The 72,089-nt window shown below is 36.5% G+C and overlaps 1 pseudogene; it reads right to left on the bottom strand.

Annotated features, from left to right (window-relative positions):
* Positions 1-21,214: 21,214 nt before the first annotated feature.
* On the bottom strand, positions 21,215-48,933 carry LOC149192984 (putative pre-mRNA-splicing factor ATP-dependent RNA helicase DEAH5 pseudogene; annotated as a pseudogene).
* Between the last annotated feature and the right edge of the window lie 23,156 nt (positions 48,934-72,089).

Below are 72,089 nucleotides of genomic sequence, written 5' to 3'. Positions count from 1 at the left end.
CTTGAATTGCTTGTGTTTGAGTTGGATAGGGGTCCATTATTATAAATTTTTCATTACTTTCAAGCACCTAGGTTTCTGTATACATTCTCCTAAGGGATAGAAAACGATTATTTAATGAGACAACCTCAAGTGGAGATGGAAAGAGAGAGAGGTTAGTAATTTGTTATTCTACCATTTGAATTTTATCTTATGCAACATCAACCCTATCTTGCTAGATCTAGGAAGTGGCCAACCCAAGGATTGACCAGGAGCAATAACGGACTTCAGTTATACGATGTACTAATGGTTTAGATTAATGAAATCACATTTCATTCCCTTTCTTATGTATGATTTTGATTACTATTTGCACACATCTTGCACATTTTACCATACATGCTAATTCCTTCTTTGTAGAGGAGAAATTTTCATCTTGTTTAGAGGTGAATGAGTGTAGGATTATAGATCTATGGAGAAAAAGGAGCATGATCTTCAATTAATAGAGGGATCTCTATGACCATTTTCTAATCTACTCGATCATCCTATAAGGGCTAAAGTGCATTCTCACTCCCTTAAAATATAGACTTTGTTGCATCTATTAATATTTCACTTTCGGAACTCACTATATTACAAACATTATTTGGTGGATTAGAGGTCTCGATACATGGGGAATATCTCCTTTTCTCAAGGCATTTCCTAGCACAACATAATTGGTGACTCAGTTGTCTAACACTAATGTTTTTACTTCTCTATCCTTTGTTTGGATATTAGTTTCTCCCTTGTTTCTAAGTTATTTTCTCTCTTTCTTTACATTATTTGGGTCTCATATAGGTTGAGTTTGCTTTCATTTAATTAGATCTAAATATATTTTTTTAAATGAGAAAAAAATAGATCACGCATTTCACATCAAATTCTGCAATGTTTTGTAAAGAATTTCGGTAAAACAACTATAGATTTTATTTATTCTTGAATTTTTAGCCAAAAAAAATAATTGAAAAAGGTGTCTGAATGAGGAGGATATGACCAATTGAAAACCAACTTATTTTCTGATTTTTCTTGATGCTTGCACAAATTTATTTTTTGTATATCTTTTCATAGGGACTTATGGTTTAGATCAAACAAAAACCATTAGATCACAAAAATGGAAGAAAAAATAGATCAATGACTTGAAAATAAGCCTATTCGAGGGGGAAATCTCCTTTTACATCACATAAATGAACAATTTTTATATGATTCAAATGACAATACCTCCTTGGTATATATGGGATTCTAAGGGGTCATAATATAATTTGGGTCTACATAACGATAGTAATGTGAGGGCACAACAATAACAATAATGGGCTTCTACAGGGCACAACAATAACAATATCGGGGCGTTATAAGTATTATAGAGACCTAACACGCCCCTCTCGTTCAAAACAAATGTTGTCCTCAATACTTGAGTAGTTTTGGATGCTTTCGAATAAAATACTCATCCTCCCATATGGAATCTTCAACAAGTAAGTGCTTCCACTTAGTGAGATACTCTAAAATTGATCTATTCGGTAGTTGTCGGACTCTTATTTCTATGATTTCTTTATTCTCCAATGTTATTTTTCCTTCGTCTTCAAGTTCTAGAAATATAGTTTCAACTGAGAGCTTGCAACCTATAACCTTCTTTAATCATGAAACATGGAAAACTAGGTGTACTCATGAATATTGAGGTAGCACCAATTTGTGTGCCATAGTACCAATCTTTGCAACACCTTGTAAGGGCCATAGTACTTGGGTGATAATTTATTATCCTTCTTAGCTTACTTGAGGGACATTTATTTGTATGGTTTTATTCATAAAAATACTCAATCACTCGCATCAAAACATATTTCACTACAATGTTGATCTTCTTATTTTTTCATTTGATTTTGTGCCAAAGTTAGATTATCCTTTAAGAGTTGGAGAACTTGTTGTTGATGATTGATGTGATCTTCCATTGCTTGAACCTTAGAATTGTCTCATAAATGTGATGTGATGGATGGTGGATGATATCAATAAAGTGTCATAAATGGGGTCATTTTTGTTGTGGTATGGAAGGAAGTGTTATACCACCACTCTGCTAGGGGTAGCCACTTGATCCATTATGTTTTTTACAAAAAATTGAAGATATCCTTCCAAAATTTTGTTCACTATCTCAATTTTCCCATCAAATTGAGGATGATAAGATGAGCTATGAGCTAATTGAGTACCAAGACAAGAAAATAATGGTGTCGAAAAATTTCTAGTGAAAATGGGATCTCTATCACTTACAATAATCTTTCGATTTCTATGCAAATTTTAAACTGTTTCAACAAATACAAGCTTTGAAAGGATGATATATTGCACAAAAGTATACATACTTGGTAAATCTATCAACTACCACTATGATGAAACTCTTTCCTTCAAACTTGGGTAACCCTATGATAAAATCCATTGAGACCTCTTCCCAATCCTGACTTGGAATGGCTAGCGATTGTAAAAGACTTAGGGTATTAATTGTCTGAACATTATTTTGTTGGAAACCCAAACATTATACCACAAACTTTAGAATATTAGATTAAGGTCATCCCAAAAAAATTCCTTTTTGACACTACGGTAAGTTTTAAAAAATCATGAGTTTTGTCTTATAGGAAAGATTTGTAATTCTAAAAGAACCTTTTGTTTAATTTGGGTGTTCTTGCATAGATTTAAATTATATTTGTACCACAGTGAATATTTTTTCCAAATAAATCAAACAAATACACTAGGATCTTACTACAAATTTTTAATGAGTTCCCATACCTGTACATTATTATTCCATTCCTCCCTTGCTTCAGTTATCCAATCAAGTTGGATAATAGAAATGGAATGAAGTAATGCTTCCATGTCCTCAAAGTTATAAATATCATATTGAAGGCGATCCAAAAAAAATTCCTTCTTGATTCTATGGTAAGTTTTAAAAAATTCTAAGTGTCATCCTATAGGAGAGGTGTGAAATTCAAAAGCAAATTTTTGTTTCAGTTGGGAGTTCTTACATATATATAAGTGATATTTGTATCAAAGAGAATTATTTTCCAAATAAATGAATCGGATGTACTAGGATCTTGTTGCAACTTTTGAATGAGTGTCCATACCTCTTCATCATTCTTCCATTCCCCCATTGTTTTAGTTATCCAATCAGATTGGACTATAGAAATGGCACAGAGAAATGCTTCCACATCCTCATCCCTTCTTGAGAGTGCATCTACAACAACATTTTTCTTTCCTTTTTGTAGATTATTTCAAAGTCATAACCCAACATCTTTGTGACCTATTTTTTCTTCTCTTTTGAATACATTCTTTCTTCCAAGAAGTATTTAAGACTATCATGAACTATTTTTACCTTGAAGTGTATTTCCATTAGGTAAGGGTGTCATTTTTTCAATGCATGTAGGATTTCCAACATTTCTTTTTCATAAATATATTTTTATATATACTTTCCCTTTATTGCATGACTTTCAAAAGAAATGGGTCTTCCTTCTTGCATTAAGAAAACACTAATTCCATTTCCTAAGGCCTCGCATTCCACACTCAAGATTTTTGTGAAGTCTGGTGTAACTAATACAAGAGTTCGACACATTGCCTCCTTAGGATGTATAAAGGCCTTAGTTTCTTTTGGAGTCCAAAAAAAATGGATCTTTATTTAGTAATGTTGTTAGGACTATTACTATATTCCCATAATTCTTAACAATCTTGTAATAATACCCTGTCAAGTTGAGAAATAATCCAAGATGTCCTAATTTTGTGGGGATTTTCCATTACTTGATGACTTTAATTTTGATAGGGCATGCCTTAACACCCATATGGGATAAAATATGATCCAAATACTCCACTTCCTATACACCAAAGAAACATTTGGAGAGTTTTGCATACAATTATTTCTCCTCCAATAGTTTGAGCACCATGTCAACATGTTGAACTTGATATTTTCAAGACCTTTTGTATATTAGTATATCATCAAACCAAAGAAAAGTTTCTAAGGAAGGGCATGAAAGTGGAATTCATTAAACCTTGAAATGTTGAAAGTGCATTAGTAAGGCCAAAAGTCATGGCCAAAAATTCATAAATACCTTCATGAGTTCTAAATGATGTTTTCGAAATGCCTTTTGTCTTCATTCTAATTTTATCATATCCTGAACAAAGATCTAGCTTAGTGTAGTAAATATGTCCATGTAGTTCATCCAAAAATTCATCAATGATAGGAATAGGAAACTTATCATTAATAGTGAGCTTGTTGATCTCTCTATAATTCAGACACCTACGCCATAATACATCCTTCTTATTATAGGCCATTTTGTCACATATGGTCAATAGGTCGACAAATTAGATCAATCAACATCCATGAAAACCTTTTCATCATCCCTACAGAAATCCTTAAGCATGCCTCTCTCAGATCCCTGAGTTTCTGACCTTAATTGCTTCATTCTAGTTCTTTTAAGACCCAGTATACCCTGGCCCTTTAGGGATCTGCATTCAACAACATGTTGCTCATTTTTGCACCTACTTTGGTCAAAGTAGGTTTTCCCTTGCTCATGGTGCACTGATTCTAGAAATTCTTGAAAAATAAAAAGAATCCCAAAGCTTCCTCTTCCAAAAGCTTCCAGGAGTTGTTACAACCATTTACCTTGGATAAGAACTTTGAATCTTATCTTCCCTACCTTAGCATTTTCACCTATTATCCCTTCAACTCATCCTCCCATCAAGAGTGGATCTCAAGCCTATATTGGTAAATGTATAATAATTCCTAAACTACCATCCTCTCCTATATATTTACTGCCATCCAAAATCTAGAGGTAGGATTTTGGAGACTAATCATACCCTTATGTTATTTATTTTATCATGAGAGAGTTATAATTCCCATGCATTAGGGTGGCTTTGACGTGCACATTGTGGCAAGGAAGGAAAAGTCAACTTGAGAAGATCTCCACAAGATCAACTTCCACTTTTGGTTGTAAACTCTCTCCCTTTCATATTAATACAAAGAGTATAGTGTTTTTCTACATGTGTTATGTTATAGCTACTTACATGTGTTTCAATGTTATGCTAATAAATTGAATAGAATGATTAGATAATGCTACATAGATGTCGTAGATCTTTAGCTTGTGTTTTTTGTTTGTGCAAGTTCTAATTATAGTGATCGGAGTTACAGTTGGAGATGACAAGCCAAGAGGATAGAAGATCTTGTGAAGGATCACAGGTATGCATATTTTCATTCTCATTCCTTCTAAGGAAAACTTTATCGTCTTTGATTTATGTTATTATAGACTAGGCCAATAGGTCTAGGGAAGATACATTTGTCTGCAATCGTAGATTACATATAACAAATTGGTGACCATACTAGGGATTTAGTCGTTTCCTTCACCTTTTCCCTTGTTACATCTCTTTAACAAACTTCCAATGTCTCACCTAACTTGAATTGACATTAGGCAAACCTTTCAGTGAGCTACCTTTTACCTTTTGTGTCGTAAAATCTCTTTTCCTTGATCAAAGCACATCCAGTTTTATTAACAGAGCATTGCAGAGCACCATGGCCTTCTGTGTACCTATTTTGTAGAGCAGTGGTAGTCTCTTTGCACCTGCGTTGATCCCTGTTTCATGCAAAAAACCATTTTCATGCTTTTATTTCTGTTGATTTGATTCTACTTGGTCCTCCTTGTGTCCCTGATTGTGTTTAGCCCTCTCAGAAGCCTTCATCTTGTATTCTTTTAGTTTTGAATGCCTTTGGTAAGAATTTGATTAGGTTTTACTTTCTTCTTTTCATTAGGTCATTAATGAACTTATTAATTGATCATTGGATTGCTAGAAGGAATTGGCTTTTCAGTCATCATTCTGATTTTTTTTGTATATCAATGATTAGGTGAATATCTTAGTTTTCATTTGAAAATTAAGTGGAATTGAAAAGAAAAATGTTATGCATTATGCATTGCGTGTAGGATTTTATGATTGAAAATTGTAGTTAGAAGCAATTGCATTAGGGTATCTGCTTAACAATCTTGTTTGTTGCATCTTGTATGTTGCATATTCTTTGTTCTCTTCCCTCCCATATATATATTTTCATTGAAATGAAAAGTTTCATTTTATCATTCTAGTTTTGATTTTATGATATTCAAGTGAAATTTGTTGCGATCCTTGAAAACTAAAACTTAAATCAAGATAAACTTTAAAATTGATTGAATCAACCTAAGGAGCATGTGTAACATTAATGCAAACATCTATAGGTCTAGGGTAGAGATGTGTTTGAGCATATATAAACATAGGAGCTCTCAATTTTTTTCTAGCGTTGCATTCTGACAGTGATATCCCCTTCCACGTATGTAAGTGTATCAAACCATTCTCCATGTATCTCTAGGTATATTGGATGGCCCTCCACGCATTAAAAGTATATGGGAGAAATCTCATCGTATGGTTATGAATTAAACAACACTAACACTGGCTCCACTTCCATGTACCATTGAGTATATTTTGGAAGCCCACCATAGGTTGTTATCCTCACCATAAGTAACCGATTCGGCTGCCTTGTACAATGTGATACGCCAAAGACACCATTTAGGGAGATTACATGCCCATACATAAATCCTTGGTTCTCCAAGTTTGTATATTGTAGTTCATAGTTGCTTGGAAAACCTTTATGCCTAGTTTACCCTCTTTGATTTATTTTTATGCTAATTTTTAAAATTTATTAATCCACCATGGAAGAACAAGAACCATTACCCCATCATTCACATAGAATGAAAAATAAGCCTCCTCTTCCACCAGAGGCAACTCCTAGCCATCGCTAGAAGCATGAGAAAACACAGATTAGTGAATCCAGTACTTTTGGGGCTATTACTTCGTGTCCATTTGAGATAGGTCCACAAAAATCATCATTTCTTGTGAATATAGAGCCCGATATTAGCCCTCTATTGGTTGGTGACTCTGACACAGTCAAAACCGAAGAACCTGAAATATTTTTACCTGAGGTTATTGAACCTTACTTTCTTGATTGAGAGACAACTCAACCTAAGGTACCTTAGCCATCTACACTTATCACTTTAGGATCTTCTCATTCATTGCCACGGTCTTAGACATAAACCTAAATTATATATCTTGGACTCAACGGTGAACCCCTTCCACCTGGTCTAGTGAGTATCGAAGAGATCCCATAGGAAAAGACTCAACCCTCCTCTCCCATTTGAGAAGGAACTCATTTTTATCATGCCCATGCTTTTCTGTCTCCTCATACTCCATTTCAACCTACTTTTTCTGATTCTTTTCCTTTCAACTCACCTTTGAGTTTCCCTTGGAAATCGCCTTTGGGATTAACCATGACTAAGTTGGCTTTGGTTTTGCATCCTGTATCTACTACCAAGTATGAGCCAACCAAATTTAAAACCTCACCCATGTTCTTAATGACACCCTATGCACATTTGTATGGCGGCCCATTTGTCTCGCCTAATTACCAATCCTTGTATGGTACCTTCTTTGGTACAGAATCCAGTCCATGGACCTCTCCCATGATATATACATATAGAATTCTCTCTGGCACTCTGTTAGTGAGCGCTACACTATCTTCTCCTATTCCTCCATCTACACCTATAGTTCAATTGTAGACATGCCCTTATGATTTACAATAATGTAATCCATCTCTTATTGGGAACCCTCCTCTTGGGGGGGAATTGTCGTTGTATTACCCTCCTCTTTCAGTTGGGGGGAAACCTGTTGCAGGCTCATTTCGATCTCCTCAAATTAATGCTTAGCCTTAAATGTTTACTCATTATTCAGGAATGAATGTTAATGTTTGGAAACCTACTTTTCTTATTCAACCTGGTTCATTTGTAGCTTCATCTTTAGCCTCTCAACCTGTTCCATCTACTCCTCAGATTTATGTTCAAAAACCCTTGTCTCAACCTATTCAAACTAAAATGAATGTGAGCTAATCACCCCCACACCATATTAAAAACATGAATGTGGGCTATCATGGATTAAACCAAACAAAACCAAACCAGGGTTTCCATAGGCTGAACCACCTCAAACCTCCACCAGTGATTCAACCTCACGGTCAACCATCACTAACACCAGCAAGATCACTCTCTACCCAAGTTGTTCATGGCTATAGGAACTAGTAACTCAATCCATAGCCTTTTGGGGCTCAAGATAATTTTTCCAACCCATCTCCAAGTACTAGTAACTCAACCCACCAAGGGCTCCAGAGCACTTGTCCCAAACTAGGCTCCAAGACTAGTTACTCAACCCAACATGTTCGAGGACTTCCAAAGAGTTTCTTCCAACCCACATCTATACGGAATTATGAGCACCAACCAGAAAACAATCAAGTGGAAAAACCCCACAACACCATGGCTATCTAGGAAATGGAAAAGAAAGGCTAAAACCACTATCGATCCAAGAAATCCTCCATGCCAATGACAACACGTAACTATAAAACCACATGCATCTACCACTAGTACAAAATGGTTGATTAGCAACTAAGAAAACAACTAAAATTGGCATATAAATGACCATTTTCAGTCGGTCACCAATTGTAGTTAATTTACAATATATTATAATGTAACCAGCTTTTAGTCACTTTTAGCTTAGTCATTAATTTGTTGTCTCAATTTCATCATCTAGTAGTATATTTAGTCATTAATTTGGTCATTAATTTAGTCATTGATTTAGTCATTAATTGTCATAATTAATGACAAAATATACAACAAAATATATTACTATATGATCACCGAAGAAAACCAATCAATGACCAAAAATGTTGGTCATGTTACAAGATACTGTAAATTAGCTACTAATAGTCATATATATGCAAATTTTAGTCATTGTTTCAAACTGATTAATGACCAAAGAAATATGACTAAATCTTGGTCATGTTACAAGATACTGTAAATTAGCTACTAAGAGTCGTATATATGCAAAATTTAGTCATCATTTGTAATCATAAATTTATTATTTGCAGTAGTCATTTATCTTTTTTTGGTATTTTCATATTTATTATATAAACGACTAATTTAGTAGTTTATATTCATTTCATTTCCTTTCATTGATGAACATTATAATTAACTAATTTAGTCGTATATTCATTTTATTTTTGTTCTTTATTATTCAATATAAATTACTAATTTAGTAGTTTTAGATTGATTGTATGTGTTCATTATTAATCAACATAAATTAATTAGTATGATTTTGCGACTAATTGAAAAAAAATCATACAATAATTAGGGGAATTTTTAGGTCTAAAATGAGCCTCCTAAGAAAATTATAAAATAATAGTGGAAATAATAAGATAATATTAGATTACATCTATTGGGTAGCAAAGGCCCCGCATAATGATTTTGGGGCTCAAAGATCACAATTTTGGGTAAAGGTATGGTAAAGACTCTACAAGATGCACGGAGCATGAAGTGTAATGAGTCAAGTCAAAGGGTTGTCCGCCCAAAAATAATGTAAAATGAGTCGGCCTATCCATGGTCCGCAGACCATGGAAATGTATAAATAGAGCAAGGCTCTATGGTTAGAAGTCAGTTTTTTGGTAAGTATTATTTTGATCTGGAATGTAATGGGTTTATGAGGCAAGAAGTCTTGGAGCGTCTGTAAGTCCAAGTCAAGGGAGTTGGTAGAGAGATAGAGGCTCTGCAACTGTGTGCATAGAGGCCTGGTAGAGTCCGCAGCTGTGTGCACGGACCCCTGCAGCTGAGTGCGCAGGGCAGATCTGGTTGTACTAAAGAGAAGATCAATAAAGATAAGAATTTCTAAATCATTGTGTGGTTTCTTGTGGATCTGTCTGTTGCTTATGTTCTGAATTTATGCATGATCTGTTATATGGGTTTATATCTTTCTTTATAATTGCGCGCACAAGGTTTTAAGGTTAAATGTTTGCTTAAAGACTATAAAGAGTAGATCTGATCTATAACCAACTCATAAATAATAACTCTTAAAGAAGTGCCTTGTTCTGGATCTACGCAGAAGTAAAGTAGCGCGAAGCCACAGAATGGTTCGCAAACCCTCCAGACCACATCAAGACATCCCAAGGGTGCGAAAACCTGGTTCCAGCACCCTCCCCTGCTACCTCGGGTGAGACCTTAGTCCGCGCTCCGCGCGCTGTTGCTGAAAGGGCTGGTAGCTGTTGGATTTGTTTGGATAATAACTCTTCCGAACCTAGGTCAGGGCCCAATAAGCCAAGTTCCATTGTCAAGATCGGAATCTGCCTAAGGGATGTCTGATGTCGGAACACTAGAACCCTACAAAGAAAGAGCTTGAAGATTGGCTGGATCAAAAGCTTCACAAGTTCGTGGTTCAGGAAAACATAAATCTACGGATATTAGAAGAAAGGTGGTTGGATCATTACATATACACAGAGATCCACGAGATATTCTTTGTGTCATTCTTGACAGAGTTGTACAAGTTGATCACGAGGCTAGCTGGCAGCGTGGGAAGGTGCAGACTAGATCAACCCATTGTGTGGACTCCAGAATTGGTGCGCAGGCTAGAAGCATCTAAAGATAAAATCGCACGTGCAGTAGATCATTGGCTGGATTGGGTAATAGGAGGGTTCATCACTGAGTTCGCGATAGACAAAACTGTGAGTTATAGTGAAGCAGAAAGGCGTTTCTCCAAAGACCGCGGGGTAAGTACATCAAACCATTTAATACTTGGATTAAAATGTTGTTATGTGAAAAACAGATTATGCACATTTATTGATGTCTGGCGTAACGTGGAGCAGAAGAGGCTACCGAGGAACTGAAGGATTAGAGAACAATCCTTTGATTTCTATTTCGCAAGAACGCAATGAAGAACTCGCAGGGTTCTCTCCAAGAAGAACAGTCTAGTTGATTAAGCAACACATTCCACTGATACCACCACTGCCTACGCCATCACCTACTTCACCTACATCAAATCCATCTTCACCAACCCCACCTCCGCTACCACCAAAGGTTGGGATGGTGAGTACAGTTAAGTTGCCAGTATTTAAAGGTGTAGGAAATGAGGAACTAGGTTAGTTATGGTTTGTGGTAAAGGCTGTATGGGAAGCCCAAGGCATAACGGATGATAACATCAAAAAGGCTACTCTGGCTAGCGCACTGCAGGACAGCGTGTTGACGTGGTATATAAAGTACTGAAGCAATCATCTAAACGTGGGAATAGCGGTGATCCAGTACTCATTGAACAGATAATTTGGTCGGCCAAAATCAGAGACACAGTCGGTCATTGGGTTCAAGGAAATCGCGATGTTACCTGGTGAAACCCCGTGGGATCTGGATTAGAGATTGAAAAGCACAATCTGTAAGGCTAACATGACATTGACGGATGCGCTGCACTGCGCATTTTTTGTGGTGTCTTTGACACCACACCTAAGGATGGCGCTATCATAGCAAAAGATCTCAACACAAGCCAAAGCATTAGAGACCACAATGAGGTTGCATGAAACCCCAATACAAGATCCGGGGTTGGGAGTTCAACAAATCCACACGCAAATACAAAACCTATGTTGAGAGATGCGAAGTTTGAAACAAGGACAGGTGCTTCGGTCAGAAGTGCGCGAAGAGGTGTGGTGTATCAAATGTAAGGGCCAGGGTCACGATAAGGATCATTGTCCAGTCTTTGCGAACTATGTGGCAACAGGGGTACCTATACCTTTGTGACTAGAGGTACAAGCATGGCCAAGTGTGGCGGCTGCACTCTAGTGCGCGATCTGTCAAGTGGGAGGAAAGCATGCCACTGACAACTGTCATCTATTGCAGGACCTAAGACAACCCCGCCCCAACAGTTCTTTTCCAACTTTTGTAGGACGATGGGCCACGATGAAAGGAATTGTTGAAGTTATGAGTTGTTGATGGATTGAACAACCGCTTACAGGATGCAGATCAAGGCGCGTGGGCAGGATCCAACCGCAACAATAGTGCAGGGAAGATTCCAAGGACGTGGACGGGGGTGAGGGGGAATGGGAGGGAGACGCAGATGGGGACAATTAATCTACTATAATTGTGGAGGACCGGGGCACTACGCGCGCAACTGCACAAACCCAACTAGAGCCTATTGCCCTTACTGTTACCAATTTGACCAAGAAGTAGTCTATTGCCCCACGCTGATTGCTAATATGTGGGAAAAAGGGGTGCTTCCAGCTACTACCACTCAGAACGTCCAAATGATGAAGGCTAAACCGTGCGAGCAAGACCCTAATGTGAATATGATGCTCAGAAGTGGTGCAACTACAGGAGAAGAGAAGGGGAAGCAACCAGAGGAGGATGCATGGGTTCGTAAGGCCCCCACAAAACAACCTGAATTTGATTTGGAGAGCGTGAAGGAAACATTAATGGAAGCTAAGAAGAGCTTCGTGAAAACTTCTACTTTGGATAGCAAGGATCAAACGGAGCCGGAGAAGGATACTCCTATGTTAACTACCTTCTCAGAGACATGCATGAAGCTACTATGGGAGACTAAAGCGGTGAAGGAACTGCAAGAGTTGATAACTAGGTGCACAGGATCGGATGAACCTCGAATGGTCCGGAAACTAGGAAAGCATGCGTTGCGCACTGGGTGGGAGATGCGATTGACTATCCAGATTGGGGACTATTAGATGGATTAGGTCGTTCTGGACCTGGGGTCAGACGTGAATGTCCTACCTAGACAGACCTGGGAGCACATGGGTAGGTTGGCACTACAATGGTCTCCTATCCAATTGCAGATGGCGAACCAATAGAAGATCTTGCCTATGGGAAGACTGCAAGGAGTTACAGTAGACATCGGTAATGCAAGCACGCAAACCGATTTTGAGGTCATAGAAATTGTGGATGACAGTAACCCATATCCTTCATTATTAGCGGTAGACTGGGCAACGGATATGAATGGAGTCACCAACCTAAAGAAACGAAAAATGATATTCGAAAAAAATCTCTCTGCGTAGTGGTTCCATTGGACCCAACCGAAGGGGCACACTATACTGAGCCGATGCACGATGAGGACAAATACGATGAACTAGACTATATCTACCAGATCACAGCGCAAGATCAGGCTCAAGTGAATCCGATAGTGGACGGAAGAATCTCATGGGATCGCGACAATTCCTACACATTGGACTCAGATGAAGAGATTAAGCAATGGTAGAACCGATTGCATGAGGTTACGACACTAAATTGAAATATGATGGTTAGATCACTACGCTGATTAATAATAAAGGCAAGGGGGGGGCCAACTGATGAGGATGCCATGAAGGCGGAGGAACCAGTCGACCAATGCGCAACAATGAATCTAAGACAAAATCCACAGGATGCCCCCGCAAAGGTACCATGTGTAACAATTGCTCACGAATGGAGTACATGCCCAAAGATTCGAAGAAAGTGGCACGGTCGTCGAAGGCAGGTGCATGTATAGGTTGGAGAGAAAAACGGGGTAAGCCTCCATCGCCAGTGTATGTTGCAGGTATATGTTGTGTAGGCACCCAACCAAATCAGAATCATAAGCTCGAATTCAATACAGCAATCTAGTTCACTAGCGGCCCGCGACAAAGTCAGGATGGTAACAGGGGGAAGCACGTACAGTGTTTGCCCGATAAAATGACCCACTAGGAATTTATGGATACCATGGGTTCGATGGGCTTATAATAGAAGGGAGGTGAATATGTGATTCTCAATAATAAGACAAGAAGGAGCCCAGAGTAAGCGGGGTAGTAGCAGGCCTCACGAAATCAATGAACTATGGGCGCGACTGCAAAAGAAAAGCATGCTAGTAGGGGAGGGAATCAACAATATGGAAGGTAGAGATGGCCACGTTGGCCACGCGAGTATGCACATAAGGGAACTAGGCCCGATCGGGTCTCTTGTATAACTAGAACGAGTCGCGACCCTGCTATCATGGCTATGCCCGCACCTACAGAAGGATACACTCCACACAACAACGTGTGAAGAGAAAATGGCTATAGCAGGAAAGTTGAGACATCGCACCGGGGGTGTGACCACCTGAATAGCTGTAGAAAGCACAGTCCCAGTGCCTCAAGCAGTTGAAAGAAGGCATGGGACTATAACCAAGTCTGCGGGAAGCCGACGTAGAAAATAGGTTCGGTACAGAGTTATTCGGTCCGCCAAATCGCGGCTGCACCACAAGGATTGCGCTGCCGTGTGGAAAGGTCGAGAGGTGACTGTTAACACCACTATTCCTGACACGAAATTCAAGTTACGATAGGGGGAGCAGGAAATGGGCCATTAAGACAGATTTTCCGAGCTAGATACGACAAGATCTGTAGCCTGGAAGCTATTAATGAACTGAAAGTGGATGGAAGGGATCCATTCAAAAATCTGTAGCCAACATTGGGTTATTCAAGATTTGAACCAGTAAAGACTAGCAAACACTCAGCTACCAGGCATCCCATGAGTACCATGTTGAGAACTAGAGCACGGTTTGCGGAAGAGCTATACTCAACCTAGGAGGAGCCAGGTGAAGCCGCTACGGCCCACGAAATCCCAAAATCCCCATGCACACCACGGCCTAGGAAGAACAAGCAGATGATGGGGCCAGTTAGGGTATCACAAAGATTCAATAAGTTATCAGTTGCCAAAAAGGGGAATGCAATCACCACTGAAGTTGAGGAGGACGACAAAGATCTGCAAGATTTGATCGCTCAGATTGAAGCACAAGATGAAGATGAATAGGATGTTTTCTGAATCCCTACACGACCCCCATATATCTCCCCATGGAATGGGACAACCAAGATACCGAAGGACCTGGATGCTGAAAAGAATACACTCCAGACCTCGCTTCTTTCGGATGAGATAAGGTTCGATGGTTTACTGCTAGGATGAGTTCCGAGCATCAAGTTCGAAGACTGGGACCTTGCAAACAGCGACAAGTTCCCAGAATTAGCCGAAGACAAATTACTGCCGCGGAAGTGGTTGCTAGGTGTGGAGAAGGCGGGATAACTTAATCTAAGGTGGATACCCCACTATCACCACTTTTGTTATCCGGAAGTTACTATGTCTAGTACATGATGGGTATCTCTTGTTGGAAGAGCTAATTCCTATCACACCTGATTTAGTACACCGGATTACGCACTTGCTTGTCAAAGGGAATGACCCCAGAAACATAGCCAGAATGAGTAGCGATGTGGGTCTTGCCAAAACAATGAAGGCTAAATATAAGTTGGAGAAGCGGAAGCGGGGGTATGTAATAGCAAGCATCAAAGACCGAGGGGTGTGAATCACCACCCAGCTGCTAGCCAACAAACTAATGAGGAAATTCCACACAGATGAGGTGCCAGCTCCTGTCATTACGCTTGCGGAGCAGTGCGTGGAAGGGGTTCAGTTCAAATGGGCACAGTTTTTATGCGACGAGTTTTTGACAAATTGTCAGGAAGCATAGGACAAAGGTAAGACATTTCATTATGCATGGTTGCTATTATCAATCCTTCTAGATGTAGAAGAACTGCTGCAGGGTAGCCAGTTTCCCAACATTGAGGACAACCTACCTGAAGCAGTACGACATACTTCGTTTTGGGCTACAAAGGACGTAGTGAGGGTTTCTGAAATCAAGGTTTTTTGGACCTTCATGGAGGGGAGTATCCAGAAACCGATCGCTCGCAGACCACGAATGTATCTACCAATATACAACAATTTGCAAAGGACGTCTGAGTTCAAAGCAGACATGCATAACTTATATATCCGGGCATGGAAGGATCCAAAGTGAGCATGGGTCATGCTCCCGTTCATTGCAAAGGATGATGCCATTTACGAGGTATTGGCAGCATGGCCTCTAGAGTGGTGCCCCCTAGACAAGGCCATGCTAGAACGAATGGTAGCACAACGATGAAAAAAGGAAATCTAGCTACAACTCACTAAATTGGCAAAAAAGACATGTCAGGGACAAAAGGCAGCTTCGGAGCAGCAGGAAACCAAGGAAGTGGTAGCAGAAGAAATCACGGCAGATCAGGAAAGGTCCTCGGAACAGGACATGCAAAGGGAAAAGGAGACATAGTAATGCACAGACCATCTTGCAGAATCAACCCAAGTCAAGAGGCCGCGTAGCAAGGAATCGCTGCATACATGAAAAAAGTAAAAAACATCAAAGGCTTTGGAGAAAGAGTTTATTGACAGTGGAAAACCAGAGAGAACTGCCCCTATAGGTGTGTTGGTGGAACTGATGATATAACAGACAAATGTGTTGGTGGAGATCGAAGCGCAGTTGTAGGTGTTACAGGTGTGACCCCCAAGCAGGGTGATCCTAAATCCAACAGAGGACACAACCGCAGCCGAGCAGATGGTGCACACCCACATAATGAACACCTTAGCGTTGCTAGCAGGTGTTGTCATAGCAGAAGCCGAGGGTGACGTGTGTCGTTGGGGGTTGAATCTGGCCGCTCTTCCTAGAGAAACCCTATACCAACTTCAGGATGGGGTAACCACTGAGCTTCGTGCCAGGGAAGGCCGCGCCCTCCAAACCTTGACGGAGTACAAGGCAAATTTGGAGCAGGTTAGTCTCCAGCGCGATGATTTGGTCGCACACAACTAGGAAGTGGAATAGGCCGTGATGGAAGCTTGCAGCAAGGTACCAAAGTTAGCTATTCTAGCCAAACTTCCAGCAACTGACAAGATTCATCGCATGGCTGCAGGATTCCGTACGGCCCAAGAGGAGGCCGCGAAGGCTCAGTGGGAATTAAATTTACAAATTGCAGAGCTAAGATTGAAGGCACAGCAGCCCACACCTTTGGATGTTCGAGAACGACGTCGTGTCGAAATTCAAGCAGGATTGGAAATAATAACGTGCGCGGTCCAATATTGCTGGGGTTTGTTAGATCAATCCCTCCTTACACTCACCTCTCTCCAGGAAGACCCAACCATACAACAAGTGGAAACAGAAGCGCGAGAGTTGCAGCGGGCTTATGACACAGTTCGGGGGACTGCGCAGACAGTCACTATCACGCAGCAAGTTAGCTAAAATGAAGGAGGCTCAGGCTCTCAAGGCACAAGTGGACGCCGCTTGGCAAAAAGAGGCAGTGCTTAAAGACCGCATCCAGCCCTGGCTTGATGAAGCATTCACAGTCTCCACCACAATCGATGGAAAGTTATCGCACATGCAAGAAGCATGTGATCTCAGAGGTAGCAGCTCTGCGGGCTGTTGCCGAAAGGGCCAGTAGCTATAGGATTTGTTTGGCTAATAACTCTTCTGAACCTGGGTCAAGGCCCAATAAGCCAGCAACATCATCAAATTTTAGAGGGAAAAGAGTAAACAACTTATCTCCCTATGGGTTTACACAAATTTCAAGCTGCAACACTCGTTGGATGAAACATTTAATTCTTCATCCAAGGAGTATTCATGTTGCATACTTTTGATAGACCCTGCTACACAAAAAATGAGAAATACATGAAAAACATGATTGCAATCACGTTTTTTCATGTATTTCTCATTTCTCATGTAGTAGGGTCCATCAAAAGTATGCAGCATGGGTAATCCTTGGATGAAGAATTAAATTTTGCATCCAACAAGTACTCCCACTCGAAATTTGAGTAGAAACTTATGGAGATAAGTTGAAAAAGTAGTTTGATTATTTTATTATTTTTTAATCTTTTTATTTTTTTACCCCAAAAATGGTGAATCATCCCCCATGGTTGACATCATCAACTTGAATCCTATTGGTTCCTATAAAGTTTATTTTGGTTGGACATTTTTCTTAAGAGGCCCATTTTAGACCTCAAAAGTTCTCTAATGGTGCATGTTTATGTAATATAAAAATGCAAAGTTACATATGTTAGTTACAATACTAAACAATATCAGGTGCAATTATAAATAATTCAACCACAAATTATATTATATGAAATTCCAACTATTACAATATGAATTTCCAACTTAATATTGGTTGGACTAAAAATTACACATGAAATGTTTTTTAATTACTTCAAAACATTATCATTGTGTTTCCAAGGCATTACAGGTAAATTCACTGACTCTGAAAACTTGAAAATTAGTCTCTATGTGTGTCTTATGCGGGATATTGACTCTAAGGGTATCACTAGACCGATTCTCTTCTCTCTCTCTTTTTTCATTTGTTGCTCCAGTGTTATTGTTCTCCTCTTTATTCAATTCTTTCTTCTTACCATCAATATTGAGTTCTTTTTTTGAAAACAAAAGAAGATACAGTGCAAAGTGTAAGCCATGAAAAACGATGAACACTAGAATATAAACTAAAGTATACTATAAACAATTTATACGATATGTACCTCACCATCAACAATGTCATAGCCATTTTCCCCCATAAAAGCAAGAAACTTGAACAAGTTTTCTTCATTTAGGCGATAATGGCCACTATGTGGCCAGATGACCTATATAAACAAAGAAAATAAAATGTCACCATAGAAAATAACACCTTAGTAACTTAGTATTCAACCTTCAGGGAAATAATAGGCACAATCATGCCAACTAAGTTACATGATAAAAAGGTCAAGTTTTAGACAACTTGTGAAAAGTAATAATCTGGGATGTGATGTCTAATCCTTGTCATTTTATTTGAAACAACATTTCATTCTCTAATGCATGAACTTGGTCAAGTATATGTGCTCAAATAACAACATGAAAGTAAATTTTTCTAATAGTCATGAAAATATTTTAACACAAAACAACTAAAAGTATTTCAATCAATATCGCGTAATACTAATTTCATCTTCAATATTTGGTTATTGTTTAAATGGACATGATACCAAGTATTTTCAATTTCATAGTTAAAATACAAAAAAAAATGGAAAATGAAATCAAACAATAAAGAGAAGATATCATGAAATGGACATTGCAATTATAAAGAAATTATTTACCTGTCCACCGATGTCTTGTTTGGCACTCCTAAAACATTTGCTTGCCCAAAATAACCAATGAGGTGAAAGAATCACAACATTAAAAACCATAGGAATCCCTACTAGAAACATTTCCAGAGTTGATGGCTCAAGTGCCTAAAGGATCTCCAACAACAAATGAATCATATCCAAGTCATGCTCTGCATTGTCTCCCCATCCTTTTTCCAATCACATTTCTTGTAACCTGCCCACACCAAAGTCAAGTAACAATCAAATGAAGGCATTGACATTTGTTTTTATCTTTTATATCTATAAACTTTGAATCTAAAAATATTGTTAAATAAAATTACTATAATACTAATATTACCTTCAAGTTTTAGATGTAGTTCAAGTGGATATGATACCAAGTATGTTAACTTTTATAGTTAAAATACAAAATGGGTGAGTGAGTGAGGCTAATGGAGGACGTGTTTCTATCTATATATAGGCTTATTCAAGGGTAGATGTGGCTCTTCATGTAGGCCGACTTGACAACTTCTAGGCCAACTTGAACTTGGAGGTATTTCGACACTTTAAAGACAAAATATTTTTTTTCTTTACAAGATACAATGTGCCCATAGGGTCTTCAATATATGACTGTGACTCTTAAACCTAGGACAAAGCCTAGAATCACTCAATGGGTGTTTGACCTATAAAATAAAATAACTTGAGCATCAAGCCCATGCTCCAATAATAATAATTTCTTTTCATTTTATAATTTATAAGAATACATATTATACTTATGAAGACCGAACCTAGATACACATTTTTTCAACATTCCAATAATCATCACTTTGTATGGCCTTTGGAAACCAGTGAAATAATTATACAGATTGAAGGCATATTTCTCAAGTGGTAATAATAATGTGTCACAACATACTCTTACTGATGCACCGTTGCAGGCAAATGAATTTGTTTGGGTACATACATTCAGCCCTTGAAATATTGTCTGGATGGCTTATGCATTGGAGACTAGAGGATTTCGTCTATTGTTTAAGATTTTAAATAACCCCAAGTTCCGTGTGGGTTCATTTGGTATTAAACTTCCACTTGATCCTCTCTCTAGCTTACATAAAGTGGCATATGAGGTCACTTTAAATTTGGAAGCAATGGGACTGGAGGCAAGCTTCATATTGTTCCCATTCCTCCAAGTCGACATGCTCACGATATCTTGGCATTTTATAGTTGCTTAAATTTCTTGCACTTCTTTCTTTTGGAGAAAATGAGTAAATAATATTGATCACCAGTAGATATTTAAACTATTTGTGCCTTAGTACATGTTTTAAAGTGCATTAATGGAATAATCATGCTGGTGGACGCTTCCATTTATTTATGATCTAATCAACTGTTACCCCTCAAAATGCATGTCTTTAGGAGACACTTTGCATAGCAGTGTGATGGACATTTATAGTAGTTATATTCAGCATTCCAAGCAGTAGTCTTTTTATATACCTATTGAGGTATTTTCCAAGAGATTTCAATTGTTGTAGGAAGGGTGTACACTTAAAGGGGGATTAATACTCCCATTTTTTTTCTCATCAGAGATAGAAGTAAATATAATAGGGATCATGAAGAAGAAGTAAAATTACTTGCCTTCTTTAGATATATTTAAGGAAGGATTGGGTAGCACTATTCATAAGACTTTCCATAGATGTACGACTAAATACATCAAGCCACAATACAATAGGGATATAGTCCATTGGGATAATAATAGATAGATTTCTCATTCTAGGCATAAGGTTGTTATTCCCATTGCTAACTCTAACTTTATCCTTAATTGTTTTCATGTCATGAAGGGATGAGATTGTTAACGAGATCAAGTTTCAAACTTCTCAATAAGGAATACACTTATTTTTTCCCTTGAGCACTTTGAGCATACGTTTCCAGCTGAATGGGGTCTTTAAGCCAATTCCTTGAGGACAAATTGTGTCTTTGAAGCCTAGGGTCAACTTGTGTATTTTAATGATGAACAAGTATTTGTATACATGTTTGGGGGCACCTTTTGGTTTTTTATTCGGTGGTTGGTTCAAAACAAAAGAATATTTATTGGGTGATTCTTTTTCATTTTATTATCTCGTATATATTTATCAAAATGGCTGCATGGATTAAATCTTTGGAGATAGAAAATGATGATACATGCACACAACCAATAATTTTGCTTGAGGGCTAAATTTAATGTGTTTACAAAGAACATAAACTTCAAGGAATATGTGGAGGTGGAAATCATAGAAAATCTAGTGATAACTTACATGGAAAGGCATACCCAAGATGTCACTAAAAGAAATATCTCAAAGCGCAATCGAAGCTTGGGAGAGATTGAGATTTGTATGCATGGAGGTACCCTTCCAGGATACCGTGGGAAGAAATATTTGATATTTTGGAAGAGTTGAAAGAAAAAAAACCTAAGGACTGTATCAAATTTCAATAGGCAGTGAATAAAAAAGAATACCAAGAAGCTTGTAAACACACTTGTCCATAATGGTCAGCAATTGCTTTCTCACATCCTCGGCTCTCCTTAAACAGTGTGATTACACAAAATTTTCAAAACACCAGGGACCTCATAATTTCTTTCCTTTGAGGCCTCATACATGGCTAATAATGTTAAGTGGTCCCCTTCTGGTTGGAAAAACTTTTCCCTTTTTTGTCAGCCTGAGCTTGCTTCTCTCAAGGCCTGTAGAAAATGTTTTGTGTCTAAAGCATTATTATTATGGTCAAGATCTCATTGCTACAATCAAGATCAACACTGGAAAGGAGCATATTTGACAAAGGAGGTTCTAGTGGAAATTCAACCATTTTCCTCCCCAATTTGGTTAGAATACCCTCCTCATCCAAAGCTCCTAAACTGTACAGTTGTTCCATTGTAGATATGAGTGCTTGAGGAGGAGGGGGATCCATAAAATCAAAGGAGAGGAGGTCATTGAGTCCCATGGCTTTCATGGTGAGTGTCGTGAGTCCAAGATTAATCCTCTGTATTTATGGCACAGGCGTGGACAACATCTCATTGTGATATGCACTTTTTATGTGTAGACTATAACACTTACCAGGATATGTACGACCAGCATGTCCAACATGTTGCTTAGCCGATGCTTTAGAAATTGGTGTAATGACCAGTGAATCCAGAGCAAGTTTTGGATTAGCTTGCTTCTCTCAAGGCCTGTAGAAAATATTTTGTGTCTAAAGCATTATTATTATGGTCAAGATCTCATTGCTACAATTGAGATCGACACTAGAAAGGAGCATATTTGACAAAGGAGGTTCTAGTAGAAATTCAACCATTTTCCTCCCCAATTTGGTTAGAATACCCTCCTCATCCAAAGCTTCTAAACTGTACAGTTGTTCCATTGTAGATATGAGTTCTTCAGGAGGAGGGGGAATCCATAAAATAAAAGGAGAGGAGGTCATTGAGTCCCATGGCTTTCATGGTGAGTGTCGTGAGTCCAAGATTAATCCTCTGTATTTATGGCACAGTCGTGGGCAACATCTCATTGTGATATGCACTTTTTGTGTATAGACTATAACACTTACCAGGATATGTACGACCAGCACGTCCAACGTGTTGCTTAGCCGATGCTTTAGAAATTGGTGTAATGAAGAGTGAATCCAGAGCAAGTTTTGGATTGAATACATTCTTCTCAAAAAATCCAACATCAACAACATAGTAGATGCCATCAATGGTCAAAGAAGCTTCTGTAATATTGGTGGCCAAAACCACTTTTCTTTTACCTCGAGGAGCAGGCTCAAAAATTCTTGACTGCATCTCACTAGGAAGAGAACTGTATACTAGTAAGATTATGAGTTAAGGAACATTCTTTCCAAGTCTTTTCAGTCACTCATAAAGAATCTAACATTCAATATTAATTTCCTCTTGTCCCATTAAGAAGAGAATAATATCACCTTCCAGTTCTATCAAGTGAATCTACATGACTATGATCAATGCAACATTCAAATAGTCACTCTCCGGCTGCTTGGTATACAATATCTCTATGGGATAAGTCCTCCTTAGGTTAGTGAATATATTGCAGTTGAAGAAATATCTTGAGAATTTCTCAGCGTCCAAAGTGGCAGAGGTGAAAATTAACTGAAGATCAGGTATGTGTCTAAGCAACTGCTTTAGGATCCAAAACAACACATTTGTGCGAATTTTCCTCTCGTGGGCCTCATCAAGCATGACTATTGAATACTAAGATATTTCTTCATCAACTAAAATATCTCTAAGAATCATACCACCATTCATGTACTTAATCACAGTCTCTGGCCCAGTGCAATCCTCGAAACGAATGGCATACCCAACCTCCTCCCCTAAACGACATCCAAATTCCTCTGCTACTCTTTTTTCTATAGACATAGCTTCCACTCTATGAGGTTAGGTACAATTGATATTACCTATAGTAGTGTAGCCTACCTCTACCAAATATTGGGTCACTTGAGTGGTCTTTCCGGAGCTAGTCTCCCCAATGACAACCAGAACTTGGTTGTCATTCACCACCTAGATCAATTCCTTCTTCAACTTGTAGATGGGAAGGCTCTACCTATGTTCCTGAATCAAGAGCTCTGGATGCTATCTGAATGTTGGTTCTTTTCCAAATGCATCCTTCTTCCACTCAGACATATCATAAGCAGAAAACCCCACACCTCTCAACTCTTGTGCAAGATGCCTCTCACCTATCTCTAGCATTGGATCCTCCCATGCCGATTCAAATCCTTGTGAATGGAATCTAGCATGGTCTTCTACTACTATTCTCAAAAATCCCTTCGCTCCTTCACTTCTCTCTACAGTGAACCATATGGATTCTTCATAATATTCACAACTGGAACATCAACCGAGTAACGAGTTTGCCCTTGTAGGAAAGAAGGCTCATCCTCATTCAACTCGATCTTGAGCTCCTCCTCAATAGTACCCTTGTCTTGGTAAATCATGACATCGCCATCTTCGTCATACATAGGATATTCCCTCACATCCAAGACCTTGAATGCAACCAGCTGCTTTGCTTCCCACTTCTTGGGAGATCTCATTCTCTTTAGGGGCCTCCGGGAAGGCATGTTTTCCTCCTCATCCACAATGGTGATACCTGAAAGTCTGGTCCTCTTTGTGGGAGGTTGATTGGAACTGAGAGGATTGGCCCTCAGAGCATCATCATCGGTTCTTTTCTTCATTGGCAACAGGTCCTCACTGGTTTTATGATCAACATCCCTCAAGGAAAGGCTCATTTTTTGTCTCGATATAGAAATGACTTTGACCCAAACCTCCTGATCTCTCTTAATGACTTCCTTTGCATTAACCACCCTCCTTCTTGCAATCTATGAAATATGGACCAAACTCTCTTTCCCTCGAAAATCATTTAACAAAACAAATAACCTTGTATCCATTACCCTGGAAACCCTACCCTGATAAACCCCAAATAACTCAAGCTCCTTATTGTAGTTGTTCTGCTCCTTATTGTAGTTTGGTCTAACAAAGGGCTAGTTTGAGAACCTTGGAAAGGGAAGGTTTTGAAGGAAGTAATGTCTCTCCATGTTGAAAAAAATAAAATTTTCACCATGTTGAAGAAGGCCCTGGACCTTAAAGCTGATAAAACGACTCAAGAAGAAAGCATTTTTGGTCCTCCATTTCAAAGTGATGAAGAAGCAATTAAAGAAAAATTTCCAAGTGTAATGGAACATAGCCCAATGCAAGGGCAGATCAACAAATCCTGTATCATTTCATGTCAACATTTGACATAATGGATGACGTTTTTTATTGGCATATATGCAGGCTTATTAACAACAAAGTAGTCATAAAAAATCCAACTTGTAACCATCCATATTTTGACATCTCACTATTTCACTTGTTTATGAAGAACATACAAAATGGATAGTAGATTGATGAAGTGTTGAAGTGGATGCAATGGCTACCTGACTTCACCTAGCAGCTTAATAGAGCACCAATAGTGCTTTGCTTAATCTATTGGTTCTCTCTTACCAGTTTGGCTGAAAAGAAAAAAACTAGGAATTAGATGGGTTTCCACATATATCCAAGAGGATAAACCTTTTACACACTAATATGAACCTTTAACAAAATATATAGACAAATATGGGTTCTTCAACATCTTACATATGGATATGGATTCTTAACCAAATGACCAATCTAGGGTCATCAACTCGGGTCTTCAACAAAATACCCATTATCATTAGTTTTGTCATCATTCTAATAGCTTGCAAGATATACTTTCTATGGTATAGGAATGCCAAGGGAGGTAAAACTTGAAGGGTTCCAATCAAATATTTAGATATAGCTATAGTAAATTGCTCCACAAAATGTTCATGGTGTAGAAATAGTTAACAAGTTGACCTCAGCTAAATCAAATTTCAGTAATTCGAAGAAGTTTTTTAATGTAGGAAGAAAAGTATGATGCAGGAACAAGCATGTCCAAAAATTAGTACATGGTTAAACCATTTCCTATCCAACCATGTAGACAATCAGTGTTGTTAAATCATCATATATTCAGACCAAAAGTCTGCTTAGCTATCATACATCCAACCAGTGATGGAAGAAACAACTACTAATCTTATATAAAACTTGGTAGTAACTTGACATTGAGTACTTATGCTAGCACAAAATACATGTATGTTGGTGATTCAAAGGAGAAAGAGAATAGCCTTAGGACAAGATATGAACATCAAAATATAGGACATACACAACTAATGGAAGCAACATGAATTACTAGCATCTATAACCAAAGCAGAAATATATGACATGAATGGTGTGTAGTCATAGACACATTTTCATATAATCTTGTTTTCAAATAAAAAATATGTGCCTACAATTCATTGAACTCCCTAGGTCATATTAAATTTGTCTCTCTGTAGGCCATTGATATCTAAAGGAACACATCATTAATAGTTAGACACCAATGCAACAATTGTACACAAACAATGCCATTTCTCATTTAACTGGGCTACATATCGCAGAAAATTGGAATGGACATGGTAATCATTTTCCACTGGAGTAGTAAATGCTATCAATACCATATAATAAGCACAACCAACATATGGTCAGTAATACCAACCCTGTTTAAGATCTCAACAGTCAATTCGAAAATTTTGGGACAAGTAACATGACATAGACATGGCCTTTGCTTGTTTCTCAAAAAAGATATTGGAATGCCTACTTTCCTTCACAAAAGCCAAGGCCTGGTTATAGAGTTTTCTCCCAAGTGGTTCAAGCAAGTCTTTAGCATCTTGCCTCATAAACTTCTTTAGTTTCCTCATATATCTATTTCTATTGAGAGTTCCAATACTAGGCAAACCATCTGAAACAAATAAAGTGTGTTGATTCACATTACTTATGTTAAACTCCACCATGGATGATGAGGCTTTTTCTTCAGTTGAATTAGGATGCTCAACATGCTTATTGTTGCCAGAGCCATCTGCAAGGGTGACAAAACCTAATGGATCAAGGATATTTGAATTACTACACAGATTTTCGTTTGGCTTCACTTGAGGTAAAAAGTAATTCTGAAGGACCAAATCATCATCTACAACAGGAATTTCTCTTGTCAAAGTTTTGGTAGCAAATTCCAAACAAGGATCTCGCCAAAAATCTCCAAAAGATGAGACAATTGGTGAGTCATCCCTTTTTTTGTTCAAATCAATTTCTCCTTCAACGCTTTCTTTTGTTGGTCCTTTAGAAGGACAAACATTCTCAAAAAGAGAAGTTTTCAATTGTTCTTCACCACCCACAAGTCAAAGTATTCAACAAGGCAAGTGACATAAACTAAAACTGTTGAAAGGCATTAAACAAAACATAAGAAACAGAAAAATGACAACAATGTTGCTGCTAGTAAAATTCCTCCCTAAAAATCTTTAAGGATATCAATACAAGAAGCTTTAACTATTAAAAGGAGTGTAATGGATGGCTACGACAAATGACATTTACATCAGTAAGTGGTCTACAAGGCTATGTGAGAAATAAAATAGTAAGAGAGAGAGGATGACATCTAGCAAAGATGAGGGCATCTAGTGTGAAGGACCTTGAGAAGATATTAATTAGGACGATGGTGTCAAAATTAGATTTGGAAGGGCATATAAATCAAATTCAGATGGACCCACAAGCCAACCCAATGACCATTCTCATTCACGTGGTGACAATTGAATGAGATCTCTGGGATATGGAAGGTGGAGAGATCTATCGGGTAACAACCTCAATCAATAGGCATATTGAAACAACAGTCTCCTCTTGTTTCACCAATGACCCTTTCCAGCTTTCAAACCTAAAAATGTTTGAAACTTGATGTTATTAGGGTTCAAAACTCCTGCGGTTATATGATTAAAAATCTAAAGGGAAAATTTGCAACCCCAGCTACAAGTCATTAGCTTATACATGTCATGGTTTTCCTCAACATTTAACTACATGAAATTTACGACTTCTTGCTACAGTGAATTGAGCATTTTACAAAGTTTCCTTCACTGGGTATTCAGATTTTCACATTCGTGTTTCACAAAACCCTTGTAATGCTAAAATTTTGAAATCCTTAATTAACCTAAAAATTGGAAGAAAAATTCAGGTTGGTGACAACTAACCATAATTTATCTCCCTTGGCATCGACAAGTTGTGGCTCTTCGATCTTCTTCCTCTTCCCATTATGTTAGAAGAGCCTGTATGACAATTAATTCTTTTTTATGTATGCAGTAATTGGGCTTGCCGTGAGATGAGATGCTACGTGATTCTGTGCTGCTAATCTTGTTGTTATTGTTTTTCAACAAATATCGTTCCTTCCTTTCACAGATTAATTATATTCTTTCAATTTTCCTTCTATTCTATAAATATATATTATATATAATAGCCATTGTTGGACACTGCCAATTTCCTAGTTCTTATAGTTTGTTTACAAATGTCATTCCTTTCACAAATTTATCTTAGTGTTCCAATATTCTTCTATTATATATATATATATAATAAAAAAAATAAACCAACTACACTCAGGCCATTCCCATTGTTGGACAAATGGGAATTTCATAAATTACACAAGGTTGTCTTCAAAATTACTCCATACACACTTCATGCTCAACTTAATCGTTTGCTCCATTTTAAAAAGTCTAATTTAATTTTTTGGCTCTCACCCAAGAGAGACCCTGGTTTGGTTCATGTCCTAGCAGTGGAATTTATTCGTCAAACGTTGTCAGAGTAGACACAAAAGCGAGGCAATAGTTTCTTATTTGTTTGTAGTAAATTGTTGTTGGATGTAAACTATCAAATTTAAGGGCAAAAGTGAAACAATTAAATACTATGATCCTGCACATATCATAATGCGAAGCACTTGGAGCGATCAACAATGGAGAGGACCTTGATAAGATCAACGGTGTAGAGAGCATATCAAGTGAGGGTTCACTAGTTCCATCAAATTACCCGATGCATTGCATGGCCCTCACCAATGCGATTACATGGCATCATCTAGTTGGAGATCTGGTTTTAAAAGTTTTTGTTCAAGGCTATTTCTTTGGGGAAACTAATATTTATTGAACTATAGTTTCATTAATGCTTTAGGTAGTATATGCTATATATTGGATATTGCATAGTTATAACTTTATTAATACACTAGTTAGATATATGCTATCTATTAGATTTTGTACATGATTAAATAAAAATACTATCAAAGTACATTAATGAAGCTATAATTAATACACTAGTTAGATATATGCTATCTATTAGATTTTGTACATGATTAAATAAAAATACTATCAAAGTACATTAATGAAGCTATAGCTCTACAAATATTAATAATTTTTCATCTGAAACTAGATAGTGACTCATGTGATCGTTTTGAGGCTTGGGCAAACCGTATATGCCCGTCCTTATCGCACTAAATAAAAAAATGGAAATTGAAGGAATGGCTGAAGGAGCCTACTATCTGGTGGATATCGAGGTTTTCTATTCAGATTATAGAGAGCTAGTCAGAGTTTGAGATTATGATACTAATTCAGAGAGCCCTTGTCTTTTATATAAGAAAAATCATGGTCAATAAAGACTCTCCAAACAAAAAAATAATTGTCATGCGTGTGTAAAAAATAATAATGTGCAAATCTTCTTGAAAAAATAATAATGCTCAGTTTGGATATTTTTCAAGGGAAAAAAAATATCAGGCCTTCGCAATGTCGTTGTACTCGAAAAATTTAGCCATATGTCTCAAAGTTCCATTCTCAATATTCTAAATTCCTTACAATGAATAACATTTTAGCTTCTAGCTTTGACATGTAGTTATAGTCACCTGGTTTAGATCTGTAGTTGTTCCTGAGAAAACATGTATAAGCCTTATATCTAACAAGGTCCACGCTAGTTTATATGTGTAGTTGTTCCTGGAAAAACATGTATGTCAGATTAATATGGTGTACATTATATGTAACAGGGACACAAAATAATTCCTAGTTATTATGGTTTGTTTGCAAATGTCGTTCCTTTAACAGATTTATTTTAGTGTTCCAATTTTCTTCTATTCTTTTCTATTCTATATATATATATATATAAACGAACTACACACGCCATTGCCATTTCCATTGCTAGACAAACGCCAATTTCATAAATTACACAAGGTTGTCTTCAAAATTACTCCATACACATTTCATGCTCAACTTAATTGTTTGCTTCGTTTTAAAAAGTATAATTTATTTTTTCATCTCTCACGTTTTCACAATAAACACAAAAGCGAGGCAATCGTTTCTTATATGTTTGTAGTAAACGGTTGGATATGTTCATGATTTGTTTGTAGTAAATTGTTTGATATATTCATGATTTGTTTGTATCATGTAGTAAACTCTTAGATGTTCGTGATTTGTTTGTAGTAAGTTGGTGGATATTTCTGATGTTTTTTTTTGTATCAAGGGCACACTGTGCTTGTGTTGCTTTTCTTTTTAAGGAGAAAATAAAAATTTGAATATAAATTGTATATTTACTGTATCAAAGATAAATTCTAATATACATTGCAATCCGCTTGAGCATTCAAGAAAAGCTCTTTGTCAATATCAAACATGAAAAGAAAGGGGCTATAAATCCCAATTACTTCATACATAAAAAAGAATTAATTCTCATACCGAATTTCCAAGGCCATGGAAGCTGTCGAGTCTGCGGTCAAGGATGGAATGAATCCCATGACCGTATAACTTTTCCCTTCATGCGCAACTTTTTTACTACCAAATATTTTGTGAGTATTAATGATTTTGGAGAGCCGTCGGGTGCTGCTTTTTGCTACTTGGGGGATTGAGTGATAACCAAAAGTATAAGAATGTGGCAATGATGAATTGAAAAAATTAGGTCCATAAGATAATTGAAAATTTCAAGAAACTTTTGGTACGGTGATTTGTCGTTTGATTATGTGAAAATCCAATTCCTATCAGTTCGTTAAGCCTTTTTTCTTGGCTGACATCCAATATAAGATCGGAACAGTCTACTATCAAACGTTTTTAGTTTCTTGTTGGGAATTCGGTAATGAATTTTTTTTTTGAGATGGTAATTTTTCACTCTTTGAAATTTGTTATATTTTTCAATGTATAAACCTATCAGAAATTACAAAACACATACTTACCAGTACAAAAATTATTCCCCAAAATGTACGGTTCATTCAGATCATCATCAAAAATCTGACGAGTGCCTGAAACGAGCCTCTAAAAGTGTGGAGGGATTTTCATCACATCAAAGGGTCTTTCCTTCTGATCATCATCGATGACCTAGCGAGTGCCTGAAACGAACCTTTAAAAGTGCCGAGGGATTTTCATCAGATCGAAGAGCATGTCCTTTAGATCATCGTCGGCAGGTGCCTGAAACAAACCTCTTAAACTACTGAGGGATTTTCATCAGAACGAAGAGTGTGTCCTTCAGATCATCATCGGCAATTTGGAGGGTGCCCGAAATGAGCCTCTGAAACTGCGGAGGGATTTTCATCAGATCGAAGAGCCTTTCCTTCAGATCTGAGACCACGAGGTGGGGTGCAGACACCTGTAGGAATTTTGTTCTTCCATCCAAACCCTTGATGAAGATTTGATACATGACAATAAATGGTCTCAAGTTCGAACCCTGCAACGCCGAATTAGAGATTTTTTTCTACTGATGGGGAAGAAAACACAATGCATATAGATCTTCTCAGAAATTATCTATGTTTCCATGGAAGAAGACATCTTCTACCAATATCCATATATCCATGTAAATATATCAGGTTGGTTGGGTCCGTTGTGTTCTGATGAGTCGATCAGATTCATAGACAAACTTTTATGAAAGTGCCCATCAGAACTATTTATTTAAATAGAGAATGATTAAATTGTTCAGGTTAAGCCGATTAAAATATTTATAATAACGAATTTAATATGATAAATATAAAATTTTCAACTATTTCAACTATGATAAATATAAAATATCTATTTCTCCTATTTTTTTTTATTTCATAAATAAAATGCCAATTATGCCTCTTTTCCTTTTCCAATGCATTTATCAATTTCCATAGTCAATAATTAATCACCAGTGATACCCATCATTATGTTTTTCCCCAACATTAATCTTTGAATAAGTGTCCCATGACCTTGGTAATATTTTTATTTACATAGGAAATCAACTAGGGGTTGTTACCAACCGCTCCCGAATGGGAGAACATTATCCTCCATGTTCAATGCCACCTATAAACCAAAAAAACACATGTTACCCATTGAGCTTTATAACAAAACTCAATGCGACATTTTACATCATATCATACTACTAAGACCATAGCCATCATACCATGAATGCCATACCACTTATTGGATCTTTATAACACAACTCAATGTAGCATTTACATACATATGCATATATATAGATGACGAAAAAATACAAAATTAAACACTTATATCAAAATACTTCTGATCAACCCATGAATAGAGAAGGATACATATCTTGCATTTGATCAACCATCTCCCATGTAGTTTCATAGGGCCCAAAGTGATTCCACAGCACTTTAACTTGCTTGATTTCTTGATTCTGGAGCATGAGAATCTTTCGCTGCAAAACGCACTAAGGTTTCGGCTAGAATTTTCCTTCTGGATCCACCTACAATATAGAAAATTCAATCACATGATCAACATATTTCACATACTTTTTAAGAAATGGCACATGGAAAACATCATTTACTTTCACTGTTGGAGGTAGTGCAAGTCGGTAGGCCACTAGTCCAATCTTCTCAAGGATCATGAAAGGCTTGCAATACCTAAGTGTCATCTTGGCACATGACCAATCCTTGATAAACTCTTATTGGACTTGATGTGCAAGTAGACATGTTCCCTAACCTGAAACTCCTTGAATACCCTGTGCTAATATGCATAACTCTTTTTCTTGTCTTGTGGTTCCTTTAGATTCTTATTGATAACTTGCAATTTCTGTTCTCTCTCTTCCAATATATCTAGTCCAATCAATACCCTATTCACTAGATCACTCTAACTGATGGGAGTATTACATATTCTCACATAAAGTGTCTCAAATGGACTCATCTTCAAGGACTCCCCATACCCGTTGTTGTACACAAACTCTACCAATGGAAGATACTCTTCCCACTTCCATTATTGATGCATGAAATACATCCTCAACATGTCCTCCAAAATCCTGTTAATTCTCTCTATATTTCCATTTATCTAAAGATGATAAGTTGCAATGAAAGGCAACTTTGTCCCAAAACCTACAGACAACTCTTTCCAAAATTTTAAAGTGAACTTGGCATCTCTATCTAACACAATATTCATAGGAATACCATGTAACCTTACTATCTCCCTGATGAAGAACTGAGCTACCTCACTAGATGAATTTGTAGACTCCACTGGAATGAAGTGGGGTACCTTCGTCAACCTATCAACCACAACCATAATATAATCCTGTTGCTTCAATTTCCTCGCAAGCCTGTAATGAAGTCCATGGAAATGTCCTCTCATTTCCACTTTTGAATCAGAATCAGCTGCAATAAACCATCTGGATGCTTACACTCTGCTTTTACTAATTCACAATACAACATATTGCAACATACTCAACCACCTCTTTATTCAAGTTCGGCCAATGGTATAACTTCCTAACGTTTTTCAATGTCTTATGATCTCGGGTGACTTGAATACGACTTAACATAAAATTATGTCAAGATAAGCTTCTTGAGCTCACTGTTGTCTGACACATAGCTCATGTCCCTAAATATGACCAAACCATATGTAGTGAGATGATAATCCACATCGTGTTCACCTGTACCTTGCTATTGTAACTTGTTCTTAAGTTATTGGTACCTATCATCTTGGTTTCCTTCCTATAAGGTTTGATCCTATCAATCTGTCCCATATGAACTCATAGTTACAATGTGATTTACCTGCAATCTTCTGCTAAGATCATCTACAACCCTATTCTCTTTACCCTTAATTTGCCTGATCTCAAAGTCAAACTCACTCAGCATAGCTAACCACCTAGCTTGTCTGGCATTCAGGTTAGGTTGGTCGAACAAGTACCTTAACCCACTATCATCACTCATCAAAATGAACCTCCTACTAAGAAGATAGTGTCTCTACATCTTCAATGCATGAATGATCACCGCCAACTCAAGATCATGAATCACATAGTTCTCTTCACGCTCATTCAATTTCCTTGAGACATAACATACTAAGTGTCCTTCCTGCATCAAGACTCCAACATGTCCTCTCTTACAAGCATATGTACATACCATAAAAAATTTATCTGGATCATCAATCTTTAGAACTAGAGCATTTGTAACAAACTTCTTCAACTACTAAAAACTAGTTGCACATTCCTTTTTCCATTCAAACTTCTTCCCTTTTCACTGCAAGGATGTAATACGATAGTAAATTCATGAGAAGTTCCTAATGAACATCCTGTAATAACCTGCTAGTCCCATGAATGATCTGACCTCACCCAAATTCCTAGGAGTTTCCCTCTCCATGATAGCTCTGATATTTTCTAGCTCCACTGTTATACCTTCCTTGGAAACCATGTGTCCTAAGTAATGAACTTCTGTTCTAAAAAAATTGCACTTACTAATTTTGGCATATTATTGATTCTCTCTTAGAAATCTCATTACTATGGCTAAGTGTTTTTCATGCTCTTCCTCATTCTTAGAATATATTGATCTGTCACCAATTAATACTATCACAAACTTGTCCATATAAGGATGGAATACATTGTTCATCAAAAAAATGAAAGTAGTTGGAGCATTAGTTAAAGCAAAAGGAACCACAACAAACTCATAACTCCCATAACTGGTCCGGAAAGAAGTCTTGTAGATGTTCTCTTCTTTTATGCATACCTAATGATATCCTAATCTCAACTCAATCTTCGAGAACACTGTTTCTCCCTTAAACTGATCAAACATGTCATCAATTTAAGGTGAAGGGTACCTGTTCTTGATTGTCACCTTGTTCAACTACCTGTAATCAATTCATAACCTAAGAGTACCATCCTTCTTCTTCACAAACAACAAAGGTGCGCCCTAAGATGACACACTTGGCCTAATGTGTCCCTTTTCAATCATTTCCTTCAACTACAACTTCAGTTCCACCAACTCTGAAGTGTTCATAATGTAAGTTTCCTTTGATGTTCGTGTTACTTTCGGCATCAACTCAATCGAGAAGTCCACTTCCCTATGAGGTAGTAAATCTGATATATTTGTTGGAAATGCATCCTGAAACTGCTATAAAACCAAATACCTCTTCAAGACTTCAACATCCTCAACGTCCTTTCCTTTTTCACTAGAAATATGAACTACAATAAATACACATCCTTTCCTGATACTGTGCTTTTCCTTCATAACTGTAACTATTCTCACTGATGTAGGCTTCTTCTTACAGCTAAGATTCTCTTTTCTCCATCATCATGCAAGCATTAAATATCCTTATCATAGAAATCTATCTTAGCCCTGTGAATGTACAACCAATCCATAACCAACAACACACTATATGATGCCACTAGAAGCACATTTAGATCCACTGATGTAAACATAATGTTCTTCTCAAATGCATAATAACTTGCCCAGTGATAAACTATTTTCTTAATACCCATAGCCAACTACACCAACCAAGACTCGACATGCACTTCTTTATTCAAGAAACACTTATCAACTAGGTGAGGACTGATATAACTACAATTGAATACGTAGTCAATCAAAATGGAAAGAAGTTGATCACAAATATTACCATCCATCTCAATAATAGATGCTTGATGACCAACCTTCCTATTATCCAATGCTCCATAAATCCGAGGAATACTCTGTCCAACATCCCCAACTGTCTATGCCTCCTGAAAACTGTAGATATGTCATCTGCCACCCTGATGATGTGGACAATATCTCCTACGATGATCATTGCCACAAGTCTAACATTGTAAATTATTTCTACCATCACCCTTGTTCTACTCCTAAGACTGAAATCCTTATCCTTTATCAACTACATTTAATTTCTTGTACAGTTTTGCATTCCCCTTCTTATTTGTATCTTGAGGTTTTCCTCTCTTCTTAGCCCACTTTCCTTTATTCTTCTCATTACCTTTCCAATCCTACTTAGACTCAGTCTTGCACTCTAATTGCTCATTACAATGCTTCAATTTCCTGATGGCTTCCTCCAATGATCTAGGCTCATCAAAATCAATCATGTCATTGAATGACACCGACAACCCAATGATGAATCTCTAAATCTTTGCTTTCTCCTCCTTAATATAAGGCACATATATCAATAACACCAAGAACCTTCTAGTATACTCCTCATCGGTCATCAATCCCATCTTCAACTTATAGAACTCCTTTACCATGTCATAATAGTATCTTTTAGATAGATACTGCTTCCTAAGAAAGTATCTCCAACTCACTCTAAGTTAGCTCCTCTTCTTGAATGTCTCTGAAATTATTCACATATTCCCACCAAATGTCTACTTCTCCTTTAAGACTGAAATTCGATATCCTGGCTTTCATATTTTCTGAATAATCATGCAATATGAACAACTTATTCATCCCAAGCAACCAAGCTTCTGCATATTGTGACTTCTTCATTTCTCCATCAAATGTAGGAAGCTTTGATTTCTTGAATTCCTTTGGAAATTACAACTTCTCACTCCTCTATATGGATGGTGATGATGATGACAATGTTGTCTCTCTCAACTAGAACTAGAATAGAATCCACGGTCATTAACCGTCTTGTCAAGTTTATCCAATAACGTACCATTTTTTACTGTGTCATCCCTATCAAACCTATTTCCTAGTTAAGACCTGCTTCCAATGTATTCCCCATTGGTCCTTTCCTCTTATCCACGATTGATCCTAAGTGATCCTTGTCTCTGAAAATCAGATATAATCTGAAAAATGACCGCATTAACTTTTGCTTGCTTCTCTTGCGCCTTGGTAAGTCTTTCCTGTGACTGAATAATCCTGTTATTATCTTGTTTACATCTTTTGATCTCTACTTTCAAACTTCTCAATGTATTTTCTATGTCAAGGAAGTACTCATCGCTAGGTTGTTCATTTGATCTATAGGGATAATCACGTGAATTGTAGTCCGCCATTTTACTTGTCATCTCAATATTCTACTTCCAAAAAACATACCATGCCAGATAACCAAATATAAACATGATCAACATACCTCAATGAAGTTCAGGGGAGGTTATCTCATCTACAAAATAAATATGGATTAGCACCACATATGTATATATAATGAAATGAACATATAAATCATCTAAACATCAACATCATCAACCTCTACATAACGGCACAACTGCAACAATGACCATCACAATGCATGGATAATGAACACATAGACTATTGACATGCATGCATGAAAAACACATTCAACCCATCAAGACCAAGTTCTTGAACCTAGAAGCTCTGATACCAATTTGTACCATGCCACCACACATTTACTCATTTTCAAAGGCGTACTAGGTAAATGTGAGACAAAGAGTTGTTATGACATGACCCGACCTCCTAGCTCTCGTTAAGGAAGTGAAGCCTACAACTTACCACCAACTGACAACACATAACATTCCATAGGGCTATAGGTACACTCAGGGGCCAAAGAGCCACCTCAAATGACCAAACCACGAGTTGGGGCTCCTTTTCACACAACTTAATCCCCAATTGCATGCATGACAAGGCCTCCATGTGGAGGCCTCCAACCACACTCACAAGCCTGCCCAAGTGCGGTTGTGACTGAAATCATTCAATTTAAAGGGTGTGGTCCAAATATCTTAGCCACAATTCCAGGGTAGACTCCAGACCACTGCGCAGAATTGCATGAGACTTCTTAGAAGCATAATTTACATGGAAATAAGGCTAAAAATACAAATTTGAGTCATAAACTTTACCTAGATTGACCAAAATATAACAGATATTTCGCCAAACACATGGAAAACATGTAACTTGTAGGTCATGAATCCATATATAATAAAAAAAGTCTAAGATTCATTTCATAATCACCAAGAAGGCTCTATGCCCTCTCAACATAGCTACAACAACACTTATTAGTCCATACATTCATGAACTGATCAATAGCTAAACAATTCATGAAAAAAGATATAGAAGATACACATAATATGAACAACATATAACCAGATAATAACTAGTATATAATCCTTGAAAACCCAACCATAATATCACCAACATGCAGCCAACATATATATGTGAATCACAATAGAAGAATACCTCTTATTAACATATGAAAATACCAACTAAGTCAGGGACTTCCATGTACCACCCGACCATATATTGGGTTGAACCAAATCTCTCTTTCAACTAATCACCCCCACACCATATTCCAAGCATGAATATGGGGTGTCATGGAGTAAACCAAACAAAGCCAAACTAACGCTTCCAGACGCCATACTACCTCAACCCTCAACTAGTGATTCCACCTCATGATCAAACATAACTAACATCAACCAGATCAGTCTCTACCCAAGGTGTATAGGGCTCCAGGAACTAGTAACTGAACCAATAACCTTTCAGGGATCCAAAGTGTTTGTCCAACCTGGCTCTAGGGACTAGTAGCTCAACTCACCAAGGGTTCTAAAGCATTTGTCCCAACTTAGGCTTTATGACTAGTAACTCAACCCAAGTTGTTATAGACCCATAAACATAAGGAATTATGAGCACCAACCATAAAACAATTAAGTGTAAAAAACCCACAACATAATGACTATCTAGGAAATAGAAATGAAAGGCTAAAACACTATCAATCCTAGCAATCCCCCATGCCAATGAAAACACATAACCATAAAACCAAATGCATCTACCATGCATGCATAACTCAACAAGGAAATATCACATGAAACATGTTACCTACAAAGCAATCTAGCTATAGTTGTTGATCCACCTGTTCCTTTGTGTTTTCCCGTTTTCCTTTGGCTTCTTTCTCCAAATCTAGTTTATGTCAAATGCTCCAAGAATACTATAAATGTGCAAGAGTATGAGAGGGTGACAAAATAGAAAAGATCTCCAAGCTAAAACTAAAAAAGGGGTTTTTAACTAATCCTCAGAAGCCTTTTTATCATTGAGACCTCTATTTTCTTCATTTTACTTCATTTTTCCTTCAATTTTCTTCACATGCAAATATGTGACCCTTTATCTCCCTTTCTGCAATTTTCTTTTATTTCGTAAATAAAATACCAATTGCGCATATTTTCCTTTTCCAGTTTCCATATCCATTAATTAATCACTAGTGATATCCATCACTTGTTTTTCCCGACATTTATCTTGGAATGCATGTCCCATGACCTTGGTCTTATTTCTATTGACATAAGAAATTAGCCTAATTCTCTGCGTCTAAGCATTATCTCTCTTCTCAAATTGCAAATACAAATGCATATGTGGTAGACACAAATATGTTCCTATACTATTACAAATGACATAAAGCACTTTCCTATACCAACATCATCCACATGAAAGTGATTTTGTATCCATGCAAGGAGTTTCACCAGTAATAATTTCCTTTGAAACTAAGCGGTAAATAATTGGAACTGTTGTTAGATTTGGAATAGCTTCTAAGTATGTAATTTGTAGTAAACCAAGATACCCCTAAAAAAGGGGTTGTGAACTAATCCTCAGAAGCCTTTTTATCATTGAGACCTTTATTTTCTTCATTTTACTTCATTTTTCCTTCAATTTTCTTCACATGCAAATATGTGACCCTTTATCTCGCTTTCTGCAATTTTCTTTTATTTCATAAATAAAATGCCAATTGTGAATATTTTCCTTTTCCAGTTTCCATATCCATTAATTAATCACTAGTGATATCCATCACTTGTTTTTCCTAACATTTCGCTTGGAATACATGTCCCATGACGTTGGTCTTATTTTTATTGACATAAGAAATCAACCTAATCCTCTGGTCTAAGCATTATCTCTCTTCTCGAATTGCAAATACAAATAGAGATGTGGTAGACACAAATATGTTCCTCTGCTATTACAAATGACATAAAGCACTTTCCTATGAATACCAACATCATCCACATGAATGTGATTTTGTATCCAAGCAAGGAGTTGCAACTGTAATAATTTCCTTTGAAACTAAGCGGTAAACAATTGGAACTATTGTTAGATTTGAAATAGCTTCTAAGTATGTAATTTGTAGTAAACCAAGATACCCTTATAAGATCTATGGTTCTAGATTACCCTCAAAGAACCACCTCGTTGGCATCACTTACGTTTGATAACCAATCTTTATACAATTGTGTAGGTTGATTAAAGGATGCTTCCTCTACAACCTGTCACCTGATCTCTTTAACAAGTGGTTGACTGCTAGTTGTCATTTCGTCTAAATGTAGGATCATCCGCACATCTTCCTTACCGAAATTGATAATGAATAAATGGAGCTTTATTCATTATTGAATTTACTGTTGAATGCACTATTATTAGTTGTTTTCCATGGCAATCCTGACGGAGTTAATGCTCCCACATAAGTAATACGATAAATAAATAAAAAAATAATAGATCAGAGGCAACCTATACTCACAAATAATGATATTTGTCCTTCTCGAATTTAAAATATACACTACAAATTAACACTATTTAAAAAATTAAAAGTTGTAGTTGGATAGATTCATGGTTCAATTTCCATTCCAAAACTAAAATTTTGAAATCACCCAATACAAATCTGAAAGCTTCATTCCAAATATATCTTTGAAGAAAGAAAAATAAAATAAATATTTAATACATAAAGATATTTATATTTTTTCTCCTCACAAAAGATATTCTAATTACATTCTAATTACGTCGATATCATTCTTTTCTTTCATTATTTTGTTTTCGTAATATGCAAATAACTTGTTAGGGATTTGCAACCTACTTTTAATGGCTAAATCTATGCATGGAATTGGATAACCAGACCGAGAAAACCCCATTTATCTCCGCGCCCCTTTTACCTTCATATTTTCTTTATTAACTAAATACGCTTTTACATTATTTTTATTTATTAAATATTATTTTCTGATTTTCTTCAATATATTTTTTTAACCTTCATAATTTTTGTTATTATTTTTTTCGAAAAAAATTATTGGTAAATATAATTAAGTATAAAAATATTGTAAATAACTATTGTTAAATATTGGAAGTATAATCTTTTTGGGTTATGTAAATTTAGTTTATTGACTTGAGTGGAATGTGAAAAGCCTTGGTAAATGTCAATAGTTATACACGTCAAAAAAGCCATGTGGAAAATGAAAACCCAAGGGAGAATATTGTGTATTAATATATACATTTTGTGAATAATATGCATCACATGATTTATGAAATTAGTTTATTATTTGATATGTGTGTTTAATTATAAAATTGATTTATTTTTTGATGTGTTTACATGGTATTAGATCTAGTCGACCCAAAATCCCTTTGTCGTCTGAGCTTGTCGAAGCTAAGTTTGGATGTAGGCCACTGTAACTCTCATGCAACTTGATCAATCTTGTTATGTCTTAGATCTGTGTTGCCTAGCATTCGCCTATGCTTATCTATTACCATTTCCTTGAGATGTCAAAAATATTTTTGTTGTAACTCCCCACAAAGATATTTATGGAAAACCTAACATGAAAACTATTCTTTATCATTCTCTTGAGTCTGTGTGTTTGCATGCCAAAATAATTTCAGCCCAAGGCACTTTTCACACAAACATTTGTGTTGATTCTAAAATTTCTCATTGGCTTTGTTGCATTGGTGGCTATGAGGCCACAACTCAGTGAAGGTTGAATGAGGGGAATCAATGAAGTCATTCTTTTTGCAGAATGTTGGAAAGGAAGATGAGGAAAGCACAGAAAATACACACAAAAACATGATTTGTTGTTGAATTACTCTTTTATTCATAAAATATATTCTCTCTTATACATACAATGAGTTGTGGTTGGTCTCTCTATCTTTATTCACCATTACAATGACCCAACCATGAGTATATAAACACCAAAAATACTAATATGTAATCATGCAAACTCTAAATAGACATGACTTTTCTCTGACGAACTATTTCATGCAAACTCACACTAGACTTGACTTCTAATATTGGACTCAACTTTCTTTTCTTAACTTAAATCAATTCTTCATGCATTACATGCATACATGAGTAATTACTATTTCTAGCACTCTCTCTTAACTACAACGATATGACTAAACCTTAACTTAACCATGATTCAACATAACTTATATGAAAAATTGCAAGAAATTTGCTACTGCTAATGAAATCAAACTGAAATCAAGAGACAAAAATTTATTCTACTATTTTGTGCAAAGGAAAAACATGATAGAAAGACATGAAATACCATGCAACCATCAAAACACAAGAAACACAATGATTTTACAGGGGAACCCAACTGGGAAAAACCCTTTTTTTGCTTTGCATTAATTCAGATGAGAATATGGATCAATTACAATATCTTTCTTCAGTCCTAAAGTACACCCTACACTGCAATTTTGATCGCCTCCTCACTAACCTACTCTAACCAACACTTAGCCAAAATAGCCTCATCTTTCCTCCTATTTCCTTGCACAATCCTGGAGGAAATTAGTCGTTAAAAAATAGGAGAATTCCCTATTTCCTTATGCAAATACTAAAGGAATTGACCACCTTCTCCAATGCAAAAGCATGTACACTCAACTAGTATACAAAGATAAATAAAATTATGCCTTTCCCACCACTCAACTAGGAAATTATAATTCCATGCATCACTAGGACTATTTTTTAGTAAATTGATCAGTTAACTAAGAGATCAGTGAGTTAAAAAATGTTATAACTACTCAATTGAACTCCTATTGACTCCATTATAGACTAGAGCTCAGACAACTAAGTTTAACTAACAAAAACTCCACTAGATTGCTAGATTTCATCAAACAACCCATGCACAACCCTACTTCTAGCCTACAAAGTCAAATTTACCACTCTAAGTTGGAAACAAGGTCATGCCACTCTATCTCAATGTAATCCAAGTCATCTTGTTGATGTGGAAAATCAAATTTATCCATTTGACTAAGGCATAAGACAAATGAAGCCTTTTCTTGCTACAATTCCAACATTAAACATGCATGTTGGTCTAAGTCTCAACTAGCTTACAATGAGTCAAAAACATTTACAATGTTGTATTTTCTTTTTCATTTCTTCCAGATTCTATATTATCGAAACTTCTTCATTCTCAGTTGTGCTTTCTTGTTGTGAGCTTCATAGTTCTTCACTTGTTGTTGCTGTAATTTTTTTTTTGACTTTTCATGTGTTTGTTCTGAAAAAGAATTTAGGCTTTCTGATCATGTCTTCTACCACTTCCTCTTCAAACATATGATTGCTACCACAACTCTTTATATTCAGATTGTGAACTTTGCTTTGCTTCTTCCTCTTCATATCCCCCATCTTCTTTTTTCTGTATTTTTTAATAGCATAATTTGATCTCTTCTTGAATCCATTACTAAATGGATGTTTCAATGCCTTCTTCATCTTAAAAAATTTCCATGTCCTTTCCTATGTCTTTTTATTCATCTTCTCTTTCAGTTATAACTATTTATGGGTTGTTGTATTGTTTACTTACACATTGAAAATCAATTTTAGAAACATATTCATTATGCTCTGTAACGATATTTTTATCAATTTATTATTCCTTCTTTGCCTCTACCTTCTCTTCCTCTGTTTTTGCATCATAATTTTCATTTTCCACTTTTTTAACAACCTTTGCTACTGCAAATAGGTTTCCTTCCACTTGGATTCCAGACATAAGTTGGCATCTCTCACCAAATAACAACATATCAATGAGATCTTTCGGTTGCATCATGTGCAACCACTCATCGTTAGTTAATTGTTCTTCATCAAAGTTAATATGAACAATTTCAATTGTTGAATCCACCAAACCATTTGTTTCTCCATTGGTAGCTTTATCTATGCCAAACTCAGTTCTTTCTTGTTCACAGAGTGCTTCATGAGCAGTTTCAAATTTTACTTCCTAAGTTGCTACTACAGTGATAGTGTTAACATTATATTATTCATAAAAAATGACACTTTCCATATTGCCACAATATGTCCATGTTTAAAAAAAGATACCACATATGTCATCAACATAATTTTCATCCTCTCTATGCTGGGATTTCCGAGAATGCATGTGTTCATTAACAATTTCAAGTTTACCAAATTCCTCAACTGTTGTTGAATTCATGAGAGATGCACTCTCAACTCCGGTAATCATTACTTCATATGAAAAACTCTTTTTTTCATTCTCGAATTTAAATGTCTCAACATTTAATGTAAATATTTCATCATTAGCTACAATCTTACCAACTAGATCACATATGTTATTCAATGATTTATTGGAAGCTTCACCATAAATCATCAAGGTCTATTGCTAGATTCTCAATTCACAACTTACTTTGTAGTCATTATCCACGTGTCTTTTCACAATGGGATTCACCATCATCTACACCATCCATGTTATAGTGGAGTTCTCGAGCATCTATATGCTCTTTCCCTGCTTCCCATAGAGAGGCTTCAACTTCTATCTCTGCAACCTTTTATATGTCTTATTCATCCATATGAATGTCTACATAATGGGTTTTGCTTTTAAAATATTGACAACCATCATCCACATTTGAGTGGGATTCTCCAATCTTTGTTGTCCTCCCAAAGTATTTCTCATTTACACTTAGACCTATGGTTTATTTTTCTATTGATTATCCAATAGACTATAATAGAATTTGTTGTTGCATGTCACCTTCCTTTGTACCAAATTTTGCTTCTAGGATCTTCCATGCTTCCTAGGAAGACATGGATTTTTCTATATTTCACATAAAATTCTCATCCAACTCCTATTTTATAACATCCAATTCAAAGTATTGTATACTTTGTCATATGGGTTATTAGACCAATACTCAATCAACTCTTTACATTGAAGAAAAGTTTTCATTTTGACAACCAAAAAATCAAAATTTTTACCATTAAATTTTGGAAGTGTTACCAAATCCATCATGATCCATCCATCCTCAAATTATTCTACTTCATCTGCTCATCTTTTACGTGCCTCAATTACAACAAGAAATTCTATGAGCTCTTTGAAATACTTTGGCTCTTCCTTTCAATTTATTTTCTTGGCCTGCTTTAGTCTTGCTTTGCAACCCATGACTATCGTTTTTCTTTTTTCTTCTATCTTTATTGTTTCAATCTTCTTTCCATATCTCATGCGAAAAAAATTATGGTTTTTAATATACCCCCTCGTAACTTACAACCTTCCTCATATTCACGTATCCTTATCAGATTAAGGGATTTTCCAGAACCCAAAACACTTTCATGCTTGACAAGATAGAAAAAATTTACAGACCAACACACCTTTTCAAAGCCCTAATCTCTTGTTTGAATAAAGACCTTTTTATTAATTCTCTTTTAACAAAAACAATAAAAGATCACTTTATATAAGAAAAAACTTTTAAATAAAAAGTTTAACGCCCTTACATAAAAATTGCATAAGTCCTTTTAAAACACTTTCTCAATATATGATGATAAAGGCCCTTTTAAAACAACATTTTAAAATATGAAGCCCTTAATACCATCAATTGATCAAAATTTGTGGTGCATTGAAAAAATTATCACATGCATAAATACCTTAAGTTGCAGACTTCTAAAACAAATTTTATGCCTCTTTTTTAATTTATGTCATCGCACCTTTCGATTTAGAGGAGTTTTGATAATAGGAAAAACCCAAGGGAGCATAAGTGTGGACCAAAATATTCACATCTTAACTTAATTCTTGGCTACGATGGTGATGCAGTGTATTCAATGTCTCAATTGTGATGATGACACAAACTCTATAACTCTGGGGCTCTGACCATCAACCCTCACAACTTAAAAAAAATCACAATTTACTTATTCATCTCTTGGGCTTCCACTTTGCTCTTATCCTCGAGCTCTAACATTTCTCCTTTTCTAATATATTTCTCTTGAGATCCATTAACTCTTCCTTAGCTCTTAAACCAATATGATGGAAAGGCAAAGGAGGAAAGCACAAAAAATACACACAAAAATGAGAGTTTCTACTCAATTGCTCTATTATCTATAAACTTAATTCTCTCATATACATCCACTAAGTTGTGACTTGTCTCTCTATCTTGATTCACCATTACAATGACCCAACCATGGGTATATAAACACCAAATTTACTAAATATGGAATCATGCAAACTCTAACTAGACTTAACTATTCTTCGACCATCTACTTCATGAAAACTCACACTAGAGTTGACTTCTAATATTAGACTCGACTTTCTTTTCTTTACTTAACTCAACACTTCATGCATTGCGTACATACATAGTAACTACTATTTCTAAAAAAAATATGATGCATGAGTTTGATAATTTCATGAAGGTTTTCTAGCGCTTATAAGCTTTGACATAACATTTTTTTTCCTTTTGTCTCTGTGATTTACTGAGAGCTCCAAATTCGTTTTCTGTGAAGATGTTGTAATGCATCGTCTCCTTTATATTATTAGTTACCTTGGCTATATGTAATGAGGTTCACTGCAATATTGTGTTGTGGAGATTTTTAGCAGCATTATCATAGGTTTGTGGTTGTTTGAATACCTTTTTTTTTTTACTCCAGTGGCTCTTAATCTGCAACTTGGGTTCTGTATGCTCGTGTGTGTCCCTCTCCTCACTTAAGATAGTGAATAAGGGTAATACTAATAGTTCTATTATGTTTTCTTAGAGTTTAATAGTCTCATATCAACACTCATCTCCCTCTAATTCTATTTATACCGTTTATTTGACAGCACAAGTTTGTCTCTTCTCCTCCAATGCATCATTCAATCCATAAATAACCTTGGAGTTGGCACATAGAACGAATCATTCAAAGATAGTGTCACATATAGACTCTCTTCAACTCATCTTGTGCCAAAATACGGAAGGAAAGAGTCGCTTCAAATCTAAATCTAGTCTTGGTTTTTGTGTTGAGCATGTACAATGAGCATGGGTCAAACATTAGAAGAATTCATTATCTACATTTCAAAGCGAATGAAGACTAAGGTTGGGGTATTTTCCAAATATTTAACTACGAATTCTTTCATTACTGTTTGGGGAGTATCAGAATTGGATCATTGTGCCCCAGCTTATGCAAGGACTACTTGTGTAAACCAACACTTCTATTTGCTACTAAAGGGTCCCCAATCAATGTCAAAACTGCGAGGGCCTATTCAAGGAGGGGTAGGTCTATTTCTTCAGCCATTCTCATAATAAAGGATAGAAGAGATATATATCTTGCACAATACTCAATCATTGTGCCAAGTTCAGTCACCACTTGTTTGAGCCACTGTTAGAAAAAATGTGGACAAAGTCATGCCAATAGAAGAGTCACTTTTATGTCAACCACTCTGAGTTTGGACAAATTTATGCCATTTGAAGATTCCAGTCAACACATCAAATGATATTCCTTTGGGAACAAATATCAAAATTTAATTTTGAAAGCATTACAATGCAACTGCAAACTCCTCGATGAACAACTAAGGAAGTTTTAGTGGATTATATATTGGGTGCAACATACAAAAAGCATGTTTATCCACAATTTGTATGTCGTAACTAGAAGGCCTTGGAATGCAAACCACTAATAATGTGACATCCTTTTTGAAAAATAAAAATATCATCTGTTACTCGCATCTCATCGCATCCACTATTAGAACCTTCATGGCCGCTAATTGATTGTTCTTCATATTCGAAAGGTTGTGCCCACTTCAATCATCCAACTCAACATGTATCATATGTATGTTAGCATATTGATGGCCATTAATATGATGAAATGAACTATGGAATAATTTTTTTAAATTAAAAAGTGAAAAATTAATTAGGAGGAGCACATCATTTTGAATCACTTCATCATATTTTGGTCAAAGTTTTCCTTTTATAACTCAATCAATAACCTATTCCGATGGTGGGATGCATTGATATGAGTTATTTAATCATCTACTATCTAAATGTATCTTGCAACAACCTTCATTCGCTGACCTTCAACTATTAAGAAAATGATAAGAATTACTAAGTTATTAGAGTCATTAGATACTATGATAATATTTGATTGAATTTGGTACAATGAAAATCAACAAAGTCTTTGTCACTAGTATTTGAACTTGTTTACAAGATGCATAGGAGAAACTCTAGTTTCTCCATCTTGAATATCAGCTACAATGTGATAAATTACACTAAAAGAATCAACACTCTAAATTGTTGTATGTTCAAAATATCTCCCTTTTCAAGTTTGAGGTTGATTTCCATGAATAGGAAACACTTTACCATAAATTCATTTTCTGAAAATTTTCTCCTTCTTCTGCATCTGATATTTCAGTTAGAAAATATACATCTGAAATATCATCCTCTGAATCTACAATTGACCAATCATCCTGAAACTCTTCTATTTCTATACATGCTTTGAGTTTACTAGATGAATTATGTGGGCACTTACAAGCAAAATGTCCTTCTGTTTTACAAATGAAACAATAGTTGTTGTTTCTGGGTCTTGATCTTTTCTTCAAAAATTTATATTTACGAAAAGGCTTTCTTCGATTTGAGACTCTCTTAGTTTATCACCATTCTTGGTTTTCCCCTAACTATCTCAGAATGATTCCATACTAGAAATGCTGAGCAAGCATAATGGGACTCGCTTGGCTCAACGAGCTGCATCTGTAACAATTCCTTTATCTGTTTCTTTATTTCCTGCTCATCTGAGGGAGTGCAGGGAATAATCTTTCCTTTTACTCCATTGTCATGCAAGGCTATAATTTCTTGCATCGGACTTTCTGTTTCCCAAAACTGTTGTGGGTTTTCCAAGCAACTTTTTAAAAGTCTTTTGTGGATATCCTCTTGTTCTGTAGACCAATTGGGATTTATGCATGACAATTGTTTTGTTTTAGATTCTGCTCTTGCTTCATAGAATTGTAGGACTTCCTACCAATCATCAGAATCTTTTAATGGCTTTTTGGCTGCTACTCTTTTTTGGCTATTTTCATGTCTTGCTTCTGAGTTTGCAATAAACAACCTGGGGACAGAAATAGCTTTCTTTTTCAAATTGATAATCAGCTTATCTTGGCTAATTGTTACTGGAAGCACAGAGTTTAAAATGGAATTCCCAAGATTAGACTGGCTGAGGGATCAAAATGCTGAATTGCAGAGATCCTAACAATACTCCCCCTAAATTTCAAAGAAATATTGTCTACATAATGTGTTAAACTTACAAATCCTCCAATAGCTTCTAAAACCAGTATGTTTTGCAGTGGTTTCCACAGAGATTTGAATAAAGATGGTATAGCCAAATTATTAGATCCACCGGTATCAATAAATGCATCTACAGGTATCCACTCATTTTTTACTTGTACTTGAACCGGGATATAAATGAGGTTGTTGGTCTTCACTATCTTTCTGAACAATGCATTTTCTTCTGTTCTTTTAATCTCTAGTTGCGGCAGACTGGTTGATGCTGCTGTTCTTTTCTCAAATGGGCAAAAAGCATTTATTTCTGGCAAAGGCAACACAGGGTGCTTACCTTGTTTTACTGATAATGATACTACACTTGTAGATTCATCATCTAAGTCATCTGATGTCTCACTTGTGACCTCAAAGTTAGTGTCACTCTCCTCTTCACTGTAGTGGTGTTCTTCTGAAAAATCATCACCAGAACATGACGGGCATAAATTCATTTTCTGAACATTTTCTCCTTCTTCTGCATCTGATATTTCAGTTAGAATATATACATCTGAAATATCATCCTCTAAATCTACAATTGACCAATCATCCTGAAACTCTTCTATTTCTATACATGCTTTGAGTTTACTAGATGAATTCTGTGGGCACTTACGAGCGAGATGTCCTTATTTTTTACAAATGAAACAACAGTTGTTGTTTCTGGGTCTTGATATTTTCTTCAAAATTTATATTTACGAAAAGGCTTTCTTGGATTTGAGACTCTCTTGGGTTTAAATCTACCATACTTTTTTGTTTTCTTCTTCTCTCTGAAAGGTGTACATGGTAGCATGATTTTGCAGACATCTGAACTGGGTGTGATGTCATGCGCCTTCTTCTACCAGCATAAGTATTTAACTTTCTCTGTAACTCTAAAAATAAGGTCAACCCAATAAATCTGATCTAGTCTTTTAGTCTGTACATCTAGATCTTTCATCAAGAGGTCTCCTAGATTGCCTGGTAATTTTGACAAAAATGAAATTTTTTGAGCCACATCATTTGAGAGATTAGCCTTAAAAACCTTAGCCATGAAATCTTTGCTGAATTGATCAAGATATTTCAGATCTTTTAATTCCATCTGACTAAGATCTGTTATTATTTGCTTCTTCTCATCAACTGGTTCTGGCACGAACTGTGTCTTTAATAATAACTCTAATGTGGACAGTCTAGCTTCCATGATGGCTCTTCTTTCCTCTTCAGATGGTCCCATCCACCAATCATAGACTATTCCAGTCATGCATTTTTCTGCTAGGACCATGATGGATGCATTATCCAAGTTTGTAGTAACCTGCATTTGATACAAAGCTCCTATCCAAATCCGAATTGATTCTCCAGGGTTTCAAGAATTATCTATATCTAAGATATAGCCACTAGTATTGGCTGCATACAGGTCTTCTTCAACACGAGGATATTTATTAACTTCTTCAGAATGTGTGCCTTATTCTGATTATTTATAGATGGAAAAATGAAAGACGGGAACTTAGAGGCAGCTTGTCCTAGGGTCATGACTCCCTTCTTTGACTCAAAAGGTTTATCAGTTTTATATGTCTTTGTTTCACTAGTTAGTTTACCAGTGTCCTTAGAAGTACCCTCTTCTGCACTGGTTGCAATTACTTCTTCTTTTGCTTTCTCTTCTTCCTCCTCTAGATCCCAATAATTGGGTGCACTCATATCTATATGAAACTTTGGAATTTCTTTGGCCTTTTTCTTGTGTATCCTTCTTCTCCTTTCTTCTTTCTCTAGATTTTCTGATTGCTACTCATCGTAGAGCAATTTGAGATTAGAATTTATCAGATCAGCTTGTTTGCCTAAGTCATCTAGAACATCCTCTGCGTGAGCACACTAAGTGGTTAGATAGTGATCTATCTGGTATACTTGGTCCATGTCATTTGGATTCTATGAATTCTGTTCTAGTAATGGGGCACAGCCAGCTCTTGTGGGTGGTTGTCTGGTATTGGAGGAAGAAGTACTAAGCTTTGTTTATGGTGGCCACTTTCCTCCTTTTACAAATCTTCGACTTGCAAATTGAAATTCTTCTACAGGTGGAGTAGTATTGACATATGTTCTAAACATTTTATTTACAACAAAAAATGGTGTTTCTTCTTGTATATACAATTGATTTGTAGACAGTGGTGTACTCGTGGAAGAACTAGGCTCCTCTGGTGTAGGAACATGACGATAGAAAGATCTTCTTCCACTGACAGGAGTTGGTTCATTTTCTATGACTGCTGGTAGCACATGTTTTTCTGGCAGAGCTATCGGTCGTGGTATTCTTGGCCTAGGTTGTTTATTGCAAACTCAGAAGCAAGACATGAAAATAGCTAGAAAAGAGTAGGAGCCAGAAAGCAATTAAAAGATTCTGATGATTGGCAAGAAGTCCTACAATTCTATGAAGCAAGAGAAGAATCTAAAACAAAACAATTGGCATGCATAAATCCCAATTGGTCTATAGAACAAGATGATATCCACAAAAGACTTTTAAAAAGTTGCTCGGAAAACCCACAACAATTTTTGGAAACAGAAAGTCTGATGCAAGAAATTATAACCTTGCATGACAATGGAGTAAAAGGAAAGTTGATTCCCTTCACTCCCTCAGATGAGCAGGAAATAAAGAAATAGATAAAGGAATTGTTACAGATGCAGCTCATTGAGCCAATTGAGTCCCATTATGCTTGCTCAACATTTCTGGTAAGGAATCATTCTGAGATAGTTAGGGGAAAACCATGAATGGTAATAAACTATAAACCCCTCAATGCTATCACTCAGAGCTTTAACTATCCATTTCCAAGGCCAGAAACTATAATGCAAAAGATTCAGCATAGCAAGGTATTTAGTAAATTTGACATGAAGTCTAGGTATTATCAGATTCAGATCCAGCCAGAAGACCGACATAAAACTTCTTTTCTTTTCCCAGCAGGATTTTACCAGTGGAAGGTTGTTCCTTTCGGTTTGAAAAACGCCCCTGCATTCTTCCAACGAAGAATGGATTTTATTTTTGCTAAATATGATTTCATTGTTACATATATAGATGACATTCTAATTCACAGTCTAGATGTAAAAACCCATCTAGAGAATTTAGAAATCTTTCTAAAAGAAGTACAATAGCATGGTATAGAATTGTCAGAAAGAAAAATGTCTTTTTTCCAAGATAGTATTTATTTTCTGGGAATTAATGTTGTCAATGGTGCAATTCAAATTCAACCTCATGTATTAACCAAATTGACACAGTTTCCGATGAATTAAAGGATACCAAGATGATTCAAAGATTCTTAGCAGTTCTGAATTATCTTCACAAGTATATTCCAAATCTGACAGAGAAAACAGCGCCGATCAGGAAACATCTCAAACAGGGATTGTCATAAAAAGCAATAGAAGATGTTAAACAATTGAAAGCCGAATGCCAACAACTGCCAAAGCTCCAGCCACCACGTGATGGTATGCTTATACTTCAAACTGACGCTTCTTTAGATTTTTTGGCAGCTGTTCTTTTAGAACGAAGAGAGAACGGTGAAGGAAAAAGTGAAGAGAAACTTTGTGCTTATGCTTCGGGTGAATTTATACCCAGTCAAAAGAATTATTTCATAGCTGAAAAAGAAACATTGGCTATTTTCAATGGGATACAAATATTTGACTTATATCTTGCTCCCGTAAAATTCTTAATCAGAACAGACTCCAAGAATTTCAAATATTTTCTATCTGCCAAAATATCAGGACAGATTGCTAAGGGAAGAATTCTTGCTTGGCAGATTTGGTTCCAACAATTTGATTTCGAAGTTGAGTGGATCCCAGGTAATTCAAATTTTCTAACAGATTCATTAACCAGGGATATGAATAAAGCATTCATGGCTTGTACAGGTTCGTGTATTACCATTCCAAGCAGAAGTCCACAGGACGATAGTTTTGCTACTTTTGCTGATAGGTTCAGAAATTTTGATGGACATGCAAGCCACCTTGCAGAAGAAATAAAAAAGGTTGTAGGAATGAGATTGAGAAGAAATACTTGGATATCGAAATGCCAAGCATGGCAGTCCAAGAATATAGGTGTTTCTCTGGGCCTAGATGATACACTGGTAAAGGTATATCCTTTGCCAAATATGAAGGTGAAATTCTTCTTCAGAAGCTTATCAGATCTATGGTCTAGTGTATACACTGACAAAATGATCTGAATCCTCAAAGTTTTAGATTTCTATCAGCTCATTGGAGGAATTGATTTTGCTCTTAGCATTTTTACAGGAGCAAAACTATTGGATCTTGAAGAAATTCCTATCGAGCCTGAGTTAGAAAAATATATTGTATCTTTAAAAATCCCCTACATTTTCGAGGAATTAAAAGCCTCTTTCTTGCAAAGGTTTGATGAAAATTATGCAGCAAGCGACACTTTCCCTTAGTATGAGATATTTGAAGGGTTTGCTGATTGGGAAATCAAGGTAGGTTTATGCAGAAAAAATCCAACTATCAGGATATCTCAGTGGGAAAAACAAGAAGCTATGTACACACCTCAGCAACCGGGCCTACACAGGATAAAGACAAATACGGAAAAGGGAGAATCTTCAAAAGTAGCATCTCGGAGGACAATAATTTTAGATAAAGATGCCAAAGGAAAAGACGATCTGACAGATGCCGAGGACCCAAAAGCAGATATCGACGAAGAATACAATCGGCTGATAGAACGCCACTACCAGAAGATACTCGATGAGTATGAGCCATCACCAGGTTCTTCAGATCATGACGATTCAAATAGGAGTCTGATGGGACCATGGTAGAATCTTTAGCTAGTAATGTGATGATATGGTCACATGTTGTAGCTAGAATCATTGTACTGGAAAAGATTGAGTAGACACCGTCGGTGAAAGAAATACCGACAGGACCCTCAATAATTTCCGCTTTTACGTCATCTCTTAACTAGGATTAAATTCTTCAGGAACTCTATATAAGAAAGGGTCTGCAGAAGTTAAAGATCATCGCTTGACAGAGAACTCTGAGATCTCTTGTTGTAATAAGCTTTATGTACTCTGCTTGTTTTTGTTAATATTGAAGCCTACTGGGCCGCCTGTCTAAGGACAGTTTCTTTATCCAAAAGAACCTTGAGCTGTAAGACGAAGGCGTTTTGAAGACCCGTGGAGAGAGGTCGTGTTGCACGCGCATGTTCAGTCGAGGAGAAGTCACCTATCTCAAATCTGTTTTTTAGGAAACTTTGAAGTTAATCAAAATTAAGTTCGAATGCACCAAAGCTTTAGTCTATTGTCTTCTATTTAGTCTTTGTTGATCGGTCACCCCTATTTTGCTCATTTTTTGTCAAAATTACCAGGCAATCTAGGAGACCTCGTGATGAAGGATCTAGATGTACAGACTAAAAGACTAGATCAGATTTATTGGGTTGACCTTCTTTTCAGAGTTACAGAGAAAGTTAAATACTTATGCTGGCAGAAGAAGGTGCATGACGTCACACCCAGTTTAGATGTCTGCAAAATCATGCTACCATGGACACCTTTCATAGAGAAGAAAAAAACAAAAAGATATGGTAGATTTAAACCCAAGAGAGTCTCAAATCCAAGAAAGCCTTTTTGTAAATATAAATTTTTGAAGAAAAGATCAAGACCCAGAAACAACAACTGTTGTTTCATTTGTAAAAAGGAAGGACATTTTTCTCGTAAGTGCCCACAAAATTCATCTGGTAAACTCAAAGCATGTATAGAAATAGAAGAGTTTCAGGATGATTGGTCAATTGTAGATTCAGAGGATGATATTTCACATGTATATATTCTAACTGAAATATCAGATGCAGAAGAAGGAGAAAATGTTCAGAAAATCAATTTCTGCACGTCATGTTCTGATGATGATTTTTCAGAAGATCGCCACTACAGTGAAGAGGAGAGTGACACTAACTTTGAGGTCACAAGTGAGACATCAGATGACTTAGATGATGAATCTGCAAGTGCAGTATCATTATCAGTAAAACAAGGTAAGCACCCTATGTTGCCTTTGCCATAAATAAATGCTTTTTTCCCATTTGAGAAAAGAACAACAACATCAACTAGTCTGCCACAACCAAAGATTAAAAGAACAGAAGAAAATGCATTGTTAAAAAAGATAGTCAATACTAACAGCCTCATTTATATCCCGGTTCAAGCACAAGTAAAAAATGAGTGGATATCTGTAGATGCATTCATTGATACTGGTGGATCTAATAATTTGGCTAGACCATCTTTATTTAAATCTCTGTGGAAACCACTGCAAAATATACTGGTTTCAGGAACTATTGGAGGATCTGTAAGTTTAACACATTATGTAGACAATATTTCTTTGAAAGTTGGGGGGAGTATTGTTAAGATCTCTGCAATTCAGCATTTTGATTCCTCGGCGAGTCTAATGTTGGGAATGCCATTTTTAAACTCTGTGCTTCCAGTGATAATTAGCCAAGATAAGCTGATTATCAATTTGAAAAAGAAAGCTATTTCTGATTGTTGCTCATCATAGAGCAATTTGAGATTAGCATTTATCAGATCAGCTTGTTTGCCTAAGTCATCTAGAACATCCTCTGCGTGAGCACACCAAGTGGTTAGATAGTTACCTATCTGGTATACTTGGTCCATGTCATTTGGATTCTGTGAATTCTGTTCTAGTAATGGGGCACAGTCAGCTCTTGTGGGTGGCTGTCTAGTATTGGATGAAGAAGTACTAAACTTTGTTTTTGGTGGCCACATTCCTCATTTTACAAATCTTCGACTTGCAAGTTGAAATTTGACATGAAGTTTGGGTATTACCAGATTCAGATCCAGCCAGAAGACCGGCATAAAACTAATTTTATTTGCCCAGCTGGATTTTACCAATGGAAGGTTGTTCCTTTCGGTTTGAAAAACACCCCTGCATTCTTCCAGCGAAGAATGGATTTTATTTTTGCTAAATATGATTTCATTGTTACATATATAGATGATATTCTAATTCACGGTCGAGATGTAAAAACCCATCTAGAGCATTTAGAAATCTTTCTAAAAGAAGTACAACAACATGGCATAGTTTTGACAGAAAGAAAAGTGTCTTTATTCCAAGATAGTATTGATTTTCTGGGAATTAATGTTGTCAATGGTGCAATTCAAATGCAACCTCATGTATTAACCAAATTGACACAGTTTCCCGATGAATTGAAGGATACCAAGACGATTCAAATATTCTTAGGAGTTCTGATTTATCTTCACAAGTATATTCCAAATCTGACAGAGAAAACAACACCGATCAGGAAAAATCTCAAACAGGGATGGTCACAAGAAGCAACAGAAGATGTTAAACAATTGAAAGCAGAATGCGAACAACTTCCAAAGCTCCAGCAACCAGGTGATGGTCTGCTTATACTTCAAACTGGCGCTTCTTTAGATTTTTGGGCAGCTGGTCTTTTAGAACGAAGAGAGAACAGTGAAGGAAAAAGTGAAGATAAACTTTGTGCTTATGCTTCGGGTGAATTTACACCTAGTCAAAAGAATTATTTCATATCGGAAAAAGAAACATTGGCTTTTTTCAGTGGGATACAAAGTTTTGAGTTATATCTTACTCCCGTAAAATTCTTAATCAGAAAAAACTCCAAGAACTTCAAATATTTTCTATCTGCCAAAATATCAAGACAGATTGCTAAGGGAAGAATTCTTGCTTGGCAGATTTGGTTCCAACAATTTGATTTCAAAGTTGAGTTGATCCCAGGTAATTCAAATTTTCTAATAGATTCATTAACCAGGGATATGAATAAAGCATTCATGACTTGTACAGGTTCGTGTTTTACCATTCCATGTAGAAGTCCACAGGACAACAGTTTTGCTACTTTTGTTGATAGGTTCAGAATTTTTGAAGGACATGCAAGCCACCTTGTAGAAGAAATAAAAAAGGTTGTAGGAATGAGATTGAGAAGAAATACTTGGATATGGAAATGCCAAGCATGGCAGTCCAAGAATATAGGTGTTTCTCTGGGCCTAGACGATACACTGGTAAAGGTATATCCTTTGCCAAATATGAAGGTGAAATTCTTCTTCAGAAGCTTATTAGATCTATGGTCTAGTTTATACACTGACAAAATGATCTGGATCCTCAAATTTTTAAATTTCTATCAGCTCATTGGAGGAATTGATTTTGCTCTTATAATTTTTACAGGAGAAAAACTATTGGATTTTGAAGAAATTCCTATCAAGCCTGAGTTAGAAAAATATATTGTATCTTTAAAAATCCCCAACATTTTCGAGGAATTAGAAGCCTCTTTCTTGCAAAGGTTTGATGAAAATTATGCAGCAAGCGACACTTTCCCTTAGTATGAGATATTTGAATGGTTTGTTGATTGGGAAATCAAGGGAGGTTTATGCAGAAAAAAGCCAACTATCAGGATATCTCAGTGCATTCAACGGATGATGCAGTATCTCAGAACTTTCTCATCCCCTTGGGATTTTCACAGTCTTAGATTAAGAGAAAGTATTGATACCAATCCGTTTGCACAAGTGTTCAGCCATGAAAGGATCGAAGAAATAGAAACCAGCAACAATGAATAAATGATTAAGCAGCATGCTGGTTGGTTTCATGAATTTGGAAATTTAAAGCTCCTAGAAATAATTCAGATTCTACATAAAATGATTGACTTACAGGGAGAACATTAAGTGTTAAAATTTGTAGTTAATCGAAAGGCTTTGGTCACAATAAGTGTCCTCCCACCCAATTGGAACAATAATGGCATTCATATAATAAGTCTGATGATTTCAAAAAGAATCTGCACTTCAATAATTTTCGAGCTAGGATGGCAGCATAAAGATTTTATCAGTGATAATTGCAAATTATGGGTTCAAAATGCTATAGAAAGTTCCACAAACATGTTTCAAATCTTTAATTGGGAACTATTGGACGGAATTGAGTTGGCAGTTCAGAGGTCACCCACAGTAAGAAATGTCTTTAAAGATTCTTTTCTAGACATCGAGATAAGTGCTTTACCTTTTCTTAACAAGTGCGAAAAACAGGAAGCTATGTACACACCTCAGCAACTGGACCTCCACAAGATAAAGACAAATACGGGAAAGGGAGAATCTTGAAAAGTAGCATCTCGGAGGACAATAATTTTAGATAAAGATGCCAAAGGAAAATACGATCTAATAGATTCCTAGGACCCAGAAGCAAATATCGACGAAGAATACAATCGGCTAATAGAACGCCACTACCAGAAGATACTCGACGAGTACGAGCCATCACCAGGTTCTTCAGATCATGACGATTCAGATAGGAGTCCGATGGGACCATGGTAGAATCTTTAGCTAGCAATGTGATGATATGGTCACATGTTGTAGCTAGGATCATTGTACTGGAAAAGATTGAGTAGACACCGTCGGTGAAAGAAATACCGACAAGACCCTTAATAATTTCCCCTTTTACGTCATCTCTTAACTAGGATTAGATTCTTCAGGAACTCTATATAGGAAAGGATCTGCAGAAGTTCAAGATCATTGCTTGACAGAGAACTCTGAGATCTCTTGTTGTAATAAGCTTTATGTACTCTGCTTGTTTTTTTTAATATCGAAGCCTACTGGGCCGCCTGTCTGAGGACAGTTTATTTAACCAAAAGAACCTTGACCTGTAAGGCGAAGGTGTTTTGAAGACTCGTGGAGAGAGATCGTGTTGCACGCATGTTCGGTTGAGGAGAAGTCACCTATTTAAGAAACTTCCAAGTTAATCAGAAGTAAGTTAGAATGCACCAAAGCTTTAGTCTATTGTCTGCTATTTAGTCTTTGTTGATCGGTCACCCCTATTTTGGTATCCAGGGTTTGAAGAATTATCTAGATCTGAAATATCTTGATCAATTCTGCAAAGATTTCATGGCTAAGGTTTTTAAGGCTAATCTCTCAAATGATGTGGCTCAAAAAATTTCGTTTTTGTCAAAATTACCAGGCAATCTAGGAGACCTCGTGATGAAAGATCTAGATGTACAGACTAAAAGACTAGATCAGATTTATTGGGTTGACCTTTTTTTCAGAGTTACAGAGAAAGCTAAATACTTATGCTGGTAGAAGAAGGCGCGTGACATCACACCCAGTTCAGATGTCCACAAAATCATGATACCATGGACACCTTTCAGAGAGAAGAAGAAAACAAAAAGTTATGGTAGATTTAAACCCAAGAGAGTCTCAAATCCAAGAAAGCCTTTTTGTAAATATAAATTTTTGACGAAAAGATCAAGACCGAGAAACAAAAACTGTTGTTTCATTTGTAAAAAAGAAGGACATTTTTCTCATAAGTGCCCACAGAATTCATCTAGTAAACTCAAAGCATGTATAGAAATAGAAGAGTTTCAGGATGATTGGTCAATTGTAGATTCAGAGGATGATATTTCAGATGTATATATTCTAACTGAAATATCAGATGCAGAAGAAGAAGAAAATGTTCAGAAAATGAATTTTTGTCCGTCATGTTCTGATGATGATTTTTCAGAAGAACACCACTACAGTGAAGAGGAGAGTGACACTGACTTTGAGGTCACAAGTGAGACATCAGATGACTCAGATGATGAATCTGCAAGTGCAGTATCATTATCAGTAAAACAAGGTAAGCACCCTGTGTTGCCTTTGCCAGAAATAAATGCTTTTTTCCCATTTGAGAAAAGAACAACAACATCAACCAGTCTGCCGCAACCAGAGATTAAAAGAACAAAAGAAAATGCATTTTTAAAAAAGATAGTCAAGACCAACAGCCTCATTTATATCTCGGTTCAAGTACAAGTAAAAAATGAGTGGATATCTGTAGATGCATTCATTGATACCGGTGGATCTAATAATTTGGCTAGACCATCTTTATTTAAATCTCTGTGGAAACCACTACAAAATATACTAGTTTCAGAAACTATTGTAGGATCTGTAAGTTTAACACATTATGTAGACAATATTTCTTTGAAAGTTAGGGGGAGTATTTTTAAGATCTCTGCAATTCAGCATTTTGATCCCTCAACCAGTCTAATGTTGGGAATGCCATTTTTAAACTCTGTGCTTCCAATGACAATTAGCCAAGATAAGCTGATTATCAATTTGAAAAAGAAAGCTATTCTTTCCCCAGGTTGTTTATTGCAAACTCAGAAGCAAGACATGAAAATAGCCAAAAAAATGTAGGAGCGAGAAAGCCATTAAAAGATTCTGATGATTGGCAGGAAGTCCTACAATTCTATGAAGCCAGTGCAGAATCTAAAACAGAACAATTGGCATGCATAAATCCCAATTGGTCTACAGAACAAGATGATATCCACAAAAGACTTTTAAAAAGTTTCTCAGAAAACCCACAACTGTTTTGGGAAATAGAAAGTCCGATGCAAGAAATTATAACCTTGCATGATAATGGAGTAAAAGGAAAGCTGATTCCCTGCACTCCCTCAGATGAGCAGGAAATAAAGAAACATATAAAGGAATAGTTACAGATGCAGCTCATTGAGCCAAGCGAGTCCCATTATGCTTGCTCAACATTTCTGGTAAGGAATCATTCTGAGATAGTTAGGGGAAAACCAAGAATGGTGATAAATTATAAACCCCTCAATCCTATCACTCAGAGCTTTAACTATCCATTGCCAAGGCCAGAAACTATAATGCAAAAGATTCAGCATAGCAAGGTATTTAGTAAATTTGAATTACCTGGGATCCACTCAACTTCGAAATGTAATTGTTGGAACCAAATCTGCCAAGCAAGAATTCTTCCCTTAGCAATTTGTCTTTAATCAGAAGTAAGTTCGAATGCACCAAAGCTTTAGTCTATTGTCTACTATTTAGTCTCTGTTGATCGGTCACCCCTATTTTGGTATCAGAGCCATATCCCATTCCCTTGGACGAAATACATTCTATATACAGAGACTGAAGTTATCCAGGTAGCCTTTGAAAAGCATCTTGTTTTACGAGTGCTGAGTAAATAAAAGATGCTTCAGTCAATCTCTGGAATAGATTGTAAAAGTTCAACATGGCCAACTTCTTAAGATCCTTCTCCACCATTGATAGAAGATCTGTATCTGAGGTAGATAGTAGATCCCTTGAGTATGAATTGGTAGAACATGAGAAGGTCGAAGACCCGAAAAGCTGGAACCCTCCTGCATTAAATTCAAAAGAGAATTATCCAGTTCCAATGATGTTTCAATTGACCAAGAAGGCCTATTTCAAAGAAGTTGAACTGAAAGTTAGAATAAAAGGTCCATCTGTACAAATTGTATGTTTGAATTTCTTTTCCGAAGACGAAATCAGAAAATTTAGAAAATATGTTGTTGAAAAGAAATTCTACTATTTACATTTTGGAGGAATTAGAATTGGACTAGCTCCATTATTCTGTCACGGCATAAATACTCCCTGTATAGCCAAACTTTTTGATACCAGACATAATGTATATGAACATGCCCGAATCGGAACCATAGTTGGAAATCTATCCTCGAGATTTCAACATGGCACCATCTATCCAGACTATGCCATTAGTTTGTCTGATATCCACCTTAAAGATTGTTGGAAAGCCCTGATTGGGGTACAAGGTCTCGAACTGGTAGAAGATAGTGAGTTCTTGTCTGTAATAGTCCAGACCTCATTTCAGCTAACAAATATTGTACATCCTAAGCTAAAATAGTCAGTGTTAAAGGATTGTGTTGCAGTAGGAGTAGGCAATGCACAGACAGAGGGTGTTCATTATGACAAAGAGGCTTTGCCTAATGACTGGTACATTCAATATAAGTCTCTGGCCGCTACAGATAGCTCAAATAGCATGCTTAAAAGAATGTCCGTATCCGATGGTTGTGTCAGAATAATTCCAAATAGGCTAAGAATACCACGACCGATAGCTATGCCAGAAAAACATGTGCTACCAGCAGTCATAGAAAATGAACCAACTCATGTCAATGGAAGAAGTTCTTTCTATCATCATGTTCCTACACTAGAGGAGCCTAGTTCTTCCACTAGTACACCACTGTCTACAAATCAGTTGTATATACTAGAAGAAAAACCGTTTTTTTGCTGTAAATAAAATGTTTAGAACATATGTCAATACTACTCCACTTGTAGAAGAATTTTAATTTGCAAGTCGAAGATTTGTAAAAGGACGAAAGTGGCCACCAAAAACAAAGTTTAGTACTTCTTCATCCAATACCAGACAGCCACCCACAAGAGCTGGCTGTGCCCCATTACTAGAATAGAATTCACATAATCCAAATGACATGGACCAAGTATACCAGATAGGTAACTATCTAACCACTTTGCGTGCTCACGTAGAGGATGTTCTAAATGACTTAGGCAAACAAGCTGATATGATAAATGCTAATCTCAAATTGCTCTATGATGAGCAACAATAAAAAAAACTAGAGAAAGAAGAAAGGAGAAGAAGGAGACATAAGAAAAAGGCGAAAGAAATTCCAAAGTTTCATATAGATATGAGTGCACCCAATTATTGGGATCTAGAGGAGGAAGAAGAGGAAGCAAAAGAAGAAGTAACTGCACCCAGTGCAGAAGAGGGTACTTCTAAGGACACTGGTAAACTAACCAGTGAAACAAAGACATATAAAACTGATAAACCTTTTGAGTCAAAGAAGGAAGTCATGACCCTGGAACAAGCTGCCTCTAAGTTCCCATCTTTCATTTTGCCATCTATAAATAATCAGAATAAGGCACACATTCTGAAAGAAGTTAATAAATATCCTCGTGTTGAAGAAGACTTGTATGCAGCCAATACTAGTGGCTATATCTTAGATCTAGATCATTCTTCAAACCTTGGAGAATCAATTCGGATTTGGATAGGAGCTTTGTATCAAATGCAGGTTACTACAAAGTTGGATAATGTATCCATCATGGTCCTAGCAGAAAAATGCATGACTAGAATAGTCTATGATTAGTGGATGGGACCATCTGAAGAGGAAAGAAGAGCTGTCATGGAAGCCGGACTGTCCACACTGGAGTTATTATTAAAGACACAGTTCGTGCCAGAACCAGTTGATGAGAAGAAGCAAATAATAACAGATCTTAGTCAGACGGAATTAAAAGATCTGAAATATCTTGATCAATTCAGCAAAGATTTCATGGCTAAGGTTTTTAAGGCTAATCTCTTAAATGATGTGGCTCAAAAAATTTCATTTTTGTCAAAATTACCAGGCAATCTAGGAGACCTTGTGATGAAAGATCTAGATGTACAGACTAAAAGACTAGATCAAATTTATTGGGTTGACCTTCTTTTCAGAGTCACAGAGAAAGTTAAATACTTATGCTGGCAGAAGAAGGCACATGACATCACACCCAGTTCAGATGTCTGTAAAATCATGCTACCATGGACACCTTTCAGAGAGAAGAAGAAAACAAAAAGGTATGGTAGATTTAAACCCAAGAGAGTCTCAAATCCAAGAAAGCCTTTTCGTAAATATAAATTTTTGAAGAAAAGATCAAGACCCAGAAACAACAATTGTTGTTTCATTTGTAAAAAAGAAGGACATTTTGCTCGTAAGTGCCCACAGAATTCATCTAGTAAACTCAAAGCATGTATAGAAATAGAAGAGTTTCAGGATGATTGGTCAATTGTAGATTCAGAGGATGATATTTCACATGTATATATTCTAACTGAAATATCAGATGCAGAAGAAGGAGAAAATGTTCAGAAAATGAATTTCTGCCTGTCATGTTCTGATGATGATTTTTCATAAGAACACCACTACAGTGAAGAGGAGAGTGACACTGACTTTCAGGTCACAAGTGAGACATCAGATGACTCAGATGATGAATCTGCAAGTGCAGTATCATTATTAGTAAAACAAGGTAAGCACCCTGTGTTGCCCTTGCCAAAAATAAATGCTTTTTGCCCATTTGAGAAAAGAACAACAACATCAACCAGTCTGCCGCAACCAGAGATTAAAAGAATGGAAGAAAATGCATTGTTAAAAAACATAGTCAAGACCAACAGCCTCATTTATATCCCCGTTCAAGTACAAGTAAAAAATGAGTGGATATCTATAGATGCATTCATTGATACCGATGGATCTAATAATTTGGCTATGCCATCTTTATTTAAATCTCTGTGGCAACCACTACAAAATATTATGGTTTCAGAAACTATTGGAGGATCTGTAAGTTTAACACATTATGTATACAATATTTCTTTGAAAGTTGGGGGGAGTATTGTTAAGATCTCTGCAATCCAACATTTTGATCCCTCAGCCAGTCTAATGTTGGGAATGCCATTTTTAAACTCTGTGCTTCCAGTGACAATTAGCCATGATAAGCTAATTATCAATTTGAACAAGAAAGCTATTTCTGTCCCCAGGTTGTTTATTGCAAACTCAGAAAGCCATTAAAAGATTCTGATGATTGGCAGGAAGTCCTACAATTCTATGAAGCAAGAGCATAATCTAAAACAAAACAATTGGCATTCATAAATCCCAACTGGTCTACAGAACAAGATGATATCCACAAAACACTTTTAAAAGTTGCTCGGAAAACCCACAAAAGTTTTGGGAAATAGAAAGTCCGATGCAAGAAATTATAACCTTGCATGACAATGGAGTAAAAGGAAAGTTGATTCCCTGCACTCCCTCAGATGAGCAGGAAATAAAGAAACAGATAAAGGAATTGTTACAGATGCAGCTCATTGAGCCAAGCGAGTCCCATTATGCTTGCTCAGCATTTCTGGTAAGGAATCATTCTGAGATAGTTAGGGGAAAACCAAGAATGGTGATAAACTATAAACCCCTCAATGCTATCACTAAGAGCTTTAACTATCCATTGCCAAGGCCAGAAACTATAATGCAAAAGATTCAGCATAGCAAGGTATTTAATAAATTTGACATGAAGTTTGGGTATTATCAGATTCAGATCCAACCATAAGACCGGCATAAAACTGCTTTTATTTGCCCAGCTGAATTTTACCAGTGGAAGGTTGTTCCTTTTGGTTTGAAAAACGCCCCTGCATTCTTCCAGCGAAGAATGGATTTTATTTTTGCTAAATATGATTTCATTGTTACATATATAGATGATATTCTAATTCACAGTCTAGCTGTAAAAACCCATCTAGATCATTTAGAAATCTTTCTAAAAGAATTACCGCAGCATGGTATAGTTTTGTCAGAAAGAAAAATGTCTTTATTCCAAGATAGTATTGATTTTCTGGGAATTAATGTTGTCAATGGTGCAATTCAAATGCAACCTCATGTATTAACCAAATTGACACAGTTTCCCGATGAATTGAAGGATACCAAGATGATTCAAAGATTCTTAGGAGTTCTGAATTATCTTCACAAGTATATTCCAAATCTGACAGAGAAAACAGCGCCGATCAGGAAACATCTCAAATAGGGATGGTCACAAGAAGCAACAAAAGCTGTTAAACAATTGAAATCAGAATGCCAACAACTGTCAAAGCTCCAGCAACCAGGTGATGGTCTGCTTATACTTCAAACTGACGCTTCTTTAGATTTTTCGGCAGCTATTCTTTTAGAACGAAGAGAGAACGGTGAAGGAAAAAGTGAAGAGAAACTTTATGCTTATGCTTCGAGTGAATTTACACCCAGTCAAAAGAATTATTTCATAGCCGAAAAAGAAACATTGGCCATTTTCAATGGGACACAAAGATTTGAGTTATAGCTTACTCCCGTAAAATTCTTAATCATAACAGACTTTGAGAATTTCAAATATTTTCTATCTGCCAAAATATCAAGACAGATTGCTAAGGGAAGAATTCTTGCTTGGCAGATTTGGTTCCAACAATTTGATTTCAAAGTTGAGTGGATCCCAGGTAATTCAAATTTTCTAACAAATTCATTAACCAGGGATATGAATAAAGCATTCATGACTTGTACAGGTTCGTGTTTTACCATTCCAGGCAAAAGTCCACAGGACGACAGTTTTGGTACTTTTGTTGATAGGTTCAGAATTTTTGAAGGACATGCAACCCACCTTGCAGAAGAAATAAAAAAGGTTGTAGGAATGAGATTGAGAAGAAATACTTGGATATGGAAATGCCAAGCATGGCAGTCCAAGAATATAGGTGTTTCTTTGGGCCTAGCGATACACTGGTAAAGGTATATCCTTTTCCAAATATGAAGGTGAAATTCTTCTTCAGAAGCTTATCAGATCTATGGTCTAGTTTATACATTGACAAAATGATCTGGATCCTCAAATTTTTAAATTTCTATTAGCTCATTGGAGGAATTGATTTTTCTCTTAGAATTTTTACAGGAGAAAAACTATTGGATCTTGAAGAAATTCCTATCAAGCCTGAGTTAGAAAAATATATTGTATCTTTAAAAATCCCCAACATTTTCGAGGAATTAGAAGCCTCTTTCTTGCAAAGGTTTGATGAAAATTATGCAGCAAGCGACACTTTCCCTTAGTATTGATATTTGAATGGTTTGTTGATTGGGAAATCAAGGGAGGTTTATGCAGAAAAAAGCCAACTATCAGGATATCTCAGTGCATTCAATGGACGATGCAGTATCTCAGAACTTTCTCATCCCCTTGGGATTTTCACAGTCTTAGATTAAGAGAAATTATTGATACCAATCCGTTTGCACAAGTGTTCAGCCATGAAAGGATCGAAGAAATAGAAACCAGCAACAATGAATAAATGATTAAGCAGCATGCTGGTTGGTTTCATGAATTTGGAAATTTAAAGTTGCTAGAAAAAATTCAGATTCTACATAAAATGAATGACTTACAGGGAGAACCTAAAGTGCTAAAATTTTTAGTTAATCAAAAGGCTTCGGTCACAATAAGTGTCCTCTCACCCAATTGGAACAATAATGTCATTCATATAATAAGTCTGATGATTTCAAAAAGAATCTGCACTTCAATAATTTTCGAGCTAGGGTGGCAGCATAAAGATTTTATGAGTGATAATTGCAGATCATGGGTTCAACATGCTATAGAAAGTTCCACAAACATGTTTCAAATTTTTAAATGGGAACTATTAGACGGCATTGAGTTGGCAGTTCAGAGGTCACCCACAGTAAGAAATGTCTTTAAAGATTCTTTTCTAGACATCGAGATAAGTGCTTTACCTTTTCTTAACAAGTGGGAAAAACAGGAAGCTATGTACACACCTCAGCAACCGGGCCTCCACAGGATAAAGACAAATACGGAAAAGGGAGAATCTTCAAAAGCAGCATCTCGGAGGACAATAATTTTAGATAAAGATGCCAAAGGAAAAGACGATCTGACAGATGCCCAGGACCCAGAAGCAGATATTGACGAAGAATATAATCGGCTGATAGAACGCCACTACCAGAAGATACTCGATGAGTACGAGCCATCACCAAGTTCTTCAGATCATGACGATTCAGATAGGAGTTCGATGGGACCATGGTAGAATCTTTAGCTAGCAATGAGATGATATGGTCACATGTTGTAGCTAGAGTCATTGTACTGGAAAAGATTGAGTAGACACCATCGGTGAAAGAAATACCGACAGGACCCTCAATAATTTCCTCTTTTACGTCATCTCTTAACTAGGATTAGATTCTTCAGGAACTCTATATAAGAAAGAGTTTGCAGAAGTTCAAGATCATTGCTTGACAAAGAACTCTGAGATCTCTTGTTGTAATAAGCTTTATGTACTCTGCTTGTTTTTGTTAATATCGAAGCCTACTGGGCCGCCTGTCTAAGGACAATTTCTTTATCCAAAAGAACCTTGAGCTGTAAGGCGAAGGCATTTTGAAGACCCGTCGAGAGAGGTCGTGTTGCACGCATGTTCGGTTGAGGAAAAGTCACCTATCTCAGATCTGTTGTTTAGGAAACTTCGAAGTTAATCAGAAGTAAGTTCGAATGCACCAAAGCTTTAGTCTATTGTCTGCTATTTAGTCTCTGTTGATCAGTCACCCCTATTTTCAACAATGAAGAAATGATTAAGCAGCATGCTGGTTGTTCCATGAATTTGGAAATTTAAAGCTGGTAGAAAAAATTTAAATTCTACATAAAATGAATGACTTACAGGGAGAACCTAAAGTGTTAAAATTTGTAGTTAATCAGAAGTAAGTTCGAATGCACCAAAGCTTTAGTCTATTGTCTGCTATTTAGTCTCTGTTTATCGGTCATCCCTATTTTGTTATGAGAGACATATCCTCTTCCCTTGGACGAAATACGTTCTATAGATAGAGCCTGAAGTTAACCATGTAGCCTTTGAAAAGCATCTTGTTTTACGAGTGCTGAGTAAATAAAAGCTGCTTCAGTCAATCTATGGAATAGATTGTAAAATTTCAACATGGCCAACTTCTTAAGATCCTTCTCCACCATTGATAGAAGATCTGTATCTGAGGTAGATAGTAGATCCCTTGAGTCTGAATTGGTAGAACATGAGAAGGTCGAAGACCCAGAAAGCTGGAACGCTCCTGCATTAAATTCAAAAGAGATTTATCCAGTTCCATTGATATTTAAATTGACTAAGAAGGCCTATTTCAAATAAGTTGAACTGAAAGTTAGAATAAAAGGTCAATCTGTACAAATTGTAGGTTTGAATTTTTTTCCGAAGACGAAATCAGAAAATTTAGAAAATATGTTGCGGAAAAGAAATTCTTCTATTTACATTTTAGAGGAATTAGAATTGGACTAGCTCCATTATTCCGTCACGACATAAATACTCCCTGTATAGTCGAACTTTTTGATACCAGACACAATGTATATGAACATGCCCGAATCGGAACCATAGTTGGAAATCTATCCTCGGGATGTCAACATGGCACCATCTATCTAGACTATGCCATTAGTTTGTCTTATATCCACCTTAAAGATTTTTGGAAAGCCCTGATTGGGATATAAGGTCTCGAAATGGTAGAAGACAGTGAGTTCTTGTCTGTAATAGTCCAGACCTCATTTCAGCTAACAAATACTGTACATCCTAAGCTAAAACAGCCAGTGTTAAAGGATTGTGTTTCAGTAGGAGTAGGCAATGCATAGATAGAGGGTGTTCATTATGACAAAGAAGCTTTGCCTAATGACTGGTACATTCAATATAAGTCTCTGGCCGCTATAGATAGCTCAAATAGCATGCTTAAAAGAATGTTTATATCTGATGGTTGTGTTAGAATAATTCCAAACAGGCCAAGAATACCACGACCGATAGCTATGCCAGAAAAACACGTGCTACTAGAAGTCATAGAAAATGAACCAACTTCTGTCAGTGGAAGAAGATCTTTCTATTGTGATGTTCCTACACCAGAGGAGCCTAGTTCTTCCACCAGTACACCACTGTCTACAAATCAATTGTATATACCAGAAGGAAAACCATTTTTTGCTGTAAATAAAATGGTTAGAACATATGTCAATACTACTCAACCTATAGAAGAATTTCAATTTGCAAGTCGAAGATTTGTAAAAGGAGGAAAGTGGCCACCAAAAACAAAGTTTAGTACTCCTTCATCCAATACCAGATAGCCACCCACAAGAGCTGACTGTGCCCCATTACTAGAACAGAATTCATAGAATCCAAATGACATGGACCAAGTATACCAGATAGGTAACTATCTAACGACTTGGTGTGCTCATGCAGAGGATGTTCTAGATGACTTAGGCAAACAAGCTGATCTGATAAATGCTAATCTCAAATTGCTCTATGATGAGAAACAATCAGAAAAGCTAGAGAAAGAAGAAAGTAGAAGAAGGAGACATAAGAAAAAGGCCAAAGAAATTCCAAAGTTTCATATAGATATGAGTGCACCCAATTATTGGGATCTAGAGGAGGAAGAAGAGGAAGCAAAATAAGGAGTAACTGCAACCAGTGTAGAAGAGGGTACTTCTAAGGACACTGGTAAACTAACCAATGAAACAAAGACATATAAAATTGATAAACCTTTTGAGTCAAAGAAGGAAGTCATGACCCTGGAACAAGCTACCTCTATGTTCCCGTCTTTCATTTTCCCATCTATAAATAATCAGAATAAGGCACACATTCTTAAAGAAGTTAATAAATATCCTAGTGTTGAAGAAGACCTGTATGCAGCCAATACTAGTGGCTATATCTTAGATCTAGATAATTCTTCAAATCTTGGAGAATCAATTCGGATTTGGATAGGAGCTTTGTATCAAATGCAAGTTACTACAAAGTTGGATAATGTATCCATCATGGTCCTAGCAGAAAAAAGCATGACTGGAATAGTCTATGATTGGTGGATCAAACCATCTGAAGAGGAAAGAAGAGCCGTCATGGAAGTTGAACTGTCCACTCTGGAGTTATTATTAAAGACACAGTTCGTGCCAGAACCAGTTGATGAGAAGAAGCAAATAATAACAGATCTTAGTCGGATGGAATTAAAAGATCTGAAATATCTTGATCAATTTAGAAAAGATTTCATGGCTAAGGTTTTTAAGGCTAATCTCTCAAATGATGTGGCTCAAAAAATTTCATTTTTGTCAAAATTACCAGGCAATCTAGGAGACCTCATGATGAAAGATCTAGATGTACAGACTAAAAGACTAGATCATATTTATTTGGTTGACCTTCTTTTCAGAGTTACAGAGAAAGTTAAATACTTATGCTGGCAGAAGAAGGCGCATGACATCACACCCAGTTTAGATGTCTGCAAAATCATGCTACCATGGACACCTTTCAGAGAGAAGAAGAAAACAAAAAGGTATGGTAGATTTAAACCCAAGAGAGTCTCAAATCCAAGAAAGCCTTTTCGTAAATATAAATTTTTTAAGAAAATATCAAGACCCAGAAACAACAACTGTTGTTTCATTTGTAAAAAAGAAGGACATTTTGCTCGTAAGTGCCCACATAATTCATTTAGTAAACTCAAAGCATGTATAGAAATAGAAGAGTTTCAAGATGATTGGTCAATTGTAGATTCAGAGGATGATATTTCACATGTATGTATTCTAACTGAAATATCAGATGCAGAAGAAGGAGAAAATGTTCAGAAAATGAATTTCTGCCCGTCATATTCTGATGATGATGTTTCAGAAGAACACCACTACAGTGAAGAGGAGAGTGACACTGACTTTGAGGTCACAAGTGAGACATCAGATAACTCAGATGATGAATCTGCAAGTGCAGTATCATTATCAGTAAAACAAGGTAAGCACCCTGTGTTGCCCTTGCCAGAAATAAATGCTTTTTGCCCATTTGAGAAAAGAACAACAACATCAACCAGTCTGCCGCAACCAGAGATTAAAAGAACGGAAGAAAATGGATTGTTAAAAAACATAGTCAAGACCAATAGCCTCATTTATATCCTGGTTCAAGTACAAGTAAAAAATGTGTGGATATCTATAGATACATTCGTTGATACCAGTGGATCTAATAATTTGGCTATACCGTCTTTATTTAAATCTCTGTGGAAACCACTGCAAAATATACTGGTTTCAAAAACTATTGGAGGATATGTAATTTTAACACATTATGTAGACAATATTTCTTTGAAAGTTGGGGGGAGTATTGTTAAGATCTCTGCAATTCAGCATTTTGATCCCTCAGCCAGTGTAATGTTGGGAATGCCCTCTTTAAACTCTGTGCTTCCAGTGACAATTAGCTAAGATAAGTTGATTATCAATTTGAAAAAGAAAGCTATTTCTGTCCCCAGGTTGTTTATTGCAAACTTAGAAGCAAGACATGAAAATAGCCAGAAAAGAGTAGGAGCCAGAAAACCATTAAAAGATTCTGATGATTGGCAGGAAGTCCTACAATTCTATGAAGCAAGAGCAGAATCTAAAACAAAACAATTGGCATGCATAAATCCCAATTGGTCTACAGAACAAGATGATATCCACAAAAGAATTTTAAAAAGTTGCTCGGAAAACCCACAAAAGTTTTGGGAACAGAAAGTCCGATGCAAGAAATTATAACCTTGCATGATAATGGAGTAAAAGGAAAGCTGATTCCCTGCACTCCCTCAGATGAGCAGGAAATAAAGAAACAGATAAAGGAATTGTTACAGATGTAGCTCATTGAGCCAAGCGAGTGCCATTATGCTTGCTCAACATTTCCGGTAAGGAATCATTCTGAGATAGTTAGGGGAAAACCAAGAATGGTGATAAACTATAAACCCCTCAATGCTATCACTCAGAGCTTTAACTATCCATTGCCAAGGCCAGAAACTATAATTCAAAAGATTCAGCATAGAAAGGTATTTAGTAAATTTGACATGAAGTCTGGGTATTATAAGATTTAGATCCAGCCAGAAGACCGGCATAAAACTGCTTTTATTTGCCCAACCAGATTTTACCAGTGGAAGGTTGTTCCTTTTGGTTTGAAAAACGCCCCTGCATTCTTCCAGCGAAGAATGGATTTTATTTTTGCTAATTATGATTTCATTGTTACATATATAGATGATATTCTGATTCACACTCCAGATGTAAAATCCCATCTAGAGCATTTAGAAATCTTTCTAAAAGAAGTACAGCATCATGGTATAGTTTTGTCAGAAAGAAAAATGTCTTTATTCCAAGATAGTATTGATTTTCTAGGAATTAATGTTGTCAATGGTGCAATTCAAATGCAACCTCATGTATTAACCAAATTAACACAGTGTCCCGATGAATTTAAGGATACCAAGACGATTCAAAGATTCTTAGGAGTTCTGAATTATCTTCACAAGTATATTCCAAATCTAACAAAGAAAACAGCGCCGATTAGGAAACATCTCAAACAGGGATGGTCACAGGAAGCAACAGAAGTTGTTAAA

This window comes from Pinus tabuliformis, chromosome 2_2 (assembly GCF_031772625.1).
Source record: "Pinus tabuliformis cultivar Carrire ecotype Pingquan chromosome 2_2, CPIR1, whole genome shotgun sequence".
Taxonomy (NCBI): Eukaryota; Viridiplantae; Streptophyta; class Pinopsida; order Pinales; family Pinaceae; genus Pinus; species Pinus tabuliformis.
This window is presented reverse-complemented; position numbering and strand designations above follow the sequence as displayed.